The sequence below is a fragment of the Micropterus dolomieu genome, linkage group LG03, assembly GCF_021292245.1.
Source record: "Micropterus dolomieu isolate WLL.071019.BEF.003 ecotype Adirondacks linkage group LG03, ASM2129224v1, whole genome shotgun sequence".
Lineage (NCBI taxonomy): Eukaryota > Metazoa > Chordata > Actinopteri > Centrarchiformes > Centrarchidae > Micropterus > Micropterus dolomieu.
Window position 1 is genome coordinate 31475700 of NC_060152.1, and position 72089 is coordinate 31547788.

General features: G+C 40.5%; 2 protein-coding genes across 4 annotated transcripts in view; one reads left to right on the forward strand and one right to left on the reverse strand.

Moving 5' to 3' along the window:
- The window catches only part of nod1 (nucleotide-binding oligomerization domain containing 1), a 16355-nt gene extending 13550 nt beyond the window's left edge, over positions 1–2805 (forward strand). For all 3 annotated transcript variants that reach the window (XM_046045582.1, XM_046045581.1, XM_046045583.1), the window contains one exon: positions 2246–2805. In XM_046045582.1, the coding sequence (XP_045901538.1) occupies positions 2246–2318 (73 nt within the window). In that variant the 3' untranslated portion in view covers positions 2319–2805. The remainder of the gene's footprint in view (positions 1–2245) is intronic.
- Positions 2806–8944: 6139 nt separating this feature from the next.
- On the reverse strand, positions 8945–43160 carry znrf2b (zinc and ring finger 2b). The gene is made up of 5 exons (XM_046044597.1): positions 42239–43160; positions 20081–20176; positions 11328–11433; positions 9409–9483; positions 8945–9316 (listed from the first exon to the last, which is right to left on the reverse strand). Exons 1-4 carry the CDS (start codon positions 42663–42665, stop codon positions 9426–9428), a joined length of 687 nt encoding a protein of 228 aa, XP_045900553.1. The 5' UTR covers positions 42666–43160; the 3' UTR covers positions 8945–9316; positions 9409–9425.
- Positions 43161–72089: the final 28929 nt, after the last annotated feature.

The following is a 72089-nucleotide window of genomic DNA, read 5'->3' on the forward strand; positions in this document are numbered from 1 at the left end:
CAGTTAAAAGTGAGACGATGAAACATTTGCTGAACAGCAGCCACATGTGACCTTTGCAGAATAATGCTAATACTAAAACATACTGAAACAGGTAGAAGTAGATAAACAAGTAGAAGAGAGACATGAAGTCAGTAAAATGCAGTTGTAGATCTCGTGCTGTATTTGATGCTTGTATGTTGTTCCTCAAATGTAAGACGCTTTGGATAAAAATGTAATGGAAAATGTTAGCAACAATATCTATGTCAAGTTCGCCAACATTAGCCACCATAAGTTATGGTCATACCAGACCAAGAAATACCAAAGCTAAAAGATTTTGGGTGTGGAAACTCAGAAAATTCTAAAAAATCTTGCAGATCAAAACATCAGAAATGTGTGGCGCGATTAGGAGACTGTAACCTTCCTCATATTAACACATGAAACAAACATAAATCCGATATTTTCAAAACGTTTTCTACATTGTTTCTCAGCGTTTGAGGTTTAACTCGCACTTTTTTAATCTCGTTGCGCCTTCTTTTGTTCAATTTTGGGCTACATTTGGATGGATACCTAGCTAATTATTCGGACAAATACATTCCTTCAGTAAAAATGTTATCATACGGAGATCAGTCAACATAATACGTACTCACCTCTCTTAAGCCAGACATCATTCATTAATATCACAAACGGTCCACTGAGCAGTGCCGCATGAATGCAGAACAGCATATTATACATTAACCACAACCACATACTGCAACAAATTAGCAAAATACGCTGCTGAAGCTACATGTTGACAAGCAAACTGTTCTCACTGCAATAATAAAACGGGTAGCTCAAATCAAGCAATCTGATTGGTTCATAGTAGTGATAAAATGAGTGTATACAACGGGTATGACGTCGAATTTCTTCGCACAGATCTGTACCACTCCGCGACAAACAGGGTTCGAGTTATAGCCTAATCTGAGCTTAATTCTGAACTATTGCTCAAGGAGAGACGCAATTCCGCCCTTTCTGGTAGGTATAATAATAAAGTGTTACTATTTTACGCACTGCTGGCCGCCGGCACACAGTAGCAAGCATTTTATCATATGGCCAAGTTAAAGTTACCAAAGTCAATCTACTGGACAGTTTTTAGTGGCTGCACAACAAACGGCAACGTGCATTTCATGCGCTATGTAGCCTGGTGGCAATACTTTTTGTTTTCATAAAGAAAATCTGTTGATGAAACTGTTAGCCTACTTTATTTTTGCCATACTTGGTAACCGTTTTATAAAAGCAATAGCTCACTTCACAGTTAAGGGGGTCAACGCCCCTTAATTGTGATATAATAAGTGTATATCATGGCCTGTTGTGAGCTATTTCTTAAACAAACCGCTCCAGGGTTCGAATGGAATCAAGCCGAGACCACCTCTTCTAGGCGATCTTGGCTCGGTTGTTTTGTTCGGGATCAGAGTGCGATTGTTGCGTTCACATAACGAGCCAGGCCAAAGGGGAAACGCCCCCTTGTTTCGGAACAGTGTCTCCAATCGATCCAGGTGTGAACGCACCTTAAATAAAATCTACTGATGAGAACTGTGGTGCATTTTTTGAATTTGCATCTGGAGGAATGTAAACAGCAACAGCAAAAAACACCTGAGCATTCTCTGGGCAGATAGTATGGCCGGCCAATGATGATAAACATGTCTATCCACTTTGGCTGCGTTTAAGCACTAAGCATCATTTATGTAGACACACAGTCGCGCTCCCCTCGTCTTACTGGACTCCAGAGTCCTGTCTGCGCAGAGTAAACTCCTCCCATCAAGTGTTACAGCTTCCTCTGGTACGCTGCTATGCAGCCACGTAAAGATGAATGAATGTAATTCTGGATTCTGGGTGGATTCTTGGATGAAATCAGCAACTATAGTGCCGTATTTTGTTCTGAACAGCCAAGCTTTTTGAATTCACAACTGCTCTGATTTGAGCCTCTGACTCGCTGCTTCTCTATAGAAATGGTCAGATTTGTATTCCAACAGTGCAGACCAAGAGTACATAATGAAGGGGCACTGGAAAGCCCAAGCACTTAATGTATTAATTCTTCCTTTCTTTTATTAATTAAACAATACGTAGTTGTAAATTACAACAAGGGTTTGTCCCCCTAATGGTTATTACAACTACTAATAACCATTAAGGGGACAAACCCTTCACAGCATCAAGGCCATTTCCATGTGTACTCGCTCTTTTTGCATGAACATGTTTTGAAGTGAATTAATGTCTGATCATGTTCCAACAGTGTGAAAGGGAACCAGCTGTCTGAAGAGGAAGCGAAACAGTTTGTGACAGAGAAAAGGCTGCAGTTCCACTGATTGGGCACCCATGTGAGAAATGAGTAATGTTTGTGTTGCAGAAAAGATGTGGTGTGTATTCACTATATGCATGTATTATTGCGCCTGGCTGTGGGCACAAAGTCACACTATCTGCTTTAATGGACTACTGTATATTCATTGTTGATGAAGCCATTTTTGCACTGAGGAAACTTTCTGTTTCATGTTTCTTGTATAGGGAATTTTGACAAATGTTTGACTATTTTACATGCTCTGTTACATAAAAGGAAGTGGAAGCTTCCAGTTTGAAAAACAAGAAGAAAACTAACCCACAATTTTTGTATAGACTGTATGTGCATGTTTTGATTTGTATATAAACAATAACTTTATTTTATTTATTATGACTGATACTCAAGTTGTTTTCCAAATCGCTGGTGGAATGTGTAGAGGTGCACTTCAGTGTGAAGAGAGTGAATGAAGGAAGACAGCATTATTATAATGGTAAAACATTAAACAACATCACAACATATTCTTGTCTTTATGTCCCTGAGCATATGTTTCCCTCTATAGGAAAAGATCCAATCGCAACAGGAAAGGCACAGGCGGCAGAGATGATCACAAGTCTTTGAGCTAGGGCCCAAGTCAAGTCTCAAGTCTCTCATGATTATGAGTGTTGTATCACCTGCTGCGTTCAATCCAGGCTCCTTAAACTGCATAGCTATAAGGGATTCTTTAACTGTTACCTGTTTTTAACCAACAGAGCACAACCATGTAATGTGCAATGCAATTAAAGACACCTTAAACTACTGTAAGACAACACATGCTGCAGGCTCTCAAACCCAGTGTAACGTTAACTAAATAAAACTGTAATGTTACATGATCAACAATAAACCTGTAACCTGTTTGCAGCCGACGTTAATAATTAACATGACGGCAGCCAGCGGGATGTAAATGATTACGTTAATGGACCGCAACAAGTTTGGCAAGCAAACAAATTTATCTTTTCATAACGAACGACAGTCAGTTAACCTCCCATAAGTCGTAGCTGAAGCAAGAAGCAAGCTGAGCTAAACTTGTTTACTCACTTGAGGTTACTAATCTATTTGCGTTCAGCGCTTCTTTGTTTGCCTTGTTGTATGAAGTTTTAATGCCAAAGTTTAGGATGAATGGTGCAGCATCTGTTGATGTTGTCCTCTCTCACGCAGGGAGGGAAATAAAATCAAGCCCATCAGACGTTAAAAATAAACATTGTTCACGAGTCCCACACCTCGAGTCTTTTGAGGACGAGTCTCAAGTCGAGTCTGAAGTCACTCTGCGTGCGACTTAGATCGGATTGAGTCTGAGCCTCAAACTCAAGTCCCCATCTCTGACAGGCGGAACTAAAATGAATAATGGCTCTGTCCCATTTAAGTGTTTCTACTGTATAACTGTAAGCCAGCATGGACAATAAGGCAACCTGAAACCCACACCTAAATGTCTGACGGCCATTATTCAGGTTGCAAATTACACCCGTGCTTTCTCTATTATATTTCAAAATGTCTGCTGTGACAAAGGCCTATTATTGTGCATCAAACTCTGGATCTGCATTTCTCATAGTGCCTCTCAATTGCATCTTTCATTGGAACCCCCCTGCCACTTTTTACAGGCTGAATAATACTACAAATGACTATTAAATTGACTTTTCCCTCTAAGATGCATGCAGTGCACCTTTTAATACTACTACTTGTGGGTTGTGGGTCTTGCTCTTTCTCAAGAGAGCATGCATAAAAGTAAAGGTATTCACTGAACTAAGCTTCATTTGACAGATACATATTTGTTAAATAAGTAGAACAGGACATTCTTCAGGCTGATTAGACAGCAGGATTTTTACTTAAAAATTTGGATTAGCATCAAACACAAAATATCATGGCATAAAAATGCAATAAGTACAAGAGGATGATTGGTATTCAAAGGACATCGTTCTACAGAAAAATGTTATGTTTATGATTTTCTGTCTTTGTCAGTTACACATTGAACAGCACAAAGTCTTTGTTACATTTCATAAGGTAATGCTTGTTGGGGCTCACTGGCAAGAAATAAATTATGAAAACACCAAAAAGTCTGACTGATTCTAAAGTAGCTCATATAAGGCTCATAAGGACTGTATCCTCAGTACAGTTGAAGGATTAGACCTAAAAATCTCCAGGTCCCTCCCAAACTTGAGCCAATACACACTTTCTTTGAAATCACTTTGGCTCAAACACCTTTAACACTTACAGACAGGGGATTTCTCTCTCTGTGTGTGCAAATAGGGGAAGATGGTGGTTGCAAAAGAATATGTAGTAGAACAGAAGAATCTGATGCCATCCAGTGACAGTCTTTACCAAACCCGGAGAGACGGGGGACAGACTCACTAAAGTCATCATGACATCCTCACAATATATTGTATATGTTCTCTGTACAGATAGGATATGAACTTGTGTCTCTACCTTCATTTCTTGCTACAGACTGATTGGAAAGGTTTTCAGCTATTTGACAAAACATTCTCATCACATCATTGGTGTTTCGAAAGCTATCAGCCACGTCTTGTGGGTTGAGATTTTCATGGAAATAGTTTAGTTGGTTTTGGTCTTGTTGACGGACAGCTGATCAAAGTCATCAACCAGGAGTCAGCGGATGGCTGAAGAAAGATCAGGGGACCAAAACTGCATACTCAAGTCACGCGATGACAACTAAACCATCTCCATGACAACTCCGTCAAATAAAACAACAATAAAACATCAACTTTAAAAACCACAAGGACAGAAAGTTTAATGTTGTCATATCTATTAAGGCCAGATCTCTGTAACTTAATCCTCTAAAATTCACAGAAAATGAAAATGAAAGGACATGACTAGTTGGGGTCACGCCTGCTCACAGAATCCAGCTGTATGATTAGATCAAGTGAGAGATGAAGGTACAACATGAGATGTCCATAAATCAGCCAAAGAGAGCATGATGAGAACTACAAGACTCTTTAGCACCGCTCTGTGGTGGGACAGTGTGTGACATGGCTCAGCTAATCTCCGTGTGGCTGTCAGGTTTTACAGTGTGATGAAACAGTAGTCATGAGTGTGTCAGGGAGGATCCCAAAACTCCAAAGTTCACTTGTTTGTTTCTTCCAGTGGCCCAGAAAGGATCCCTCAGTGTTATCCCAGAGAATGACATAAGTTGAAAAATAAAAAAGCACTTGTAGAGTTAAAACAGTGTAAACCAAGTCCAGTTGCCCTTGACTTTAACCTTCTTTGGATAACTACGACCTGGATGACTGAGTGTAAAGTATTATGACATATAGGATGAAGGTCCTTTAAAGGGATACTCCACTAATTTTATGTTGTATTTCAGTATTCCCTTTTATTGTTAAAAAAATAATTACATCAAAGATCAATACTTTGTTTTTTTTGATGATTTGGAATTTGAAGTGGGGTGAAAATCGTATGGTGCCATCCTCTGCTACAGTCACCTTTCCCATTTCAGTCTGGAATAACAGTTAACTTTGTAGTTTTTTTAAAATTTAAAATAAGAGAGTGGCTGTTTACCATATTGTTTTGAGAAACTGGATAAAGTATATTGAAGTATTTCAGGGGGGAGGTCCAAAGAAAATATTAATCAGCCCCAATCCTCACTCGATTCCTACAGTCCGTACTTGACAGCTTCTTTCACGATGCCACGTTCATTTCATGCTGGATGGAAGGTAGAGATGGGAAAGATGTTTACATCATTCACATTGTCTTACAACTCAAAGGTTCAAAATCCTCTGCTTTGCCAACACAGCACTGTATCCAGAAAATATGGATATAATTAGTTTGAGCAACAGACTTTGGCTGATGTGAGGCATCCATTTGTTTGCTTATTCAGGCACTGTCATATGATAGAGCCATGTTGGATATAATGGAGCTTTCTGAAAACCCCGACTTGGATGTTAACATGAACTCTACGCACAAGTCGGAAAATGATAATTACACCCCGTTTGCAGGCTTTGCATTTGAAATTTTCTTCAATCCCCACCTCCTTTCCACATTCAAAGTGTACTTGGGCAAGACAAACTATGAAAATGATGGTGTCTCCAAAATAAAGCTCCCACTTTATTTTGCCTTACCATTCCCCCCATACCATGTGCTCCTACCTGGAGGCAGATTTAAAAAAAAGAGGAATGGAGTGGCGAGAAAAGAAAGCAAGAGAAAGTGGAGGCCATATGGGACACATCTCTCATTAACCAACATTTTTGGCAGCTTCATCATGCCCTCATTAAGAACCTCCACAGGAAGCTGGAACTATACACGATTGCTTTTAAAGTTGCTGTTATGGAAGAAGTTTATTTGTTTTTCCAGTATGAAAATAGTCTTCGGAGTGGTGGGACCAGCCGTGGGCTCTGAGTCATAGGAAAAAGGGAGGTTTTGGAGGAAAAGGAGTTCCACTGGAGCTTTGGGATCCACACTCGGAGTTCATATCCTCTGGCTGATGATGAGCTTCAGTGAAATCAATTGTGATTGTTTTTCCACTGGATTAAAAGCCTGTACACTCGGTAGAGGTCTTCAGGCAAACCTGACCCCATGAAAACCCAAGAAACAGACTGGGTCAATGTGCCAGGTCCAGTCATCCCAGCGTGCCCTAGTCCTGTGTCTTGGCCAACTTTATTTGGTGCTTGGTCTGTATAAAAGCAAGCACTTTCCAGGACCCAAGAACCAGTCTGCTGTAGTTTAGTCAACTAATCCGCAGGCAAGAGAGTGAACGACTTCCAGCATGAGGACAACCATAGAGGATTCTCCCACACCCTGTTATCACCATGGACTTTTAGTAGAACAAGTGGACCGAAAGTTGCTTGTTTCTACTAATGTCATAGTAAAGGATCCCTGCGCTCGCTCACCCTAGGTACGTTTAAACCAGCAAAATCTGAATTTCCAATTGATGATAAACTTGCTGGCAGTTTGTGGGGTGCCCTGGTGCCTCTTGCTTTCTGTTATCACATCGACTTTATCTTGCACAAAAGTGAGAAGCTCACATGTTTCAGCTGAAGTCTCCAGTAACTGGCACAGTCCAGACTCCTTTAAACAGGTACAGTAAGCAGTGTCAGCTGCACACAACTGGAAGAAATCAAACCCTGTAACAGAAATGGATCACACAGAGCAGTTTACAAGGAAACCGTGTGAGATTACATTAAAGCGGTCCTGTGGAGTTTTTTTGTAAAGAAACTAAAGTTTTGTTTACATTCAGTGTTACCCAGTTTGTGTGCGTCCCTGAGCTCTACCAAATGCGTCGAATGCATTTCCGTTCTCATGAAACATTTGCAAAACCAGCATTGTTTAAATTCAAGTTTGAGTGCTTGCACTCTATTTTTCTTTTTATAGAATAACAGCTCTATAGTGCTACTAGAGGGGAAAACTCCACAGGGAACCTTGGAAATTTGGGTTTATGCAAAAACAAAGAATAAAACAAAAGAAATCAGAAGTTCTGGTATAAAAGAGGATCATGTTTGCTGCACAGAAAATCCTCACTATCTCCAGGTGTTCTTATTTTCGGTTTCGGCAATCAGCTCTGTGTGTTTCATTTCTATTACAGCGCTTGATTCGTTCTAATTCTGTGCACTGCTCACTGCACCTGTTTAAAAGAGTTTGGACTGTGACACTGAACCTGCGCACTGAGGAAAGGCACAGCTGAAATGTGACACAGCAAATGTGAACTTCCAAATAAGCTCTGAGTGGGAACCAGTTTCAACATATAAGTAGCAACTCAAGTATGATCATCTTCTGTAATTAATACACAGCCTATTTAAATGATATCTGACTTTGACAAACAACGGCAAATTTTTAACCATGAAGTAACAGAAAACACGTGAACGAAACAGACATAGCAGAATGCAGCAAATATAACAGTTACTTTCTTGTTTCTTGTTATGAGAACCTAATTATATTTTCCATGTTATGATATATTTATCTTATTACGACACGCCAACTTATTCAGTTCTAAGAACAAACATTATCACTTTATCGTGTTATGTCACAAAACTTTCTTGTTATTACAAAAAAGAAAATCTTTTAAACAAGAAAAGAATCCTCCACATTGTTATAAGTCACTGTAACATGAAGAATACGTTGTTCTAAAGTGAAAATGATCTTATTAAATCAAGAAAATGTTCTCGATATAACGACAAACTGAGCCAGTATTTTTCCTGTCACTGGGGCGACGATACACGACTGTAGGTTGAGGCTGGTAAGTCAGAGATCCCTTTCAGGATTGGGGACAGGTTTTGTGCCAGAGGACCTCTACTCTATGGTATATATGATTAAAAAGCACTGATGATTGTGTGTGTGTGTGTGTGTGTGTGTATGACAATATTCACAGTTGATTGGCACCATTTTTGCAGCAGCTTCAGTTTTGAAAATGTGCGAGCCGCTTGTGCAGACAGATATTTCTGCTGCTTTCTCTGGCTTGTTTCTCCTGGACTGGTAGAGTGGCAGTGGTGGTGAGATGGTCCTGCAGGTCCGTCCAGTCGGTCCGGCTGGCTCTGCTGACAGTCTGGACTCCTCTGTCCCGCCCTGCTGTGGCTGGGCATCAAAATAACAAGGCACTGGTAGACACTGATGCTGAAGGAGGAGGGGAGGGACAGAGGGGGAGGTGATACTCCACCCACCCACCCCCCACCCCCGAGCGCCCTCCGCCCCGCCCCTACCTCCAGGACCATGTCCCCCTCCTCCAGTGTACAGTCAGCTGACATCTGCTGTCCAATGGCCACTCAGGAAGAAGAGCCCTGCCTGTCAGGATGTCCCCGTGTGGCTTTGAGTGTCAGGGCTGGAGAGGATATGAGGTGGAGATCAGTCCGTCCAGTCCGAGACTGAGCGTGGATCGGCGACTCAAACATAAACACAAAAGTCTGTATCCCTGAAGATTGCTTAAATGAGATTTGGCACACCGTGGTACTACATTATTAGTTGGGGTGGGGGTGTGGGTTAAACTGATCACAGTGTCCAGCAGTCTCCCTGGATCCACACGTCATTTTGTAGATCCCTCTCATTGTAAAGTACCTGTCATCAAACAACCAACAGAGAATATTAAAAAAGAAAAATCTTACAGGGACCATCAAGAAAACAACCTGGGATGTTTGGAAATACTTCACCTGTGCAAAATAAAGCTTCAATCTGATGGATGCTCCGGACATGATCTGTTCACTTCAAACCACTCATCGATACAGCTGGAGGGTGGTGGGGGGGCAAGGAAGAAGACATGAGTAATAGATAATACAGTGTTCATGGTGACAACTATGGTGAAGGGTGACCGCATCAAATGTTTTCCATATTACACACAGCATTTGCATTTGAAATTAAACAATTTCAAACTATGTCACCCTGACCATAACCACAAAACTGATTCTTCGATGTATCGCGATGGAAGATTCTGACTCGATTAACAAATGTCAAAAAATTTAAAATGTTAATTGATAACGTCATGTTGAGGCAAAGCAAAAGCCGGAACTCGGACCGTCTGTGGCGCGCACACATGAGAAACCAGTGTTCCTCCTGTATTCAGCACACCACCGCTGCGGAATGAATAACCACCCTACTTAAATGTCACACAATCATTAATATCAATGCTCTGTCCTGTATACATACTGTACATCCTCAGGACTGGTTGAGCTGAGGTTAATGAAGTAAATTAGGGATGCAAACTAGTACTTTTAAGCTAATTAGGAGATTTTCTTATGGATTTTAATGCGCTAATTAAATGCTTAGGCAAGGCAAGTTTATTTGTATAGCACATTTCAACAACAAGGTCATTCAAAGTGCTTTACATAAAACATAAAAGCAACAGGGAAATATAAAAAAGTTTAAACGCAACATAGGGAAATTGAAAAAAATACACATTAAAATATAATAAAAGTTACAGTGCAGTGTGCAATCAGGGTTAAAAGAGTTAAATGGAAAATAAATACAGGCTGAGAGGTAGAGCAAATAATTGAGTTACAATTATTTTGAAAAGAGAATAAACAGAGAAGTACACTTAATCTACTCTCTCTAGCTAGTCTGTACTCGGGTCCATAGCAATCTTTGGGTCCACTGAAACTCCCAAAACCCCCGGACACTACAGAGAAACCAGGACATGTAATTGTCCAGATTCTGTATAGAAGAAAATTATGCATCAAGATGCATAGGTAATTGTTGTAAAATCGCGTCACAGCCCTCTGAATCGTAATCAAATCGAGATTCTCACTCCTAGCATAACATTATTTAACACTATATTTCCAAATGTATTGGGACACTCCTGTCCCAATACATTTGGGAGGCTGTTTTTTCATGATGTGGTCTTTATTGAGGGAAATCTTAATGCTACAGTTTAGACAACAGTTGTTGCAACAGTTTCTGTTTGGCCTCTTCCTTTTTCAGTATGACAATGTCCCTGTGCATAAATCCAGCTCTATAAAGAAATGGTTTTCTCAATTTGGTGTGGAAGAACTTGACTGACTGGCACAGAGCCCTGACCTCAACCCTATCAAACACCTATGACATCAACTGGAACAGAGATTGCGAGCCAGGCCTTTTCATCCAGCGTTAGTGTCTGACCTCACAAATGCTCTTCCGGATGAACGGGCAAAAATTCCCACAGACACACTGTAAAATCATTCAGAAAGCCTTCCCAGAAGAGTGGAAGCTGTTATGCTGTAAGGGGTGAGGGGGGGGACTCCATGTTATTGCCTTTGTCTGCTCCCTCTGACAGTGAGAGTAATTACACAGTGTCACACGTGTTTCTGATGTATAGACTCTGCCACATTGAGTGGCTGCTCCCCCCTCTAGCTGTGGCAAACAAATCATTGCTAGTTGGTGTAAAACACATCACTATTGGTTCACCAGCATGGGAATGTTGTCACAGACACCACAATGATAAACTCTGGTATGCTGCGGATACAGAGATTTACCTGGCAGTGAATCAGCACACTGAACTCGTTTTGCGGTGGCTTGTTCATGCATATGTAAAAGTAATGCACTCTAGCTTTAAAAAGAAATACAAGGATGCAGCATTTTGCTAAACAGAGCTCCGTACCCTTTATGGTAGATGCAGAGGCAGGGCAGGCGAGCAATGGTGTCTCCCTGCACCAGCTCCTCCAGGCAGATTGCACATTCTCCTGCATCCTTGGTCAGGACATCCTCTGGAAGACAACAGACATTTCACACCGCAGGCATCAGTAAGGATTATAGGCCCCTCCGCAACAAAACACATTTTGTAGAGCTTTACTACTTTAAAGCCTCTGTCAGACTGCATTTATTTGTTATCATATTTGGCTTTAAATTTATTGTTTGTTTACCATTTTCTGTCACAGACTCTGTTTTTATCACAACTTGCTATTTATTAAACATTTCAGGGATCGTTTTTGTTTATTTATTTAGTTTGAATCTATTTATTTGAAAAAATATAAGCCAGTATATCAATTGTCAGATTTGTTTTACTTATTAATCTATAATATCCAGAAATCCAGTGTGGAGCTGGTTCTACTTTTTACTTTGAGTCACTGCAGCCCACTAGATTACAATGTTTGTGTACAAAGTTCACACTTCGTCCTGGGGGTGGTGCTACAGGAAAGCTCTGAATTTCCTCTTGTGACAATGACTGTCAACAGCAAAATTCATGGCAATCTGGCTACTAGAGATACAGCATGTTGCAATGAATAAAAGTGATGGATCAGGGGGGCATAGGACTTAACATTTGACATGGGCCTATCAAAAGAGACCCACATACACATGTCTGACACACACACACACACATACCACCACTATTAAAAAAAAAAAGGCTGATGCTTTTATCCAAAGCGACTTACATGCTATATCTGTCAGAGGTTGGACGCCTCTGCACCAACTAGGGGTTAAGTGTCTTGCTCAGGGACACATTGGTGTCTCACAGTGAGAATTGAACAAAGGCATGTGTCTGATCCACTGCGCCATCGCCATAACACCATACTTTTAACACAGAGAAGGAAAAGTCCACATCTCCATTATTTGAGTCACATACAGTTTTGTTGAATAATTGAAATGAAGGTCAGATTTTGTAAAAGACTGGCACTAATGATGGTATGATGGTGTGGAGGGGTATTCACATGTAGCACCAGCACAAGAGAGGTAAAGAACCATTTGAATTAAATGAATACAAACAAAACATTTGTCTCCACTACTGCCTTCTAACTTATCTTGTTTATGTGTACTCAAGTTGTAATGCTGGTATTTCCAAAACTTCCCTGAAGGCAGCATTCATTTGTTAGCTCACTTTACAGTCTTTTGATATCAGTGTTAAAAAACGCTTCTCTGAGTTAAATGGCCACCAGGAAAACTCTACGTCTGCCAAACCCCTGTATACAGTCTGTGTGTGTGTGTGTGTGTACACACTCAGCAGTTTTCATCTTTTCCTGCTCTGCATTTCATTGGTCCGGGTCTAAAGTGGAAGCGTGCGCACCATTAAACCCATCACCTGCAGCAAAACACAGAGTCATTAGAACTGGCCTTATGTAACAGTGGATTAACCCACATAGGCCTGGAAAAGCCAGTTATTATGGGCTTCAGTACATGGCATCCAGCTCAGCTGAGGGGAAAACATCTTTAACGTACTGACGGTGCAGGTCAGCCAGTCATTCATTCACACAGTCAGACACAGAAGGAGAGAGGATAGTTACACTGATGATGTGCGGATATTCACTATTAAAAATGTTTGTTTTAGTTGCCCAACACTGGCGATCTCCTCACACTAGGAGATACAGGGAGACAGGAGGTGTCATTTGTCTGTTTGTGGTTTCACATGCAGTCAGTACTGCATCTTCATGTGATGCACACCAGCCCAGAAAGACTTTTTCCAATTAACAATCACTGCGGAAGTCAATGATGCTACAGGGAATGATGAGGACAAATGCAGCACAGAGTTTAAGAGGTGGGATTATGCTCATTTTCAGGTTAAAAATCCTATTCAGGGGTTGGACCAGAGCAGGTTTACATGGTTTAATTTTTAAAAAACACTAGGGCTGTCCCCGACTAAGGATTTACATAGTCGAATCAGAATCGTCAAGTTCTGCCTAACGTGTGTTAGGTTCTCTCTCTCTCTTTCTCGACTGCCATTCACTCGTCTTGTGCAGAGTTGCGTTCATGCCGTGCTGCCGACACCTGCACGCACGTCGCGGTTCCTCGCGAGTCTATTTGAAGGAGCCAGCTATTTAACCGGCTTTACCACAATGGTGGTAAATTATCCGAAAGTCCCGCAAGGTGCGGACAACTCGGCACAACACCAGTGAAGCTGGGGCTTTGCTCGTCTCTTCAGCAAGTGTTCCTCTTCCTCTTTTGCCAATTCACACATGCACGCTACGCCTACACATGCGCACTGACGACCCAGATTTTGGATTTATTCGCGCACTTTAAAAACATTTCTTGAAAGTTTTATTCTTTTTATTTCTTATTCTTTTTATGTTTATTTACAGCATTAAACGGTGAAATGTATATTGTAATAGGCTGTATATTAACTTGTTGAGAGTATACTGGTAGTTTTATGTGACATCACATGGCCAAAATGGCGTGATCCTTGTTTCGCTGCTAAGCTTTAACTCTGACATTGACAGTCGAATCAGGCTCCGCCCATCGAAGCATCAAATCTTCGACTATTAGGGGTCAGCCCTAAAACCCACCATATTTTTTTTCCATACTGCACATTGCTGCTGCTCCTCTTTTCACCCTGTGACGTCACAGGGATGAAAGGGAAACGGCTGGACTACAAACGAACTGTTTTCAGGCAGTTCAGAGCAGAGTTTTTTCTGGGAGATGCGGTGGCTTTTTCACTTTGCAAATGTATTACAAAAAAGGTATATAACTCAATAAAGGAGAGGGGAAAAGGCAAAAAGCAGAATACCACCTCTTGAAGTTGTAAATCTTATTTTGGCAATCATATCGTGTCCTTGCAGCCATGTAGCAAAAGTTCTAGTGGCCGGGAGTCAGGACGTGGTTAGCTTGGTTTAGCATAAAAACTGGAAGATGAGGTGTGGTTTTGAACTTGGGACAGAGTCTTACTAGCCGTTTCCCTCTTTCCAGTTTTTATGCTATGCTAGGCTAATCACGTCCTGAGAGGGATATTATTCTTTCCATCTCACTCTTGGAGAAAAATGTTGCATTTTGTTTTTGTTTGTTTGTTTGTATTTTATTCCACAGTTGTGTCTTTGCACATTGAAATTGATTGTGCAACCAACTTGTTAGGCAATTCTTGGTTCTGTGCTCCCAAATGTGATACAGATGTAGTGCACAGGACTGTGGGCTTTGTTTGTAGCCATAAGTTGCTTTCCAAGCGGTGTTTTGCTTTTTGTAGTTGGACAGAGGGCTTAAATGTCTGCTAGTCGGTATCTACTGCCTCTGATGGGATGGAGGGTCAATTACATTTTATTTACTTAACTTTAACAATGTCATTTTTACCATTATTTCATTTTACGGAGGACTTTTCCTGTCCCGTGAAGGTGTAAAGGCTGTGTAAAGATTCTAGATTTTATTGGAATTGCTTTGTGTGATAAGAGTCAAACGTACCATTAAATACGGTCACAGATTGTGTATCAGTGCGTTCAGTCTAAAAATAATCATGGTGGATCCTTTACAAAACCATTTTGGCAACCCTGATAAAAAAACAGACGGCACTTGATGACCTTTGACCTGTGTGACGACCCCGGGGGGAAGGATCAGGGAGGAGGCTGTGCTTCAAAGAGTAGCTTTTACTGCGGCAGCTTGACCTCTGAGATGTGGTTTCTATGTGTAGGGTGTTTACTAGAATGTACAACTCGACTCCGACAGCCTCATCAGTCTGTTTCACAGCAGGTTATAAATCTGAAATGAGGTCATGAAAAAATCTTGTGCTCTATAACGCAGTTTAATGGAAACACACACAAACAGGGGGAGCTGTGATGTTATGTACGTATGACAGCTGCTGTTTGTGTGTGTCTTTGTTATGAACCAGTGGTGGATTTGTTTAGAGAAACCACAAGTCATAGTGACATGAGATTCTGGGGAATTTTTTTCACCTTTGTCGTTTCCTGTTTCTGCCGTGCTGGTTTCCAGCAGTATCATTCTGATTAACTCTGTCAATCATCACCACATTGTGTCGGCGACAGATGCTCCTCTTGTATAAAGTCTTGAGTGGTAAAAATATCTGACCAATTACAATGATGCAGTTAATACTTGACTAACATGTATATTCTCAAGATAAAACATAACTGTGATGTTGTTTGGAAATTGATATATTGCATATGCTAGTGTGTGTGTGTGTGTGTGTGTGTGTGTGTTACAGTGGAGGCCTGTCCTTGAACGGCCTAAAGCAAACAACTGAGAGGAACATAAATATGCTGATAACACATCTTCAGGGTCATATGAGTCTGTGTGCATGTGCGGCCTGAGCAGCCGATAAACGTATTAGAAAGGCCACAAACACAACAGAGCAGCTGTGATCACCGGGCTAACGGACCATGATATGGGATCACACAGTCTATGGATCACACACACACACACACACACACACACACACACACTTTGTGTTAACATGAACCGTGTTGCTTGTTAACCCTTCTCTCTAGCGGCTCTGTGATGCTGTGCATGTTAGATTAGTGTGTCAGCATGCAAACGTTTGCTAAGTACCACTAAACATGAACTACAGCTGAGGGTATGATTCCTTTCTAAGATATTTGGTCATAATATCGTCAACATGATTACTATTCATCCTGAGGGGCACTCAAAACGTCTGTACCAAAAAAAACAATGATGTCTGAGCCACATGCTCAAGTTTGACTGCTGACAGACACTCTATTAATCTTCACCTCTTCTCATGAATTCTTGATGCTGATATTTAATATACCATTACAGTCAGATGTGAGCTCACACATACTGATCCATGTAGTGATTATGCAGCACATTCAGAAGCTAAACAAACACTCCATCAACTTAAATTCTTTTTTTATGGAGGCAAAAGTCACTTGTTTCAGATTTTGAGTGAAAGGTTTGGACTCTACCAAACATAAACACACACATACACCACTTCTTAAAACGAGCAGCCCACAGATTCAAACTAAGAAGAGGCAACTTCTGTCTTTGGGAAAGTGTGTGGGCTCAAATACAGGTGCTCTCCATACTGTGGGGAACTGATCAGACCATGATCATCATGTGACTGATAGACAGGAAGACGGAGGAATCTGTGCCAGCTGAACAGGAAGTCGGCTTATGCGAAGAGGAACTGCCCCCTAAAACCTTCAGCTGACAGGGAAATGTGGAGGAAAGTGCGCATGTATAAGCTGAAATGTCTTTTCACTTGAGCGTGTTTTTGTATTTATGTTCTGAGCGCAGAGCACTGGGTCACGCTGTGGAGAGAAATAACTTCATCATCATGATAATAATAATACATTCTGAAACACAGACATGATGTGAACACACCAGAGATGCAGTTCTCTGTTGTACTGTGTTCATTTTTTCTTGATGGTTTTGAGTCTAGAAAAAGGTTTCACTGCTGTCATGTTCCTATCCAGACACAGGGAGTAAAAGTAGGTCATCCATGCTGAGATGGAAACGCAGGACGAGGTGATTTGTAACGAATGATCTTAAAACAGAAGAATCCCCACAAGTCCCGTCAGATTCAAACCAAAGCCCGAGGTGAGCCTAGTGATGTACTTTTACCAACATGTACGCATAGACGTGCCGCTAAAACATGAGCAGCACTGTTAAAGTACATCCACTAGCGGGCGGGTCAGGGTAGGATTCCTGGTCAACACTACAATATCTTTCAAAGTTCAAAAAAATAATTTTCTGTCTTATACTGGCTCTTCATGTTGGTCTTCATTTCAGCCTCTGTCTGAAACAAGCTGTAGATGCTCCTGTCTCTTTAAGGGCCCCCTTCTCAAAGCCCACTGTCTTCTGATTGGCTAAGACCTGAAGCATGTTACCAGGCTGCTATTGTTGTTGCTAGGTAGAACAGACAGACCGAGCGTTGCTGTGCCGTTGCTGTGCGGGGCAAATGACCATACATGTAACACCGGCTCAGTCGTAGAACGGAGCCGTTGGTGGAAAAAGCAGTTTAAAACAGAGCATTCAGGAGGAAATCTGAGGTTTTTGCTCACTGGGATTTCTTTTAAATACTTTTGCCTCATTTTTTGAAGCTTTGATCATGTTTAACATGAACATCCAACATTGTAGATAAGTCATAAAATGTGGAAAAAGTCATAAACTGTATATAAGAAGTGGACGTAGTCATCGTGACGTCACCCGTTGGTTTAAGGACTGCAATTTTGAAGCCTTGAGTTTGGCCCATAGGGCACTGCCATGTTGAGTTTTTGCAACCAGCAGCACCAGACATGACCATATTTGGACAAGACGGTGGAGCTAACAGCCGTGCGCGGAAGCCATGGTAACGACCTTTCAATCATAGATAATTCCGCCCTGAAGCATACTCTGCTTTATGGTCTATTTTAAAATAAATGGGACCATAATTACTAAATGAACCATTATAATTACTAAATGAACATCATTTTGTGTTGAAGAAGACATCGAGACCATAAACTTATCAGGAATGTGTTTACGGAGATAATAAATCAGGTGAGAAGTAGGACCATTTTACCATTTTTTCTAATGGAGCTGGACTTCTTTTTGCAACCAGAAGAGTCGCCACCTGCTGGCCGTTCAATAGAATGCAGATTTAAGAGACTTCCACGTTCGCATCAGATTGCTGGCCGTAGAGGGCTAAAGAGGTCTAGTAAACTCCAAGAACCCCAAGATTTTTTTAATTTCCAAACTTGTAGTCTCCATCTCCAACTGATAAAGGCTTTATAGAACGTTTTTCATATCTGCAGATGTACTCCTTAACACCTGAAAAAAGATGTGTTGCACCTCTGTGCTCTGAAACCCGTTATTCTGACGAATACCTGCGTGGCCAAAAGAAATGGGGCGTCCAGCCAAGTACGGAAAGCAAAAGGAACAGGTTCTTCTGTCTGTGATGACACAAGTTTTGTTCATATGGAGACATCAAAGCGGTATCATGGAATCATGGATATCTGTATCAGTTTATATGTTGGTCAATAACTAATAACAGTTTTTCAGTACAGGGACGCTTTAGAAGTTTAGCCTGGGCATCAGACTGATTTGCCATTTTGGTTTCACTTCATTATTTAGTCTGTCAAGTTCATGTTAGTGGTTTCCAGATTACTTTGAAAAGGTTTATTCTGTCTAAACCAATCAGTAGCAAGTGACTTATCTGTCCTGCCAATGTTATTTTGGGTCGACAGGGAAGCTGTGGAAGAGTCTATCAGAGTTTTCCAAGATGACGTCCTCAAATAAAAAAAACACCCCACAGATATTTAATTAACTGTCATAGAGGAGTAAAGAAACCAGACAATATTCACATTCACCTTTATTTCCCCTTTAAAAAATGACTGAAACTGACTATCAAAATAGTTGGCAATTAATTTCATAGTTAACAACAGCTCTACAGTTAACTTACGTCTTTTACTTAACGTCAAAGATTTATGAGTTATTATTTCTGTAAGTGAACTTCTCAACAACCTATACAACTGCACTGATCTCACCCACGCTTGTTGCCATACTTGATACGTGATATTTGTCTGGCTCTGGTACAGGAAGCTGACAACCCCATTTGTAATCTCCCCATTCAAAGCTCTGATCGGCAGCGTGCCGGTAGCACAACACCATAACTAATCTAAAATGCAGACAGTCAGAAATGAAGGCAGACCATGCTAGCCTAAAGATATGTTTGAGGCAATTTGGAAACAATGTCACCATTTCATAGTTTGTCTACCGGACAGAACCAACAAGTTTGTGTTTCAACTGGAAAATGTCGCACTCAGTAGACACTGTATTTACCACATTTAAAGGATCTTTATCAGGAATGTTTCTGTTATGCTTTCATTCTAATGAACAAATGTTGGCTAAACTCAATATCAGTATCAAGCTCAGACATGTCACATTACAGGTGCTATAAAAAGCAGACCTAGAGGCAATATACTTTTATCATTTTACATGTCTAACTGGAGAATTCACTCTGCAGGTGATTGAAGACTCGCCTGTAAAATCTGCAATGAAACCAGATTGTATCATTCTGCATGATGTGGGGATTATTAAAATTACCTTTCCAAAACTGATACACCTGCCCATATTTAGGTTGGGTCTCAAGAGCAAAAGGGCAAAAAAGGCCAGGGACCACCACAACAACAACAACAACAACAACAAAAACCTATTTCCCCCACTCACATTATCCATGGTCCTGGTGTCATTAAATACATACGAGATCATTGAAAAATAAAAGAAGAAGCTGCCTCCAGGCAACCACAGAGTTAGTCTACAGTTTTGGAAATAACTCAGAAAGATTACACAAGATTTTCACAGGGAAGCAGACTGCAAACAGAGGATCACATTACATAATCAGAAAGCTGTGATTGTCTAGTTTCATGAGAAAGTTGGTCATTTTTTTGTTTTTTGTAACAGTGATGATCACCTATAAGATAATTATAACATGTTTTCATGCATTTCTGCTCTGTGATTTGTTTCAGAATGACAGCACTGTTTTTGTTTTGCACCCCCATAATAAAGTAATATGGTGCATATGATTATAGTTTGTTTTGGATACAGAATTTTCAGTTATTTAACATAACACAATATTTTTTATATTATAGTTTTCTTCACTTATTGATTGTTCTGCAGCTACACAGTTTTCTCCTGTGCTGACCAGGCGTGCATGCCCTTGCCTTCTTTATATTACGTTTGTAAAGTAAGTTAAAAAGGAACCGTCAGTCCTACCATTATATGTCACTCTGGGTTTGGTTAAGCACAGGACCAGGTGAAGATCCATCTCATCTGAGGACACAAACTTGGAGCACACAGGGCACTTGAAGCCTGGAAGAAAGAAAAGAAAACACACATTGAATGAGATAATCATACACGCAGTGGATAGCTGGAAGGTGGAGTGCGAGGGAAACTCCCAGTTTGATCAGTTATTCTGAATCTAAAGCTGAAACACCAATAAAGCGATACTGAGTTCTCAAGTTTTGTATTGGGTGTTTTGGCACTGCATATCTAGTGATCACGTGTCCGTTTGTCCAGCACTGCAGAGGAGGTTCTCTTGTATTTCTGCCTTGCTTCAGCAGCTATTGATGCCAAATAATTCCGGTATTTATTGCTGACAAACAGGATCCATAACACATCACTATCAGTGGATTTAACCAAAAAAAAAAACCCAGTAATATAATTATACTGGATAACTACTATCAAACAATGATATTACACAAACAGCCATTTATTTAGATTACAGACAATTCACTATATCATACCCCATTTTTATGGTTGGCATTTTTACATTTCATGTATTACATTCTGCAAGTACCTTCTCTAAGTACTCGCACCCCTCATGGTGCTTGCTCATGGTGGGATTCTGCAAATAATATTAAGTCCTGCTTAGACCTGCTTTATATGAAAAGTGCAATGAGATAACTTCTGTTCTGTAAAACCCTTGAAGCCCCCATGAAGCGCCATTGCAAAATATATCAGAAATAAGCTACAAAATCCCTTTTTTTTTCAAATGCAAGTATTTAATATGAAATAGCAGAGGGAACATGTGCACTGAATAGGAAGGACACCAGTTATATCGAACAGTTAAACAGATGTTGCTTTATGGCAATAGGTTAATTCACCACTATATCAGTCAGTGACTTATTTATACAAGGTCCCGATAATTATTTAAATGATGATCCAAACATTGTCCTACCTAAATCCTTCCAGTTATAGCGCTGGTTGTAATTATCCCTTTGTTCCATTTTCCATTTCTGTTTCTGTCTCAATCTCGGACACAACATTAAATCCGGCAGTTTCCAGTGACATCATGGTGCCCTTTGTCACACATTACCTTTAGCAGCCCTCATCCATCATCCACCAGCTGTTAGCGCATAGGTCTGCAGCAGGGGGCACAATGTCACATATCACTGACAGACAGAGGAGTGTAAATATATGCAATGTGTGCAGAGCTTTCTACAATGGTAAAATCTGTCCACATGCTGTGATACTGATGGGATAAATAGATTAGTGCAGCCAGAAGCAGGCTGTCCACTGCTGGTCTGACCTATTTAAGTGAAACACAACACATTCGTGTACACGTAGGACGCCATCCCTCGAGATCTCCTGGCCATCTGCTGACAATTACAAATGTGTCGTCTGTATTTATTTGAAAAGGGGGATGAGGAAGAATTCCAGCTCTGCACGACTCCACAAGTCATTCTGAAAAACGCTAAAAGCCAAAGCTGAGCGCTACCTGTGGGGCCGTGATGACTCATCCAGTATCGCCCTGTATGGGATGCTATCTCCAGGAAATTAAATTGCTGTGTGTCCTCCTGCACGTCTGTCTGAGGTCACACCTGCTCTTGGTAGCATTTTAACGCAGGCCCCTAGTATATTTAGTATAAGTACATTTCTCCTAGAATCACTCACATAGGCTGGAATATATAAACATTAATGACATGTGTTATTTCTAATCCTGGACCAATGTATATCTTTGTTTCCTCTTCTTATGCTGCTGTTGTGGGATTCATATCCACGGAATTAATGGAAACAAATGGTGAATAAAGACAATAGAGTTGGGCGACGATTTTCATATCGTCTAATCATGGCTACTAGGGGGCGGTGTTACGTTGCAGCATGCCAGCAAGGAATAAATAGGTTTATTAGCTTTAAGAGAAACCATCAGAAACAAACGTTTCCCACAGATAAGTGCGCAAATCGCTTCCTGTATGAAAAGGCCTTTACCGCGTGGTGGTGCCCCACACACGGGGGCGTGCAATAGACTATATTAGACAATACTGACTAGCAGCTATGTACGGCGTGCTAACCTTGAAAGCCCAGCTGTTTTCTAACGTTAACATAGCTATCCTTATTAGCTGGGGTCCTTACATGCAAGCTTATGCTCATAACTTGTTTGAAGGTGGGTCCCCGACATTGACAGCGTTGTGTTAAGAAAATAATGTGCGGCGGTCAGCGTTGACATTGTGACGTGTCGTGTCGCCAATAATAAATCAATGAATGGGAAACACTGCAGTGGTTGAGTTGGTTAAAATCGCCTTAATATCGGCACATGAAAAACAATCCAATCACAGATCGGAACAAACCTAAAAGACAACAAGGTGGCATGATCTCAAACATCTGCTGCCTTGAGGCACAAATGCTATGTTATAAATTCTGAACATGTTTGGGCAATGATGCAATATGATAATTATTAAAAAGGTTTTCTTTCTCTTGAGGCAAACAAACATCTGGTGAGGGTGTTAAAACTCAAATCATCATTATGATCTGACAAAAGAATGGGCATAAAACTCTGTTAAAATAGGAAGAATAAAAAAGGAAGTGTATGACTCATGTATGACTCAAAACAGTACTTGGGATGGGACAGCCTTGATTTCTGTTAGTTCCTGAAAACATGAAACTTTGGAGATGTGCTGCACATCTTATGTCACACTGTCAGGGCTGGGTATTGTTCAAAATGTTTCCATATCGGTACTGATACCATGACTTTGATATCTGTTCCTAAATCATAATTTTTTCAATACCAATTTTATTAAATCCATGAGGGGCTGGTTGGAGCTTGCTGTGAAAGACAGATGAAAGATGGCCCTGCAGGTTAAGGGCTTAGCATGGTCCATCTGCTTTGTGGCTACGTGCACACTGTCCACAACAATTAATGTATTAGTGCAATAATGCATGCCATTGACGTCCCACACTGTAAAGGGTGCTGTGGACAAATTTACAGAAACCGAGTTGGAAGGCTGCTGTTCAGACCTCCAAAAGCAGGACGTGACGTCTCTTTGTTAAAACATTTACAGTGGCTGCGCGTCGCAGTGCTATTTCAGGTGTGTTGTTGATTTCTTCTACTTGCTCCGTCATTCTTCTCTTCTTTAAAACGTAATCATCTGGTGTGTTTTGGAAGGAGCTAGACGCATTGGGCCAGGTGTACTACAGACAGTCTTTGACAAGTAGATGAGAGCAGACTGCAGATGCGTTTTAAAAAAAAATAATAATAATTGTAATTGTAATTGTGGAGGTTTGCTGTTGTGTGCTCAAGATTGAGAAGACCAGTGCTAGAACCATGCAATGGCTCTTAGGCTAGGTGCTAACAAAGCTACTCAACAACTTCTGTTACAGTAACTAAAGACAGCTGCCGAACAAGCACTAGGCCTTCAGTAAATTCTCATCACTTCGGAGAACACCCAAGTAAACGTATGCCCACTCTGGTGAAAGCCAGCTGGGAGCCAGGGATGCAAATGAGAATCTACTTGGGTCCAAACCAGTTTTATGACATAAGTTCTCAGCAAGATGACCAAATACCACCTTGATGTCCTGCAAATAAGTGACTGTTAGTGGAGTGGCTCTGTGAGTGACGAGTGGTGGAACTGCTTTCCTTGGGCTATTTGCTACATGAGACGAAGAGTTATCTCAACATTAGGCCAAATAAACACTAAGTAAGTATGCCCCCACAAATGAATGGCCTCGGGTCAGTATTTAACAAGTTATAAATATCTTATTAAGCCTCATTGCAAACACCAGCCAAAGCTACAGCCTGTTGTTGACAGCGGATGCATTTGTCCTGCTATTCAAGCCAAGAGGAAATCCCAGGGGTTAACCAAGGAATTACTGGAGGGACTATGTCTCCCAGCTGGCCTGGGTGACCCTGGGAATCCCTAGCTGGAGGAATGAAGAGCTAGACTGCCCTAACGGTTAACCCCTTCTGCCTCCAAAATCCCCATCGAGTCGAACAAAAACCTTTTTGACACAATGTCAAGAACTACCGAACAATGTAAAAGCTCAGATTTATCGCTGCACAATACGACAAGGCAGCTTATTTCTCAGTTATATGGGATCTTGTTTTTGCATGTATTTTTTTTTCCTGGTTTTGACCAACAGTGTCCTTACACAGAGCATGTGCATGTCTTCATTCACTGAACTATTGAGTGTGATTTTGCTTTAATCTTCTTAAAACATATCAAGAAATGAACATGACATGAAAGCTAAGATCAGACTTGAGCAAATCTATCTCCACATAGCTTAGAACCTGCCAGAATCCTTCTTACTTTAGGAAACTGGAGTGATCCTAAAATCAATTCTTTTCTCCCTTCATTGTATTCTCTGTGCTGACAAAGGCCAATGTGACACTCGCAGTTAACGGTCCCCTGAAAGAGCTGCAAGCGAGCCAACAGCCACAGCTTAAAAACTTCACACTCCGTGTAAGCGCAGTATCTCTGCTCCCCATCTAATCTGCTGTTTGGAGAGCATCCCAGGTTACTGTGTTCATTATCCTCTGTCCTTAACTTAGCTCTCCTCCAGCCCCTGAATCAGCACATCACGGGCTCTATTAAATGGGATTTATGAATTATAATTTTATAGATCAGTTCCCTCATCATCAACAAGCCTGGCTGCACGCCACCCCTATAGCACGGTGCATCACACACAAACACATATAAGCCTGTGCACAAACGCAGGCACTTGGAATCACTTTCTCACTTGATTTTTATTTATTTATTTTTTACAAAGCAGGCAAATTCTCAAGTTGAAAATTGTCTGGGATAAGGAGAAGATAGATCGTTCAGAGGGCAGACATCAGTCAGGTATGACCACATCAGCGCCTCTCTTTCTCTTTCCGCAGTGCTCTTCTCTGTGTGCTGAGTCTTCACTACAGAGGAAACTGATTCTTGTCCAGGAAGAACACAAGCAGAGTCAAAAGGCAGAACACAAAATGTTACCATGAACATTGTGTGTTTAGGTATTTCGAATGTATTATTTTTTGTTGGTTTTCTTCTTTTTTTGATTCATGAAATGTTATTCTATGCATCACTAGGGAAAATCAAACAACGTATTTCTATAAATGAAGCTGCATCAGCTGTATAGGTAATGAACCAGTGGGGCCCTATTTTTGTGGCAGGGCTCGGACCATTTGGTATTTTCCTGGCATTATTCCTGAAATGTGCGCAGACGGTGCACAGGGTGCAAACAGGTGGGAGGTTTATTCAAAACCGCAGAGCGAGTTCTTGGTATTTTGGTGGATACTGACGTTACACAGAGTATAGAAGTCGCAGAACTCTCCGTTTCAGGCACGTCCCTCTGCTGCCAGTCTGGTGATTTTATCAACAGCAAACTAAATACAAATGCACAGAAATAAGGGGCTCATAAATCCTTTGGGCCACAAACTCTTATCTAACGTTCTTTTTAGCAAAAATAGCATTTCAAGTTTTATTCTTGAAATACATTATGAAGCAAACCCTGTGTCACACTTTAAGATATGATGCAACTATTTACAATGTGAAAGTAGATGCATCAGATCGATCATCAAATAATATCTATTTTTCTTATTTATTTCTGTTGTGACTGTACTAATTAACACGCTGTGGTTCTATTTGTTGAGCTGTTGTCATACTTCACTGTGATTGGATTGGCTATTTCAGGGCTAAAATAAACAAAGCCAGAGACCTGGACAGAAAGCTGGTAGACAGAAGAGCTGCATCGATGTTGGCGACAACATCCCATTGATAGCTGAGCTGAGAAACAGTTACCCGGTTGATTTATGTATAATTCACACTACTGGCAACTGTGCTGCACGGGTAAAAAAGGAAGTACAGGGAAAAAGAACAGGAGGGAGGAGGGCTGGAGAGCAACAAGAGGGGTATAAATAAATGTGCTTTCAGTAAAATGGGTTTAGGTAGAGTAAATGATGAGGTCATCAGCATCACACACAACACAGCACCAGGAGGCAGCGGTGGAAAGACCAAAATATCACACTCCAAGGTCCAGGAAAGGTGATCTAGAAAATAACACCTTCCATTGCAATCCAACACTGTCACCTCAAAAATTACAATAACCCCCCCCCCCAAGCTAATAACAATTAGGTTCCCTCCTGCAGACACACCAGAAGCTTCTTCTCTGCTGCAGCTGCTGATTTGCCTCCTTTCTTTTGTTTTTCCGTTTTCAGTACTTTTTAACGTGACTTTTGTTCTTAATGTGGATATTTAGCAAAGTACAACTTGTAATAAAAAGTATTTATTATGATAACTAATAATAGTGATTAAAATTGAACCTTCGCTAAGCCACGCCCCCCTTAGTTACTGTTGCTAATTCCGACAAATGGTCGGCACTGCCACTGTCTATTACTGCACTCCCCGGAGAAATATTGACAAATCTATTGGAAAAAGCGCTCTCAGAAAGAAGCAGACACTTTTGCAGTTGCATTTTACATTTGAAGGTTGTATTCAGGCTGTCAGACGGACTCAAACAGACATGAAATGAATGAAAGATAGAAGCTAAAGCCTACCGATCACCGAGTACAAGTGAACCACCGCACCTCCTGGCGACTGAGACAAAAGACAATGATATTAAGGATCAACGCTGTTCCTGTAAAGCTGGCCTCTGTTCAGCCAAAAAAAGCTAGAAAACAACTCTTTTTACATTAGAGTCAACGGAGCGCATTGGACCTCGGTTAGAGCGAGTCCTATACTGCGCTTTGATTGGACAGCTGTGTATTTGGGGTTTGGCTTAGCGAAGGGTCAATTAAAGTAAAATTAACATTAGTTAGTACATGCATTTTGTAAGATGAGAAGACCGATACCAGTCTGTGTGTTAAGTATGGAGCTGGAGTTAGGACGTGGTTAGCCTAGCTTAGCATAAAGATTAGAAGCAGGGCAAACAAGGCTCTAAGCTAAATTTAAAAACAAATGGAGCACACAAAAACATTAAGAAGCACAGAGAAAAATGTTCAAGTAACACAGAGTTTATTACAAAACAATTTATTACATATATATTTATACTGTGTGAGCTCCTTTTCCTTGTGTGCAATTATTGTGTGAAACAAGTGGAGGTCTATGGAAGGTAAGACTCTGGACACTCGGCATGGGCCTTAAAATATTGACAAAGCTTTTTAAAACGTTGAAACAGATTTTTTTTGACACATTGAAAACAGCTTTTAAGACATGGACAAAGGTTTGAAAACACTGATCACTAATCACAGAAAACTCTTGTGGAATGTGGGACTTTTTAGTTTTCGAACCAGGGACAGATACACGATACACCAGCAGCCCCCCCCCCCACAACCCACGCCACACTTTATGTGAGCAAGATTACTGAACAATATCTATAACAATAACTTTAGTAAAACAGATGTGAAACAGAATAAGGGGAACGTGTTGCTCTCAGGAGGCGGCGGCTAGAAGCAGCACATATTGGCATTATGGCATCCTGCCTCTAATTAAACCTGCATCTGTCCACTGCAGAGGCTCCATCCACAACCTGGAGGAGGAACTAGAATAAATGACTGTATTAGTGATATTATAAAATTAAATATGAAGTATACTGTTAGTATAATAGTTATATATTAATTATATTATGGTAGCATATTCATTATAATTTCATTTAACAGTATACTATATATCTTGCCACTAGTATAATATTAATTCCAGTTAATATAAACCAACATTTATACTTATCTCTTATTCTTAATTTAATCCTTGTGCAAGAAAATTGCTCTGTGGTAGTTAGTCTCTAATTTGTTAATGCTAACAAGTGATGCATAACAATAAGTTCAGTATTTTGAAAGCTTGCTGTAGCACATCAATCTTGGTGTCCCGCCCCATCAAGGTTGTGATTAGTCAGTTCACGAAAAATCGACACCGACAAGCGCATCGGCTTTATGAAAAGTTGAACATGTTTAAACAAAAAGGGGTCCATGGTTTCTGCTTCCACAATTGTGGTCAGTAAAGGTTCCACCAGGTGTTGTGTGCCATTAATCACCTGCCATCTGAGACTCAGCAGACGGACAGCAAACAAACTAATGGCTTTAAGTAGCTGCTAACTGGCTATTTGTTGTACACGTGGACGGGGCATGGCCGCATGAGTGTCACAACAGGCACTGAATGAACTCGCACACAGTAAACCTAGCTAAATTAGTCTGGAAAATACACTACCCGCAGCGTTTTTACTGTGGTAGGTCAGGTCTTATCAGCAGGAGGGCGGTGCTGCCTGTACTCAACACAATGAAACTGTTGAAAGCAGCTGATTTTATGATAATCACAAACTACGAAAGCTCGTGTGGATCATAAATCAGACTTCCTCACAACACCACTGTAATCTCATACAAGCCATCGTTCTCACTCTCTCATATATACACCATTATCTTTCTAGCTTTATAGTAAACAGTGTACATGAGACACTATAGTTGAGAAAGAGTTGGTGACATGTTGAGAAGGATACTTTGAAAATGTGGCTAGTTAGTTGAAAGCAGAAAGCTACACAATGGATCAGGTGACCATGTGTAATGGCTCTGATGAACCCACTGTACAGTTAACGTGTTAGTTGAGCATTTAGCGGCTAATAAATGTGGAACAGAATCACGCAGTGACCAAATAAAGTTTGGTTTCAGTTTCACTTATAAATAAATCTCCTTATATGCGGTTCATCAATAAATCAACTTCAATTTAATTTAACGAATGAGAAGTTGAACGTGCATGATATGGCTCAAAGCAGTAGCCCACTTTTTATTTATAATTTTTCATTTTAGTGTCTGTCTTGTTGGCTGAGGGAGGAGGCAGATAGGATTTGGCGAAGAGTTTGGGACAGGCACCCACCCAGCTATCTTTCTCTCTACTCAAACCAGTCTGCTTGTTTGAATCAGATGGCACGGAGGTGCAGAATCTGTGCAGGAAGTGGAGCCACAGAAATCACTTCTGAGCTTTTCAAGAAAAGACAGAGATGCAGTGATGTGCTGATTGGTCGTGCTACCTTCCTATTTTGTGTAAAACAAACCTTGCTACTGGAATTTTTACAAGATACTGAAAATAGTTACGCTACAAACACTCCTAGGAAAAGTGGTTTAACTAATAAAGTCAGACGTTTGATCATGCAAATTGCAGTAAGTCACCTGTACCTCCTCATTTAACTGTATCCTACAGCATCGTCATCTATTTTTTCAGTTTCTCATGGCTGAATCCAAAATGCTTTGTAGCGTCTCTGCCAACTTAAAATCTGTGAAAACATGAAATTAAAGTTTATCACATCATGTAAACCACTGGCTGCAGTGTGATTATCACCTGATAGAGATTCAGTGTCATGCTGCCACCTCATGCGACACTTAAACTACATTTAATCAGGATTCCCCAATATGTATGTAAATAACAGTATATTTTGTTTAATTTATTTATTTGATGTTATTCTCTAAAATGAATTATTTGTATATATGTTCTATGTGTGTGTAGCAGGAAGGGGCTACAAATTACATTTCATTGTTTCATTGTTCAGGACCGCAATCAGTGGATTTCCTCGCAGAAGTGAAGTACACTTGCACGGAGATTCAAAGTTTGGTGCCACTGACCAGCTGCAAATTATGGATGCATCGATCCAACTTTCAGTCCCGATACCGATATCAATACCTGGGATTTGGGTTTGGGCTGAGTACTGATCTGATGACAGTGTAAAATTATAAGTTGGGTATCGCGTCCTTAGGCATGGTGCTTCTGGAGGTGCATGATTAAGTTGGTTGTGCTGTCAGTGTGCTTCATTCAAACTGTTTGTTGGAGGGTAGAACAGCTAACCTCCCATGACGCTTGGTCGTTCAGCTTTGTATCTGATGCGGTGGGGCGACACGTCATACCAACCAGCTCTAGCATAACCCAGCCCTTAAGGTGTCCGTATGCTTCAGACAAAGTGCTTGTCAGATTGATGTACAGTGTCCCCCCGACATTTCTGACATCAAAATTAAAGTTATCAAGTCCCACAATTTTTGGAACTTTCCCAAAAAGAAAAATCAAGCTCGCTCGTTTGGACTAGGTGTATGAAGGTGAGAATGTGCAACATGTCCACACAGGGAGACACCAGCACACAACTGAAGGGACTCGGCAGCATAGATTAGGAGAGCAGGACAGGTAGTCATCTGGCTTATCTCATCAAGATAGATTTCCGCTAAACTGGACTGACTCAGCCACTAACACCCACCATGGCTCTGCTCTGTGTTGCATGACTTCCCGAAACCTCGGACATTTCTCTAGTAAGACACAATGTCATTGTTCTCAGTATGAGAGTGTACAGGCATCACTGTGTCCTTGTTAATGAATAATGATCAGGCAGACAATCTGCCCCTATGAGAGCTCCAATCTAGCTTTAGCTCTTAGCAGAAAACAGACGAGCCACAAATCCATCCTCATTTTGCAGATGGACTACATCAGCTCCTCTGAACAATCTCATAAAGCAAAAGGAACAAAATATTGCTGTTACTGTTGGGAAAACAACAAACTACCAAAATGACTAAATGTTGTCACAGCTTGATCAGATGGGAGATTCAACTGATTTATATGAAAATAACTGCAATTGTGTGTGTCACTGTATTATAAAATGCGGAACATCCACCAGGGCAGATTTACAGAGGACATCTTCTGACTATTACAAAGCCTCTCCTCACTTTTTACACTGTGAAGTATTAAACTATGAAGTATTGAGACGCTCATATCCTGTATTAGGCTATTACATACCTGTACACAGGGGTGGACTGGAACATAAATTCAGGCCGGAAATTATACTCCATCCCAGGCGGAGTAAACCACTACATTGAGTCAGTCACAATAGCTCTCCAAGCCAGCTGGCCTGTCTGTCTCTAACTTGACAAAAAAACAAACAAAAACATTTCATTTAAGAGACATATTTGTATCACCCACTCCTGTCTCATACCTGTCTGTAAACTGCCTCTTTTGTGAAGCAACGTATACGACAGCAGAGGAGGGTTTTATAAAAGTGGATGATGAGGCACAGCTAGAGTATGATAGCTTCTTCTATTTTGGTCAGCACTGTCAACGCAGTTTGTTATTGGTCAATAGCTCAAATATACATGTTTTAAGTTTACCAAGGTATGACTTGACACCAAAGATTTGAATGGATCTTCAGTCAGTTTCACTGTGTTGTTTGGTTGTGGTCTTTATATTGGTTTATTCGTGTCGATGTATCCGTTTCTGTATTTTGGTCCGGTCCCGTCTGTTCCCCCTGATTGGTGTCACCTGCTTGTGTGTTCTGCCATGGGTTACCCCACGGGGGCGGTGATGGCACAGTGAATAAGACCCATGCCTTTGGTCCTCTGGCCTCTGGCGAGACACTTAACCCCTAGTTGCTCCAGAGGCGTGCGACCTCTGACCTAAATGGCAATTGTAAGTCAACTAAATGAATAAATGTAAATGTTTCACCTATTCTGCTCCTGTGTATAAATGCTGGTCATTCTTGTGGTGGTTTAAAGTACGTGACTTTTGATTCCCTGTTTGTTTCTGCGCATTGTCTGTGCAGAAACACTACCTGCCTGTAACCGTGCAGAAACACAACTGTGCCTGTTTGATCTGGATTTCGTTCCTTCCCCACTTGGATTATTGTTTCTTTGTTAGAGGAGTTTAGATTTTTTGCTTTTTGGAAGTGAGAGTTTTTGTTGGATTTACCTGACTGGGCTGTTTTCTGCTTGGCCTGTTTGAACTCTTACACTTACATAGCGTGAACTTTCGTTAATAAATCATCGAACTCTGCCTGACGGTGAATGTGTCCTGCATTTGAGTCCTAAAACTCTGTATCTGCCTGAGCACACGGCACTATTGTGACATATGTCGCATTATTGTATATTATGTGGGTCACGTAAGTTAGGGCGTAGTGGGAATTGAACCTAGGTCTCCCACACCAAAGGAATGTGTCTTATCCACCGTTCCATCGCCACACCTTACATCATTTCTTGCAGCAATCTGACATAATTACGCTGGTACACAGGATAGTAATATGGTTAGCACTAGGAAGAAATGTGGCAAATAATAATAAGGTTACAACTGTAGTATTTTGTAATGGATAAAGTTAGCTACTGGTCGGCGTAAGCTAATGTTGTCTAACTTGAACCAACTAAAACAAAAAATCACAATGTATTTCACATGCTTTGCAGTAATGTTAGTTTACCCATCTAATAGGATCAAAGCCAGCTCTCGGTTTTTCTATCCAAAACAGAGCGGAGATCTCTCCGTGACTCAAGCGCCTTTCCGATGTTGACCATGTTTTCGGCCCAGATTGATCTGACTGTCGTTTGGCCTGATGGGCTTCAGCACATAAAACTTTTTAGTTGTTTTTTTAATCCTCGAATTGATTTGTGTTTTGTTGGAGTCTGTGCTGTGCTGGGAGCCGGTCGTCTTTTGGTGTTAGTGGACTGCTGTTGTTGCTGTGTGCACAGTTCAGAATCAGTAGGCAAGAGGCTCCGGAGAGCGCATACAGAAAATCTGACTCAATTTCTTCACACAAGAAACGGAGAAAGCAGGCATGTTTCGTTTTCATGGGCGGTTAAAGCCTATTCACAAATAGGCAATAAAAATTGATTAATTGATTTGATTTGAGTCATTTCAATAAAAAACTACATATAGCCCATTTAGCACTATTTCACTATTTTCACGTTTTCAGAGCAGCTCATGAGGGACTTGGTGAAGGTCAACTGAGCGGTCATTAGGGATGGAGATCGAGACTCCGTTCCAAAAGCACCCGGTTCCAAAATATCTCAAAACCCGAAAATCAAGGTTCGAGCTTATCGATCCTGCTATCGAGACTTACGGTTTTATTTTGCAACACAATGGATAAGAAAATCATCAGGCTACAGTCTCTGCCTGCTCTCTGTCGGCTCACACACACCAGCAGAGCGAGAGGCTGCGCCGTCGCGGTGGAATACGGTGAGGTAAGTTAGCTCCAAACTACTGTAACGTTAGTTGATGACAGCTACGCTCGTTACTGTAAGTACGTGCAATAAAACCTTTGCAAGTAAAAAGAAAATACTTTATCAATACACCTGTCTGTAAGGTAATGTTAAACATGTAGAAATGGTTAATTTAATCATCTCTGTCCTCAGTATCTCTGCCTGTATGTTTTATACAAGCTAGCGTTAGCCAAATGTTAAAAACAAAATAAATAGAAAGCTGTCTGTCTGGAGCACAGACTGGTCTGTAGTCTTAAAAACTCATCTGCTGGCTGAGACAAACCAGCCGCTTCTCTTTCTACCTGGTAACGTTACCTGCAGCCAGCGAGAGAGGAGGTGGGACTGATACACACTGATGTTGTTCTTTCTTAACGTTACTCACTACATGGGATGTCAGATAAAGTTATTGAGTTACTTTGCTGTTGTAAACATTAATGTTGCTGCTCTAGAAACAACATTTAGCTGTATTTAAAATATTAAATTAAAAACAACCAGGCAGTTAATATGTACACTTCAATATATGTTTATTTATCGCAAGTGATATGTCATCTCAATATTTAACGTTATCGCACATTGAATATTTCCCTCATACCGTGCAGGCCTACCTCATGCCCGTTGGGTCTGGTCTTACCAAATAACCATCACTAAATAATAGTAAAAAATCGATAAAGAATCGGATCGTTAAGCAGTCTCAATAAGGGAATCAATATGAATAAAAATTAACGATCCCCATCCCTAGCGGTCATACTATGAAATCGATCCAGTACACCCATACACCCAGGGGGAAACTACTGCTCCTTCCACAAGGTTTTCTTAAGGCTGACCATATTGAGAAAAAGTTTAGTAGCCAGTGATATGGTTTGGTTTTGCTGCTAACCATCAGACCTTGTCTAAGGTGAGTTTATTCCACAAGAACAGAAAGCTGGTACTGTTTAACCACAGATCAAATAGGGACAAATGCTGCATGTGCTGTTTACAGTCTGGCCTTGGTCTAATAATCTACCTATTTCTGTTTTGTAGCTCTTAAAGGGATAGATCAGGTTTGTGCACTTATCCACACTCAGTATGTTACTACCTGCAGTAGATTGCTGATGTAGATTTTTTTTCTGTGGGGCGTCTTTCAGGTGGCTAAAATGCTTTTTGCTGACCCTGTCCACAGCAGTACAGTGTAGGCGTCAACCAATATGGCTTTATCAGGGCCATTATGATACAGATTATAAGTAATCAAGGAGACCGGTGACCGATATTTGGAACCGATATTCTTTTATAGTGAAATGAAAGTATTGGTGTCAAAATTTACACAGAACTGTCACACACAACTTAGTTGAAATGCCTTATAGCGTACGTTGTATTAAAAGAAAACTTTTCAACATTATTCTAAAACAAAAAGTGCAGGGAGCTCCTGGCAGCATTTCTTATAAAATTTGATGAAAATCTGTATAAAAAAAAAAGAAAAAAAAGGAGGCCGTTTGTCTGGCATTGTATCCAAGCATCGTTGTGCATAAACGTGCTCATACAGCGCAGATCATTGAACATGTTTATGTTTTTGGTTAACTGAACGTGTGTCTTTGTGTTAAACATTATGAAGAAAGGTAAAGGACAAGGTGTCAGGCAGAACTTAAGTTTCACTTTTTGGCCGAACTATCGGTGCACCGCTGAAGAGAGAGATGGCTGCATCAGAGCCAAAGTAGCACATCTTTACATTAATTTATCTTATCTGCGATCTCATTTAAAAAATACAGATTCTGATAATTGGAAAAATTACCCCTAGTACAGTGCTTAAATTCCGCGCAGGTGCTTCTCTAAACTGGGGATACGCTGACCACCATCTACTGCAGGTAATACACTGACTATGGATAAGTACCTCATACAGCCTCACTTAAAAATTCCCAAACTATCCCTTTGAGGATTCAATCCTTTAAGATATTGTAGCACTTTATGTGTCTTACATGATTTATTTCTCAGCATCCTCTTTGCATTATGACAACAAAAGAAACAGTACACAAGAAACAGAGTACACTGATTTCCCTTAAATGTTGGACAAATAGATTTCCTACACACAAGAAGAATGTGATACGCAACATGATTAAAAGGGGTAAAGCCTTACTAGCTCTCCTTAGATGCTGTAATATTCATTTTATCGGCAGTGCAGAAGTGGCTAATCTCAAACCTCCTCTCAGGACCGTGTGAGTGCATGCAGACTGTGCACGATGTCACTTTAATGTGGGTTTTGTTGCAACTGTCACAGAAGGACAAATTACACCTTTATCATTGCTATTAGAATATGGAGTCTGGTGACATCCCCTTCAGCCTGACGGAGGTCTAACCAGTCATAACTGAAAACGCATGTGTGGGTGTTCAGGGCCTTTAAAAGGAAGTGCTGTACTTGTTGAACAATCTCTGAAACCTGTCCAATGTTGCAGTCAAGCTACACTTTTCAAAATAGACAATCCAATAATTATACCCACGATACGCAGTGATTGGCCAGGTGTGTGGAGGTATGAGAGTAGGCGGGGCTGACCTCGGTCACTTTTCATGTGAACAACTAAGGGGAACACCATGAATGCAATGAACACATTCCTCAGGTCAAGACTACAAAGACACAGAAGGTTTTAAAGAGAGACCAGGGAGGCTGTGGAATGCAGCAGGAGGCTATGAAGGCAGGCGTTTAGGCTCACTTTCGAGTGTGGCCATTCAGATATACACGGGATATGTACGACGTAATGAATGTTCACGTGGCATTATGTTACACTCAGAAGTGGCATATGCCATTAAACAAAAGTACCTATAGCTACTCATAGCATCTAAGTGTCCCCCCATTATACAGAGAACAGGGTGGTGATGGCGCAATGGATAAGACACCTGCCTTTGGTATGAGTAGAACCGGGTTCAATCCCACACTGTGACCCACCCTGAGCAAGACACTTAACCCTAGTTGCTCCAGAGGCGTGCGACCTCTGACATGTATAGCAATTGTAAGTCGCTTTGGATAAAACCGTCAGCTAAAGTTCTGCTGTTCTTGAATGTGTAACAGTAGTGGGGCTAAAAATGGAGTTTATTCTGAGGGTGGTGCAAGCATGGGGTCTTAAAATTAAAAATGGGAGCATGAATATGCTCAGCAAATATCATTAAAATGTCTGCCTGTTAGATAATGGAGTGTCCCCAAGGCTGACTAAAATGTTGCGTTGTCTCCACTTCATTTTCAGAAAACACAGAATAATGAGAGCAGGATAACAACACTGCAGAGGTGTGGCCGACGGGGTCACTGTGCGTCCCTTCATGGTTTTTGGCAGTTATAAAATAAATGTATAGGAGGTCCTGTATGGAATGGATAACAGTTTGTGGCAAATGCATATTGCAGAAAAACATTACAGCTGGTGTTGTTATTGTGTTAGAGACATGCACAGAATACATTTTAGAGAATCTACAGCTCTGCACAACATTTAAGCCTGATTTATTAAACCTTTGACCCAGCTATAATTACTTTTCAGGGAAAAAGGAAGCAGCAACTTAGGCCCTTTAATCCAATTTCTCAGTCTGGACCCAGTCCATTATGAGCATATTCATGAAACCAGAAGTTTGCAACAATTTAGAACTCCAAAAGTGATAGGAAGCTATATCCATCCAAATCGCACGCTGACAACAAGAAAGCATTTCCATGAGTTTACAGCTTCCAGTGTAGCAGGGAGGAAATTCACAACAACCCAAAGACAATGATTAGAGACTTTGGACTATGACATTGTCTTCCTGAACACACAGAGAGCATTTCCGTAGCATATAACCTAATCCATCTTCAATTTCATGATTAGGTTTGATTCAAGGATTTGAAAAAATCCAGACTTCAACCCAAAGCCCTTTGTGGGAGCCTGGGGGCACTGCCACACAACATACAAACTGAATTTTTAATTTCAGTGCAAGGTAGCTGGTATCAAGGACGAGGGCATATTGCACAGAAGGTGTTACCTGTGGGCAGATGGAACGTTTCAGTCTTTCTAATTTCAGTGCGACTGTTCTTTGCAATATGTTTGCAGCATGTTTGTGCAAGCACTTTCTGAGTTTGTTACAGCACCCCATAGCGCCCCCCTAATCCCAAATGACAAAATGTCCATGTGACAAAAGTTAATTTTGGGGATGTTATAGACAATTTAACAACATCTCCTCTTAAAGCCACATGTAACTCCCAAAATGTTTAACTAAATGGGTATTACTCATGCTGGTCTTGCCAATAACTGCTTCCCTGCTGTTTCTTTAAAGTTGCATTACAACAAAATCTAAATTCCACACATTTGAAATATGGCTTTGTAAAATTGATATGGTAAGCAAACTCTTGCCAATTTACACATCCAGCAGACACAGAGCAACATTTATATTCATTTTGAGTCATCTTTATGTCCACCCAAAGAATGCCAGGCCAATATTAACTCACCTTTTAGCTCCGTTTTGGTCCCCACCAACTCCTGAGGGAACTCAAGAGCCAAAGTCATGACCTCATGTCTGGGCTAACCTCTCTTCCACTCGCTCCTGTAATCTCTCACTCAGTCTGGTTTCCGAGGCATACTTGACGCTTTACATGGCTCACTTTATCATAACTTTATCATTTTTATGTTTTATTATTAAAAAAGGACAATCATAAAGTCATCATAACTTGGTTTCGTCTTCAACTCACCAAAGCTCCCTTCTAAAGTTGTTTTTAAATTTCTAGCTGAAATCTCCGTTGTCTAAAAACGTCTACAGCGTTCAGACGTCTGTGTCTTGCTGTTCTTACAGAAATGTCTGAGCTAACCGCGTCCCCTCGACCTGCTCATGGACTCGCCTCCTTTGTTGAGCCGTGACACTGGGCTCGCAAACATCTAGGCCTTATGGAAAATGTTGTTCGTTAAAGGCCACTAAAAAACAGAAAGGTTCATTTCACCTCAGCTCTCTATATATCTGGCTCTTTTGCTGCTAAATGCTAGTCAGCTAATTGCTAATCATAGTGTACAGAAGGTTTATCAGACCTTTTCCACCGACAGCAGCTGCCTGCTGCATCTGGACAACATGTTCTCGGAAGAGATGAGTTTTCAAGAGCTTCTTGAAGTTAGAGAGGCACGCCATCAGAGTAGGGGCATCCCTCTCTAACTTAATCTCAAAACTCATCTCTTCCGAGAACACTTCCTCTTATAACAACTCTAACTCCTAACATCTAACATGCACTTCTTCTTCTGTCCCCACTTTTTGTAAACTCTAACTTCTTTCCCTAGGTACTTACCCCATTGATGCGATATGTGCCATTAGTGCTTACTAGTATTTATTGCTGCTTTTATTAATATGTTTTGTCAGTTGTAGATCTCGTGCTGTATCTGATGCTCTGTTGATGATTGTATGTTGTTCCTCAAATGTAAGTCGCTTTGGATAAAAGCGTCTGCCAAATGAGTAAATGGAAATGGAAACAAGGTTGATGAGAGCAATAAGACTCAACTAAAATAGTCAAGTTGCAGGTGAGAAACAATGAGTTGACTGTTTGAGGACAACTGTTTATTGTGAAAATTCTCTGTGGGCTTTTCATCGTGCATCACAACACATTAAATCAATGTAACGATGTGAGCGGGTGCGGATTATCCCAGAGCAAATGTTTCCAGCTTGAGCAAACAATGTATGCTTAAGCCGGCTTCTGGAATCCAGTTCCAGATCCAGAATCCCTTTTGGCAGCCCTGCTACTTATCTGAGATCATGTCCCAGATCATTTGGGAGTTTTCCAGCCTTGGGGGAGTTTACATTCTACAAGTGTCGCTGTTAATTCACAGGACAGAAAGAAAGTGAAAGTAGAAAACGGTTAACAACAAGGTCTTTGGATTATCCAAATGAACAGGAAACGGTTTGATGTCACTTATTTTTGACGTTATTCTTGCTGTGAGCACCTGGGCAGATATAACCAAAACAGTTTATGGCTTGATACCAGTACAGATCAGTGTGAAGACAGTGAAGTAACCCTTTAAATTAACTGGATGACTATTACACAACAGATACTTTACCACCATCTGCTAACACAGCCTGCAGACACATATCTGTGTGTGTGTGTGTGTGTGTGTGCGTGCACTATTGATTAATCCGTGCACCGTTAAAGAGGAAGGAAACTCAACAAGTTGAGTTAATTATTAGGCGCCTGTCTGCTGACTCACGCTCACATTAACAACCTGTATACACAACCTGCAGCATGTGTGTGTACTGTGCAGGCACGTGTTTGTTTTAGTAAATACACTAACTTGCATGCACACTGCCATGAATAACCTACCGCTGTTTGTTAAGTGCTCAATGCAATATGATCGAATCAATGATGTGCCTTGTGTTCCTGCTTTTCCTCTCTCCGTCTATATATGTAACTGTGAGGTTACTATTGATTGATGTTTTGAATTTCTTTATTGTAAGACGTGAATGCGTTTAAGTTTATATGAAATTTAGATGTATTTATATTGACCATCTAATGGGGTCCGTGGGCATGCTCCCCTGGAAGAAAACTTTGTAAATTTTAAAAGTTCAATGCATTAATCTGGTACACTGTGAAAGCAAAATAAATAGGCTAGATCTATGAAGAACTTTCCACTCTGTTTTAAACAATTTTGTGCTCTAGTAAACTAAACACAACATATTTATTTACTGCTTTTACAGCAACCCTAAATAAAAGTAAGTAATTTCCCTAACATTTCATTGTCTTTTTAATTTTTAGTGGACATACTTCCTGTAAATATAATAAAATTAATCTTATTTCCTTGCTGTATATACCTTTTGTTAACACCCCATTTTGAAAACCGGACGTTGTCTCGTTCTCATATCGCGTACGGTGAAGAGTCCATAGCGTCTCTTCAGGTAAGACTGTTGTACTGCAACACTTGTCGTTGTAAAGACAGAAAATGTAAGAATAAACTAGCTACCCTGCCTGTCAGCTGCTCCGGTTCACTGCAATTACCATAAAGGCTTGAATACATGTGTATTCCAATTTTACCTGCGGCTAGCGTGCTTTCACAATCGAGTGACAGTGGAAACACCTCAAAGCTGTTCAATACCTTAACGCTACCGTAGCAACCTCAAAAGAAAAGTGGTCTTGTTATTGTTATTATAAAGAGTATAATTCTTTGCTTTATTTTGAAACTGTGGCGGAACAAATTAGACTGTGGCGGGCCGCCATAGTCTCGTTAATTGTCACTGTTCTTTATATTGCTGGAAACTGTCCAACTTGACTGCAGCTTTATTTTTTTCCACTTCTCCGGGCTGCAGCCACCTGCTCTAGTGATGCGACGGTCGCGAACAAAGCACGAGAAACGAACAAATTACACTCATATTAATCATTTAAATATACAACATATGTCTGTTTAGAGTTGTCTAATTATTTATTAACCATACTATTTTATTACTAGGGTGTTATTTTTGCTAGGATGGTTAATCTTGACATATCCAACTTTTTAACCATGGTGAACCAGATGATAATATTTCATCGTATTGCAAATGAAGAAACTTGCATATATATTTCTTGCAACACATAAGAGTGTAACTTGGGCAGTGACCAGCAGAAGAGACGTTTGGGAGCCGAAAGAGCCGGCTCTCGGAAAGGAACAGGGCCATAAGATCCGGGCTGCATTCAAAGAGCCATAATTCCCATCACTAACTACTTTCAAGACACCTTTTGAGCAGTACTGATTGAAGATCATTGGACAGCTGAAAATAGCCTTGCCATCTGATTGGATGACCTGAGCGTGAGATGAGAGCTGTGACTGACCTGTGGATGCCGCTGTAGAGTTGGTAAGGAGGGCTAACAACGTCAAAATTGCAATATGGTATATTGGTTTGTTATATACAGTGAGGAAAATAAGTATTTGTGTCTTTGTGTCTGGACAGGTGTCTTTATGCAGCTAACGACCTCAAACAGGTGCATCTAATTTAGGATAATAAATGGAGTGGAGGTGGACATTTTGAAGGCAGACTAACAGGTCTTTGAGAGTCAGAATTCTAGCTGATAGACAGGTGTTCAAATACTTATTTGCAGCTGTATCATACAAATAAATAGTTAAAAAAATCATACATTGTGATTTCTGGATGGTTTTTTTTTGATTATGTCTCTCACAGTGGACATGCACCTACGATGACAATTTCAGACCCCTCCATGATTTCTAAGTGGGAGAACTTGCAAAATAGCAGGGTGTTCAAATACTTATTTTCCTCACTGTAAGTGCAAAATCCAAATCGCAGGAGCTGCAGTTTTTTGATAAAAAGGTCACAACATCTCATTATAAATGAAGCAGTGTGGTGCTACAGAGACACCCCGGCCTACAACATGCAAAAACATAACATATTTGCATTTTTTTCTTTCCCACTAAAATCGTGAGTCATATCGCAGTCACAGTGAAAATAATCCCAATACGATTGTTTATTTGGGGGGTTCAGCCCTCGTTGGAAGTGACTTCAAAAGCAACAGACTGGGTCACTTAGTCGATCTTTGGACCCGAACTAGGCAAACTGTCAGCGAGATGGCTTCAGTCCTTGCAGCAGCCGTCGTGGTCGATCAATGAAATCAACAAGGAGACATTCACAAGGAGGCTCACACTGTTTATCTTAACAATGTTTGGCTCAACTGGCACATGTGAGTCATCATCCTCACACATGGATGCCGTTAAACCCAGCGCTCGCTCACTGGCCACCATCTCCATCTTCAGTGTCTGTGTGAGTTACATCAACGCAACTTTGTGTTGTCCTTGTGGATCTGATTATCTAACCTCAGCACTTTGTGAGCATGAATCAAGTGTGAAAAGGTGATTAAAAATGCTTTCCATCAATGAATCGACTACTAGTTTCAGCATTACTCATCCCCTGCTATCATTGAGGTCACTGAGGTCATATGGTGGGTTTTGGAAACTTGGGAAAGTTTATATTTTACAAAACTAACACACAGTAGATATTTTATTGGCTGATTCCACTATTTTAGGGTTGATATACTTAAATTGGACTATTTTAGTATAAATAAACTCTTTCCTTTTCTCTGCTGCTTTGAAATCCGTTGTATGTCCTATATTAACTCACTTGCACACCAGTATTTTGGTAACGCTGGCCCGCATGTTAAACCACCTGCCAAGCGCTGCTGCTGTAAACAAGCGTGCGTCAGTGTCACTACGGTTCAGTGAGTCACTGAGCTGTATCAACACAACACAGCGGATCTGCCCTCTTACCTCCGAACAGATGAGGTGAGAGGTGTGCCGGTAGTGATCCTATCAGCAGCCGGCGACCTTCGTGCCCCCCGCCTGAGCGCTGCCTGTCCGCCGCCTCCTCCGGGCTGCTGCCTCCGGACTCCTGGGAGCTGTAGGCTCCGCTGCTGTTCGGAATGTTGATGCCGGACTGAGGTCTGGCCACGGAGCCTCCGGAGCCCCCCACAGACCTGGCCCTGGCTCCGAGATGCTGGCTGGTGCTGGACGTGGCTCCGGAGGCTCGGGACCCGCCGTGCGCGTGGTACCGCACACCCCCGGCAGTAGTCCTGCTGGCGCTAACGTTGCTGCCGTTGCTGCTGGAGGTGCTGGAGGGCAGGTCCGAGCCGGAGTAGGCTCTGGTCCGTCCGTTAGCAGCGGGGTTAGCAGTCGGGCTGCTCTGCTTTGCCCCCATGTTAACCTCCACTGAGTCGGCTGTGAAATATTAAAGAGGCGCTCTATGAGCCACTGCGGGACAGTGCGCCAGATTTACGTCTGGGGCAGATGGCTTTACAGGACTGGAAGAATTAAAAGCAGAACAAACTCTGCGTCGCTATGATCCCGTCGACATTAGGAAAATGGCAGTAAGTGGAAAGTTAAACCCGCCATCTGTGACAAGACAAAACTTCAGAAGCCGTCACCATTGTGTTCCCTCAGTAGTAACGTTAGTTGTGGCCGTGCTGCAGGTAAGTTAACGCGGATCCTTCCTGGTCTGAGCCGCTGCTGTGGACCCGGTGCGGTTCCTCCTCAGTGCGCGCTCCGCCATGGCTCCTGGGCAGCGTGAAGGAGTGAAGAGCCGAGCTCCTCACACCTCCCTGCCTGACGACACATTGCTCAAAATGAGGAAGTGATGGAGGAGAAATCCTTGGACACAGAACCGTTTCATCAGCGGCATCAAGGAGACTCGGTGCGCAGGCTAGCCGCCAAGCTAGCTGAGCTCACAAGCATTTCCGCCAAGAAGTTTCAAAATAAAGCAGCTGCGGTGTTTTACAGGGAACAGTCTATGAATTCCACCTAAAACAGCCCTGCAATAAATCCTACCATCTGTAATTTTCATTTTTAAAACAGTTTTAGAGAGGTGTATATGGTCATTTTGGAGGCTGTAATTCGGGTTAGTTTGTGTTGAAGGCCTACACTGTGAGTATTTCATTTAACTTAGTCTACCTTCATTTATATTTGGAGTAGACACCTATACCAACACCTACACTGCCAAGAGACCGATACAGTTATCAGCATGAATATACTGACCAGGACATCTCACAGTTGAAGAAGCCAAGAGTCCACAGCCACACTAACCGACTCTGTGAGGCTGCACAGCGGTGCTTCGAGCATTTAGCTTACATTAACATAGCCACTGTGCTCACATTGAAAATTAACATGCTGATTTTAAGCAGGTAATGTTTACCATGGTCACTAACTTGGTCAAACTAATATTTGCTAATAAGAGCTAAACACAAAGTACAATACTGAATCGAGATTTTTAAATCTGTTGTAGTGAACCACAAAAAACAAACATATTGCCATCCCTAGAGCCAGACTGCTTATTTTGTTGTTTGTCTATCTATCTATCTATCTATTTGTCAGTGCTCCCTGACTATGTAACAGCAACATTATTTCTACATGACCTCATAACTTTGATACTACTTTCTGGTTATTTATTAGCACCAACATAAAGGCTGAGGATACAAATTTAACTGCAATAAGCTAACATAGTCTGATATATCATCCATCCATCCATCCATCCATCCATCCATCGTCAACCGCTTATCCTGCGTACAGGGTCACGGGGGGGGGGGGGGGGGGGGGGGCCGGGGGGGGGGGCTGGAGCCAATCCCAGCTGGCATCAAGCAAAAGGCGGGGTACACCCTGGACAGGTTGCCAGTCCATCGCAGTAGTCTGATATATCAGCCAGGCTCTAATATCTTTATTACATGAACTTGTAACCTACACTGAAAATTATATTATGACTGCTTTTATAGTCGGTGTTACTTATCTTTTCATGTTCAACTCTTCCACACAACCATAACATAACAATAAAGCTGTCAAATAGCCACAATCCTATCAGAAAAAATCTTAAACACCATAGGCTTTGCAAAAATCTGTGTAAACCATCTGTAAAGTGGCTACAAAATACAACATTATTGGTGAAGATTAGGTTTCTATAATTTTTTTGTTTTTAGAGGCCTACATCTGTAGCCTATATATGGAATCTAAAGATCCCTACTGCTACATCAAGTGACGATACAGTAAACCTTGTAATAAACTGCATTATGAAATCTTTCCACTCCATATCACCCTTTCAGAAAATATATTAGACCTGTACTATACTTGGATACTGGTTATGAATTTATTCCACTGAGTTTATTTCATGTAACCCAATCTGTAAAATCATTTTCCAGAACAGAAGTTATGCTCTTATTATGAAATCCAAAGGGATTTTTGTTGGTCTGATTGGGTATATATACAGAAACTTGATTTTATTTTTTGGATCTCCGCGTCGGGTGACGTCAGCAGCAGCACAGCAACGTAAATAACAGCCAGAGAGTCTCACGCAACATGTATGGTCTTTCTCCTGAACTCCCAATTCTAATGTTGTTAAGTAATGAACAACATGCAGCATTCAAGCTTTAGTGGTATAGTGTTTTGTAATTATACAATTTTTGTTTTGCTACTATCTTAATTAATTACAGCCACCAAATAATATATTTTTTTTTGCCATTCCAACAACTTGATTTTAAGTATTTTTTTAAGGTTCACATGTACAATGTTTTTTTTTTTTTATTGTTTTGGTTTAAAGAAAAACTCATCTGTTTCTCATTCCAATAAAGCCCCAATAAAATGAATTGAACTGAGTTTTTCCAAATTACAGTGTTTTTGGTGAAATTCAGACAACAAAAGTCAAAATGAAAAACTCAGCATTAAACGTTTGAGCTGCCGAAAATAAGCAGTTGAGGTGAATATAATCAACCAGACCTCTGTCCTATCAGGTTATGTTCTGTCAGTCATGTGATTCAAGAAAGAATGAATTAGTGAAGTTGAAAAAAAGTTTTTTTTAAATTCCAAAACTTGAAATGACCAAATTTGGAAATTCAAACCACATACACTTAGATAGATGTTTAAATAGATAGAAATTTTGTCACAACAGCCAGATGCATAATATTGATTTAAGATAGTTTCTAGATGCAAGCAGCAGAGAAGGATGGCATGCTGCGATGCTCCATATACTATCCACTAAATTCAAAAAAGAGCACAACTCAGATAAAAAGCATTTACAGGAAACACAACAGGACAGCAAGTCTCCTGTTAGAAAATACTGCTCACTCCCACTGTGACAGGGGAAATACGTCTGTCAAATAGGCTTCACCTCCATTTTCAAATGACAAATTGATGGATCTGACTGATCTGAATTATGTTCTCAAGTTATCAAGGCTGCAACATTTCACATGTTCTTTATGGTTTATGGTTGACAGGGTCATGGTCTGGTTTCTGTAAAACATTGAACCATTACAGTTGTGTAAATTCATTGTGATAATTATGCAGAAAACGTCAATGATGGCTTTGAGGCTTTCTAATGGCTTTGAATGCAGAATGACTTCCTGTCAACAACAGCAGGCACATTATGTAGACAGATAGAGTTCACAGAGCCGGAGTGGAAGGTGAGTGGTTTCCTCACCCTCGACTGTGTTAATCCTTCTAATCTCCTCTGTCTGGAAATAGCCCGGGTTATCTGTTGATCGATGGCCACAACAGCCATCATCACCTGCATAATGAAGGGGGAGGACGGGGCAGCTCAGCAACCACACCACAAAATAACAATTACATTTAATGTCTTGCTTCTAAAACAACATTTAGATCATAGGACAAACAAACTGAAACCCTACACAACAACACTAATAATGGTACAACAAACTAATAAAAGTAATACATTTAATTATACTAATCTAATCGATCATCAGATCTAATAAAACAGCATCATTTCCATTATATTGCAGGTGGTTAGTGTGATTTTTCAGTTTTGCACAGGAAAAAGTGACCAAAACAATATTAGTCTCACTCTGACCTTCTACACTCTCAGCTAATACAGGAGAAATATGATCTCTTTTCCTACTTCTTGTCAGTACACGTGCCGCAGCATTCTGGATCAGCTGAAGAGTCTTAAGGGAATTGCAGTAATCCAGCCTAGAAGTAACAAATGTGTGGACTCGTTTTTCTGTATCATTTTGAGACAGGATGTTCCCGATTGTTGCAATGTTTGGAGGTGAAAAAAGGCAGTCCTTGAAGTTTGTTTTATGTGGGAGTAAAAGGACATATCCTAATCGTAGATAATATAATATTCCTTACAGAGGTGCTGGAGGCCAGGGCAATGCCATCCAGAGTAACTATATCTTAATGTATCTCTGAGCTATATCTGATCTATAGATATAATTGGGTATCATCTGAATAACAATGAAAGTTTATGGAGTGTAAAGGAAGCCTATTATAAAGTGAATAGGAGAGGTCCAAACACAAAGCCTTGTGGAACTCCGTGACTAACTTTGGCATGCATGGATGGTTTATGGGTGACAAGTACAAACTGAGGTCGATCTGATAAATAGGACTTACACACACAAAAAGGGAGGGAACCCACAGAGAGGGGAAGCAATACAGATTCACAGCTTAGGCTGTGACAATATGATGGTCAGTGGTGTTGAATGCAGCACTAACTAAGATCTAACAAGACAAAGATGCAATTAGAAGGTCTTTTGCAATCACCAGTGCTGTCTCTGTGTTATGATAGGGAGGTAGGAAGGTGGATTTATTTTGTCACAATACAACAGGTTATAGAGTGAAATTGAGTTTGTAACTCTCTTCTGCTATGTAGCAGATCATACGTACATGTACTACGGCTGGGTGGGTACTTTTAGTATCCTTTGTGCTCTGATACACTCCAAAAATGACTGAAAATCCTCAAATAAACTATTGCTATGTAGAAAGTAACATAACTGATTGACGACTGCTTTCTCAAGGATCTTAGAGAAATGGAAGGTTATATACTGTATAGGTCTATAGTTGGCTAAAGCACCTGGATCAAGAGTGGGCTTTTTAAGAAGAGGTTTGATTACAGTTATTTGAAAGGACTGTGGTCCATTGCCTGTTAGTAAAGACAGATTGATCATATCTAGTAAAGAAGTGCTGACTACAGGGGAAGCTGTAGCTCAGGGTTAGAGCAGTCATCTACTAACCGTAAGGTCGGTGGTTGATCCCCAGCTCCCCCAGTCTGCATGTCGAAGTGTCCTTGGGCAAGACACAAGATTAGTTCTTTTTTTCATTGAAGAAGCTCATGAAGTCGTTACCACTGATGGGTACATGGCGCAATAGAGCTGTGTGTCTCACTGGCAGCGCTGAAAGAAACCAGGGGTTGTTCTTATTTTCTTCAATTAATGGCGAGTAAGATGCTGCTCCGGCCTTTCTTAGGGACTTTCTATATGTTTCTATCTTGCAGTTTCTTCCAGATTGTTAGAAAATCATTTCCCTTCAAGTTTCTGCAACGTTTGTTTTAATTTAAAAGTTTGGGGGTTCTACCATGGAGCTAACCATCTTTGTTTTATAATCTTCTTTTTTAGAGGGGCAACAGAGTCAAGTGTCATTCACAGTGAGCCTGCAGCACTATCAACAAGATTATCATTTTGGGAGGGAATGAAGTTAGCATGGAGTCCTATAGTTATAGTTATATTGAGATATGGTATTGAATTAACACCTTGATGCAGGCAATAACATTGTTAAAAATATATATATTTCTGTTTTAATTTGCTTTTAGGTTGATCTTAAATTAAGTGGAAATTGTTAATTTGTCTTTAGAACATAGAAAATATATAAATTCAGGTATGATGCAAATTAGTGACAACAAGCATAAATGAGAAACCAGTGCTTGAAAAAAGGTTCCCAGGTCCGTATCGAATATGCACAAACAGGCAATAGGGGAATACAAACGCTATCTCAGGTGCAGTCTGAAAGGAAGAGGTGTGATTAATTTAGGCTAACATATCCAGACAAAATAAATCAAGAGGATAATCTGATGTTAAATAATTTACTTGTACAGCTTCAGGTGAGAGAGATCAGATGTTTAAGAGTACACATTAAAGTATTGTTATGTTTTATGCAGACCCCGGTTGTATGGGGTTTTAGGTGGGTGGAAGCAACTCTGCCTCCTGGTCTCAACTCTGGGTAGATTGTACTTGAACCCAGGTCATTTGACATTAATCAAATTATTTAAACACGATCGTTTTTATTATTCTCGCTCGCAGCATGGTCCAGACTGAAATATCTGGATGTGGGGAAAATTTTAACAGACATCCATGGTCCCAAGAGGATGAAGCCATTATCACCACAAAACCTTAATTTACAATACTTGATGTTTGACAAAATAACTGCAAAACGAACGAGATTCCCATCAGCCTCACCTGGATTATTGCTTTTATTCATAGCAATGTAGGAATTACAATTAGGAAGGGCTCAATAGATCTGTAATATGTAGATTTAGACACTTTATCTATGTTTATAAATTAATATTATTATGTTTTGAACTTTTTCTACTAATATGATTCCACATATTATATTTAATAAATAATAATAATAATAAAGCTGTCTCACTTACTATAAATTATTGAATACTGATCAGTTAATACATATTTATTAACTGAGCAATCTAAGCTATCATTACCGTTACAAAAATTATAATCTCACAATCAACACTCAGCAGTTTTTAAATACATTTCTCGCATCAGTATTGAATTTAGAAATTGTCGCCAGATGCTGTGCAAACAATTTAATCCAGGTCAATTTATAATGCACCAATTCATAACAAAAGCAAGCCTAAAACATACTAAAAAACAGCTTTGTAATGCACACATACTCTGTTTGCTCCTAATCAGCTCATTAAAGCAGAAAAATAGCATTGGGAAAAGTAGAATGAAGGTGTCAAGGAGACTTTAAACAACCAAGCATTTCGTCATTTGGAAGGATGTGGAATCACATCTTTGCAAATCCCACACTGATCCCATCATCTCTTTGACCAAATTGAGTTGTACTACTTCAAGGTGAAGTCCATAAATCAAGCACAGACTCGTTTTCAAATCCCTCACCTCATCAGCCATAGATCACACCTTGACTTTGAGGAAGACTTCAGGTTGCATCATGGACGACCCGTTCAGCCTGAGTCACAGCACAACATTACATCATCCATTCATCACCTAATGATCGTGTCTCAGCCCTCGTTTGCTTGGTTCAGTTCAGGAGATTCAAGTCACAGTCTCAAAACATATTTACTACTATTTATGTTCCCAATATAAGTACCACCTTGTAATAAAGTTAATCAAGTGCAGGTATTTATAAATACTGCTCCATTGAATATATTTTATTTCTGTTTACCATTTTTATAATTGCTTTTACGCTGCTACGTAGCAGAAGGGAGTTACAAAATCAGTTTTAATCTACAACCTGTTGTATTGTGACAAATAGATCAACAATGTACCTTGTATTTTCCATTTTTATGGAAATTATTAAGTTCCATGACAACATTCCACCATGTAAAAGCAAAACGCTCACCCCTGCTGACCAAAAGAGGAGACTACAGGTGAAAGCTAAAAAATCTAAGAAAGTAATGAAATATTCCAAGTATTTTTGAAAATACCTTTTCTAAAAGACAGAAAGTTTAGTGAGGAATCCCATAGGATTCTGCCGGAAAATCTAAAAATGCCCTAAGATGTATTGACCAGGGGTTGCGAATTGATAAAGTCATTGGGTACCCTAACCTGACTGAAACATAATAATACCAATATAAGCATGAGTAAGTATACTTAAGTGGATCTTTGTTAGTCCAACTCCTTGTAGCCCCTATCTGGACCACAGCTAATGCAGTATAATCATTTAATTTCTTCAGGTGGCTGTTTAACCACAGTACCATAAAATAATTCAGCAGGTAACATGACAAAAGATCTCACTTTCTCCAGCCCACCATCACCATGCTAACTGCTAGTAATCAAAGTAGAAATGGTACAAACTTTGTTACAACAGGGGTACAAAATCACTGGTGGTAAGTAATAACCCGAACAATGCAAATATTTAGAGGTCCCAGAGGACCCAGGGCAAATGGAAGCAGCGTGAGATACGAACTTGCAGGCACCAGAGCTCCAAGCTCCTAAACAGTGCCTGCTCCAGGGGTAGTTCAAGGCCAGGTTTAATGAATGGTAACACACACTAGCCTTTTCACCGTATTTTAGAATCACCATTTTTAAAAACCTCAGGTTTAGTCCCTCCTGCTGCTAAACCATCTAAACTTTATTTTTCTTCCAAAAAAAAAAAAGAAGCTTTTAGAGGAGTGTGTTATTGTATCGTGACCTAAATACTGTTTCACTTTACTCTCTTTTTCTCCTCATTTTAGCACTGTTCTCTTCTTGACTCCAGCCAGCTGTGTCCTCTAACAGATTCAGCCTGAGGCTGAGGTCCCAGATTGAAAGCAAACAGCTAAAACAAACATCTTTCAAGCTGTGGCAGTCAATAATCACACAGACAATACTACAGAGAGCGGAAAACACCCGATTGCAACTCATCAATGGTAAATCCGGCGACTATGGAAATATTTCCCCAAGGCTACTTACTTGTAGAATCTCATGTGCATGTTTTACTCATACACACCCCTGGGTGGCAGTGTTGCTTTGGTAAAATCAGCTCAGGGACCACAGGACAAAAGGGACTGTCAAAAATACCCAGCATTAGCAGCTATGTGAAAAAGTGTTGCAATAGACCTAAAGACTGAAGATCAAATGTTTACACCTGGTTAAATGCATTTGTGAGTAGGCTACATAAATCATTTTATTATTCTTAATGCATGTGCAGGTGAGCAGAATATGTGGTCAGGTATTACACACTGATGTAGAAAAAACTGTTCCACTCAATACACCCGACACAGAATGAGCCTATGTGGTGTTTTGATCTTTGGTTGATAATGTTATGGTATGTATATATACAGTCATACACAAATAGAGGCTCAACCGTTTTCTCCTTCCTTCAGCAATGTAACTTTATTCAAATAATTATTATAATTTACATAATTATAACATACACAAACTACACATTAGTGGAAAAACTTTAATGGAAATAAATCTTCTAATCTGCTATGTTATTTTACTAATGTAATACAACAAACCAAAAACAGTTTTGACTGCACCCTCCTTGAAAATAGTGCAGTCTTGGCAAAGTGTTAGGTTGCGACCATTTAACAGTTTCATGTAGAGCAAGGGTCTCAAATTCAAATGACTTAACAGCCACTGGCTCCAAGTTGTTCTCTCCTAGAGGTGCCACTTGAACACTCAGGAATAACTTTCAAATATATACTTACACTCCTTTGCCTCTCCTCTCCATCATGTCTCATCATATTGATCTACATGTTTAATGGAGTAATGACGCATTCTGGACCAGATAAGACACAAATTGTCTATTACCTACCTGTTGAAAGTGTCTCCACTTTTTGGTTCAGAAAAGTCACTTTTTATAATTGAATTCCATAATTCAATGTGCAAAATACATAAATAACAATAATTAGTGAAATTATTTAGGAAACTCTTAAAACTTAACTCATTAGTTACCTACTTGTACCTGTACAAACTAGCTAGGCTGGCTTGTGAGCTTGATTTTTATTACTCAGCATCAAAGTGAAGAGACAGTGTACACAGCAGCAGCTAGCTGCTCGTTAATTCAGAGTCATGGTGGGTGTGTTTTCATTCTAAAGATGTTTTGACAAAGACACACAACTCTGTAAAGGACAAAAACACAGGAAGTTTTTCCTCTGTGGTCACTCTACCACTGCTACCACTGGCTCCTCACTTTGATGCTAAGCTAGTTAGCTGGCAAGGTTGGCAGCATTAGCAGCCTTGATAAGCTAAAGTTTAAAAGATGAAGAGGTGTAAAGTTAGTTACTCTGTCTACGCCCTGTGTTTATTTACAGCTACAGCCTCTAGTTAGTTGATTTAGAATTACTTTTAGATTGTTGTTGATCTAACCAACAGGAGCTAATTAGCTAAATTTGAAGCAGCAGTTGTTAGTCTTGCTATCTTAATTATAAACAACCAAGCATAATAGCCATTCATAATTGCAGGGAAGGTGATTGGCAAGCCACAAAGGCAGCTTGGTGATGTATTTGACAGGGCGGTACTCAGGAAGGTCTGCAGACACCTTACACCCGCTAAACTCAGAGTTTGTGTTGCTCCCATCTGGCTGTTGATTCAGGGTCCCAAGGGCGAACCGGAACATTTACGTTTACTCCCCATGCCATACAGGCACTGAATGCAAATTGAAAGCACTTATAAATGTGTTTCTTGTAGGTTGTAACCTACCTTATTTCCATCTGCTGCGCTGCTTTTATTTTCTGTTTATGGCACAATTGTTGTTGTATGTTGATGGTGGTACAGTGTGGTACTCTTGAGTGGGTGTATTTTTTTAATGTAATTTTAATTGTGGTGTCATTGTTGCATATTTGTTTGGAAAAGTCGAAGACAAATTTCCACTAAGGTAGATAATAAAGTCTAAAGCCCCTTTTCCACTGCTCGACTCGCCTTGACTCTACTCGCCTTTGTTTGGTTTTCCACTGTGGAAAAGTTGTACCTGTACCTGCTACAAGGTACTTCTTTTCGTATCACCTCTATCCAAGCGAGCTGAGGCGATACTATAATGTGACGTGAAAACACAACAGACTACTGATTGGTCAGAGAGATTCACTTCTCGTAAAACGGTCAATATTTGAAATCTACACAGCTGATTTCTCACCTCAAAACTTCTCAGAAGTGGATTTAGTGATGAAATAATGTATGAAAACTGTAAAATATAAAATGTTCTGTTGCTGGCCTCTGTCAGGCGCACGCAATGATGACGCAGTGAATAGTTTTAATTTCCATTTCAGAAGAGGTATGTGACTTTATGGTAAGGTGACCAGATTTCTGAAACGAAAACCGGGGACATCTTTGTTTTGGTGGTCAGTATGTCGTTAAAAAATATAATATTGTTATACATGAAATAAAAAAGGGGGACGATTTCGTCATCTGTCAAATATAACTCTTCTGAAAGAAATCAAGTCATTTTGAGGCACAAACTACCTTTCAGTCAATAAGCAGAGGCTGCAATCACTTTCTGGCAAGTAGAATACTGCATTTTATGTGTTGTTTTGGCCATTTAAAGGTATTTTAAGAGGTAAACAGTACTAGGTAAATTATAATCTGTCAAAAATAATTTTCATGAATATAATCAAATCATTTCAGGGCAGAAATAACCTTTCATTTAAAAGGTAGAGGCTGCAATCACTTCATGGCGAGTGGAATACTACATTTTATGTGTTGTTTTGGCCATTTAAAGGTATTTTTGAGAGGTAAAAAGTCTTAGCTGAGTTATAATCTGTCAAATATAACTTCTGAATATAATCAAGCCATTTTGAGGCAGAATCTACCGTTCAGTCAATAAGTAGAGGCGGCAGTCACTTTCTGGCAAGTGAAATATTGCATGTTATGTGTTGTGTTGGTCATTTAAAGGTATTTCAACAGGTAAAAAGTACTGGATTGGTTGGTACACAGCAACTAAAATAATGTAGAGTCATAAGGATAATTGCAAAAGACATCATGTCTTTATTTTATATATAACTCAGCAGTAAGTCGTGTTAATTATAGGCTACATTCCGTTTTCCAAATATAAACAAGGATATTAGACATATGCCTACCAAACACATAATCAGCAACAACAGGCTTCAATTATCGCCTATAATCACGTAAATGTCATGCCTGATTACGCTAAAAACTGCAAACACTTATTTGGCCGCAATTGTGTTTATTCCGTTAAAAGAAATTTTAAAGTATCACAAAGACATACCTTTGCTGTTACCATGGACATAAAGTGATGTTTATTAGCACGTTATGTCTGATTGACCCAGATAAAAGCAGCTGTAAAGGGACTGGGCGATATACTGTAGCTTCAATATACTCCCTCAGTTTTCGGCGAACGATCACTTTTCAGCAGGACACCTGTATACTCTGCTGTCCAGTCTACCTGGTCACGTAAAATCTGAGGTCTGTTAACACCTTATACAGTCTATGATTAACACACAGTTAAAAATGGGGACATTTCCGGGGACAGCCGCCAAAACCGGGGACTGTCCCCAGAAAATGGGGACGTCTGGTCACCCTGCTTTAAGGTGAGAGAGAGTTGACATTATGAAAGAAAAACAGACATTTAAAAAGGGCATTTTGAAATAAAATATCTATAAAGAAAGAAAACTGATATCCAGTAGAACTCTATATGAACTCTTTATGAAAATCAATGAACAATTTCATAATGACGAGTTAAGTAAATTAGTTCCATTTTAATAAATTCTTAAATCATTTCACAAATTGTTGTTTCATTCATTTATTTTACACAATTTATCAATATGATTATTTATTCAATAATGTTTTTTATTTATTAAAGATTGGACACTTGGGCAACAGAGTCATTAGAGGGGGTAAGCTTGATTTATAGCCCTGTGTAGGGTCTAGGTGCGTAGCTACGCTGTGGGCTACGCACGTAGCCAGGCATTTATACTTGTGCGTTGGTGTCTCTGTCAATCTGCAATAACATCCCAAAACGCCAGTTGGCAGTAACGCTACAGCGTCCACTGTGTTGACTTTTGACGGCCGAGCAGGCTAACTTCCGGTTTAGCCCTCCGATAACGTGATTGGGGGTAAAACTGTATACGTGCGGTTGGTGTAGCCTTTTCATCGACCGAGTGGATCACATTCTGATAGAGAAACGAGTCATTTCGCTCGGGTTGTGACGGTCAAATATATTGATCCACCGTGTTACAGCCGCCGTTTTGGCCGATAGTAAAAGTTACCTCAAAGCACGGGCACTTCCTGTCGGCTCGGAGGCATTGCGAGACTACGCAGCTGACCAATCACAGAGCTTACGGTCTGCGTCGACTCAACGTGTAGTTACATTCTGAGGAGGTGCACGTCAGGCGACGACGTCGATTCGACGCAGGACGTCCGCGTGACTCCCATTTTTTGTGACTAGCGCTACCAGGGCAGCAACTGATCTACTGCGCATGTGCGGAACGTATCCGACAGCTGAAGTTAGTACAAACAGAAGTTGTCCGTTTCTGCGTCCGGTCCCGAGTATATTTGAGGCTTTAGGGGTTCCATACACTTTGTTGTCACTGAAAAGTGCTGTTGGTCACAGCTACAGTGTTTATGCTGACAAGTTGTGCAATCAGGTGAAGCTTGCTTAATGTTAAATATGACATTGAGAAGAAGCGTGAAGTGGTGAACTGAACACTGACTTATCTGAGACAATATTGACTGAGCATGGAGCACACACCCTTGATCTGCCAATGGTGGACACCAGCTGATTCAGTTCAAAGTTTACACTTAGAATTCAACTACACTATTGCATGTCCAGATTATTTAATAAATAATTATAATTATTATAATTATTATATAATAAATAATTCATTCCAATGGTTCTACAGTGTAACAGATGGAAAATTGCAGAAGGTACTTTACCATATAAATCAATACAGACAGTTTGAGGGAATGATTGGTTTAAGACTCCTGGACCCTGTTCTTAAATGTGGCTTACAGTAACTAATTTAGGCTAACATGTATGTTGTTATCAGACTAATATTATCCTGTTAATTCTATCTATCTAACTTTGACTCATTTTACGTGGCCTGTTACTGTGGTTATTTTGTTGTACATGTGCTTAACAATGTCACTGGTTTTCACACGTTAATTGCTGTTAAGCAGTTAATTATTACCAGTGAATGTGGTTAGATTACGAGTGATGCTCCCTAACGGATGTGCAAGAGATGTTTCAGTCATATAAGCCTGCTATGAAAATACAGTAAAAATAAAGTACGTTCTGCAGTTACTCAGACATTGAATTATCCACATGACAACTTTTAGTTGAGTTCATGTCTTTTTGCTCACAGAATCTCAAACAGCATTTGGATTGTTTTTTCAGTGTACAAACTTTTATTTTATTTTACTTATTTGGGGTTCACCCTAAAACGTCTTGGTCACGATCCAGCTAATTGTCAATCAGCCTGCACTTTTGCAGGTTTAGGCTTAAGGGCTTGTTGCTATGACAACAGTTCCAGATTAATTTTGAGCAGCTTCGAAGAACCAAAAAAATCCAGACTCATTTCAAATCATCAACATTCTGATAACTAGGTTATCCACGTACGATAAACGGGGCCCTGTCTGCTATGGTTCTGCAGTTTCGGAGGTGAGTGACTGTGCAAGCTGCACATTTTAATGCATTTTGGTTCAAAACAAGGAAGAAATAATTTATCGTTTGGTCCACATTACTGTTTGGTCCACATGTCACACTGTAATATCAACTCTACCCAGCTCACAAATAGACACAGTTTTCTAGAGACAGCACTGAATACATGAACAGAATGAACACAAAACAAATCAATATCAAAGTTATGATGTGAGACCAGATTCATTTAAAAACATGGACCATAGCATCCTCAGACTTCTGTGAGTGTGTGTGTGAGTGTGTGTGTGCATGCTGGTCTGGTAGCTCTTTGGGTTGATGTGAATTCTGATCATGTGTCGCTCCAGTTTACAGACACATATTGTCCGATTACACAAGTGACCATTGACTGACCTCCGAAATACACCAACACTGCCTCTGTGTGTTCTGACTCCAGCCACGGCACTCTGCATTCCACACAAAAACTTGAAAAGAAGAAAAAAGCTCTTAATTAATTGCCTGACATATTTTCCAGTCCTTCTCCCAGCCAATTTAGTGGGAGATGTCAATCAGGTGGATTAGGCTTGTTTTTCTGTTAGCCCTGTGCTGACAGTGGGAAATGATTAAAAGGGGAGATTATGTGACAGCAAATTTGTGTTGATATCATTAAACTTTCATCATGGACTGGGTTTAAAGCTCTAAATTGCTTATTAACTCAGCTTTTTGTGGCTGTTCGCCTATCAACACTTCAAATGAGCCAGATATTAGAGCAATTCCCCCCAACCGGCCACATTCTCTGCTCTTATTCGGCTGTGGAAACATCCTTTGTATGACTGGGATAAAACATGGAAACGTGCATGGATTTTCTCCCATTTCTGACCAGCTCTGTTAATCTGGCATTTTCTCGGTGGGCCGCTGCACATTGGGGTCGATGTAATTTAAATTTAAAATTTCTTTTTTGCTAATGACTGGCCCATGAAGCAGGGGCAGCCGCCCACTGGTTCATTTTCATTTTCTATAATGACTCTTGCAGGGCCCACCTCTCCCCCTCTTTCCTCTCTCTTTCTTGTGTCAGATGCTGTGGCTCAGAGCCAAACATCTGGGGATGAAGGAGGGCTCCTTTTGTCAGTTGTCAAGATGGATAGACAAAAATGAAAGCCGAGTGCTGAGAAGTTGCGGCCAAAAAAATGAGGAACCTAGATGCGAATGCCGCCAAATGTGCTAAAGTCACAGCTATGTTTGCTGCAGGAGCTGCAGCAGTATCTTCAACATCTACGGTTCTCTAATGCTGTGACGACTATTGGCTAAGCAGTCAGTGACCTATGTACAGGTTGTATCAACAAAGCTGTCCTGTATTTTCATTTTCAGGCATGTGGTAACTATTATGATATATTGTATGGATTACTGTCATTACTATCTGTACTTTACTATCCGTACTTACTATATTTAAATGTTATTCAATTATTATTTGAAATGATACTTCGAATTCTAGCAGAGCTTTTTCTTTGACAATTTCTTACTTACTTCTAGCACAAGTTGAGTATGGATATTGTGTACTCCACGGCCACCTTTGATCGCCAGGGAGTAAGTAGAGCAAGTGAGTACACTGGTTCACTTGCACTGGTGCACTAGTCCACGGCACTTACTACTCAGTTTTGTAGTGGTTTGGGTTAATAGTAAGTTTTGCATATTTAAGGGGACCGCAAGGGTGGTGTACAGGCGGACGGTTTCCCACCAAAAATATCCTAGTCCAGCCCTGTGTCTGACCCTACAATATACATACAGAGGCTTTGCAAACATGGAAATAGTTAATAAAACTGAGAAAGAGCACTGTCATTTGGTTGTTGATCTGTTCAGTATGCAAAATATGAAAATTGTAGGAGAAGATTATGGTATTTATGCCGGTCAGGGAACAGCTGATTCCATAATATCAACTTGGACTGTACATAAAATATGATAAATACAACAATACTTACATGCCAAATGCACACTGCATCTATTATTGTTTAAACCAGCTGTCTCAACGTTAACTCTTTGAATATTATGTGGTTTGGTTTATTACATCAATAGAACAACACTATCCATTTGAAGTTGTTCATGATGTTGCTAAAATGACACATTGCCTTTCTTTATACTTTCTTTATTTAGAGACTTGTCTGGCTCTTGGCTCCTGAACCACTCCATTGCTAAAATCAGCACTTAGTGTCAGAGTTGATTTAACTGTCCACTGTAGTTGGCTCCAGTCTGAACCCCGTGCTTTAAATGGGTTAGAACCACACCGTATATTCACACTCAAATATTTTGTTTTTTTCTTCACCCAGTTTTGAGTTATATCAAACTCTGAAGCATAGAAATGTTTTTGAATGTTTATCTGACCTGACTCAAGTCTGTTTCAGTATGTGTAACTTTCTTTCTATTTCTCTTTTCACCTCAGCATGTCTTCATTCATTGCTTCACTATTGCACCATAACCTTTCTGAAGGTCAGTGAGCCTCGTGGTGGGAATTGTGGGATCTCTGTAAATCATATTATAGAGCACAGTCTAGACCTGCTGTACAATAATAATAATAATAAAAAAGCAAGAAAACACTTAAGAGACTAAAATACACGTTAAAAGTAAATATAAAATATGTATAAAGTAGAATAAAATAAAATCAAATCAGGAAAGGCTCTTCTACAACAGTATGTTTTAAGAAGGGACGTTAAAAGAGTTCACTGAATCAGCCAACCTGATTTCCTTGGGCAGGCTGTTCCAGAGCCTCAGGGCCCTGACTGCAAATGTTTTATCCCCTTTAGTTTTCAGTCGAGACTCTGGAACAGACAACAGACCTCTGCCCGAGGATTTCAAGGTACGTGCTGGTGCGTATGGGACTAAAAGGTCAGAAATATAACAAGGCGAGAGGCCATGAAGAGCTTTAAAAGTGATCAATAGAATTTTAAAGTCTTCTAAAATATACTGGGAGCCAGTGTAATGAAGCTAAAACATGGGGTGGTGTGATCATATTTCTTACTAAGACAATGACATGAGTGCACAATATTATTATTGTTATTAAGAAAATTTATAAAAATACTTTCAAAAATGTTTTCATGTGTCTGTAACTGTAAGTCAAATATACAGTAGTTGCCTGCAGAAAACAATCAGGTTTATAACAATCAGTAATTTTTTAACTTGCAGTCTCAATACTGAACATGTACAACATGTACTTATGAGGGCAAATTGCAGGTAGGATGAACTGCTTCATTGAGCCAAGCAGTTTTTACTTCCATTTATGTAATCCTTACTTGGCTAACTTGCAATTAGCTCTGGCTTGCCTGTATGGGAACACGCATTGTGTAGTGTGTTCATGCTGAAGGCAAGGCATCCTACACCATGGGAATATCTCTTTACCTTTGTTTGGTCTGTCAACACATCATGTCATAATTTACTTAAGACAAGAGTGCCTCAGACAGCAGCCAGCCCAACCTCTGCAGACAAGTTTTCCCAATGTTAAACACCATCTGGCTCATTACACACACACACACACACACACACATACACACACAGGAGGTGGGAAAGGCTGCTAGTTCATCCTCAGGATGTATGCAGAAACAATGTAACACTAGAGACAGGATAGGAAACTACACTCCTGTTTTAAAGAGCTATTATAGTTCTTTGAAACATAAGGAAGAGCAACAAAGAGCATTTGTGACACAGCACCCTGGTGACCATATTACAGTGCAAAGCTCTAAGGTTAACAATGAGTCTGAACAACTGATCACATTTCATCAACTGGGTTGTCTGAATAGAACTGAGTAGAATTTCTCAGCCTAAAAGCTGTTGTTGACCACTTGTGAACTGTATGTTTCGTCCTCTTGGTTTGTTTATAAAATGTCAGTGTGAACAGGAATCAGATTAGAACTACAAGGCAACAATGTATGACTTGTTTCTTCTGCCCAGAACAAATGAAACAAACTACCGGTGTAAAAGCAACCTTAATTGTTGAAAGTGTCTCAACTCTGAGTAAGAAGTATGGCTAATGCCCACTTGTAAAGTCTAAAACTGATGTATGGTTCATTCACGTAACTAACTAATGTGCAATACTCTGGTTTATTCTGTCCCAATACCACAATTTTTAAAAAATGTAATCCATTTCATCTCTCAACATTATCAGTACTCATTATTAGTACTAATATTTATTCATTACACTTCTGTCATATACTGTAAAATATTGGACATATTTCCACGCTCCTATTTATATTTTTGATATAATAAATGAAATAATTTGAAATAATAAATCTATATTTTTTTTTTATATTATTATTTCTGTTTATTTAATGCCTTGATTACAGAAGTGGGCAACATTAACATTTTCACATGTTTCCTGTAAAGCAGCACAAAGCTAGGGAGGTACTTGTCATGGACATAGATTGGCATTAGCCAATAGCTAATAGGACATCTAGCTGCACAGCTAACCGAACTAACTAGCTAACAACAGATACAATTAAAGCTGTCCATGAAGAAACTCTGTAAATCACCCTGTTGCTGTATTTCCTGTTGGTCTTTAAGGCTGTGTTTGATTCTGGTCTGGCCACATTCACTGGGAGGCTTCCCCCCTGGGTCCCCCCAGACCCTGGCCTGAAAACTTCCTCCTCCCAGCTGTTCAAAGCTCCTTTGCTAGAGTAGAGATTTAAACACCAACATTCCCCCGCTGCTCCGAACTCCCACTGTTGCAGGGTCAACTAATATGAACATTATGGCTTGCATGGCTAATTGAGCTAACTAGATAATGAGAGCTAGGTAGCTGCAGTTAGCAGTTACTTTAGCAACAAGTAAAGCTATCTGTCCATCAGGAAACTCTTTAAATCACAGGACAACAGAGATCATAAAATATGATCCAGTTGCACCCAAATCGGTAAATAAAGTTGTGTTTTTGTACAGTAAGTTGTAGAGTTGTTGTAGAGTTGTAGAGTTAAGGTTAATTTATACTTCTGCGTCGAATCTACGCAGTGACGTGAATGATCTGCATTCACCGTTCACTCACATTTATACACTGAGCCTAAGAGCTCAAACAGCCCAAACAGCTCAAACTATCATTCACACACATTCATACACTGGCGGAACAGCCGCCACTGTGATTGGTCGCCTGGGTAGCCTCGCCTCCGAGCCGACCGGAAGCTCCCAGCGCTTTGAAGTAACTTTTACTATTGGCCAAAACGAATATATTCAATATCAATATATTTGAACCCATTGCAACCCGAGCGAAATGACTCGTTTCGCTATCAGAATGTGATCCATTCGCTTGGTAACATTTGAAAAGGCTACACCAGACGCACGTATACAATTTTACCCCCATTTACGTTAGCAGAGGGCTAAACCGGAAGTTAGCCTGCTCGGCCAGCAAAAGTCAACACGGTGGACGCTGCAGCGCTACCGCCGACTAGCATTTGGGGGTGTAATCGCAGAATGACAGACACACCTACACAAGTATAAATGCATGGCTACATGCGTAGCCTATGTCGTAGGTACGCACGTAGACCCTACGCAGGAGTATAAACGGGCTTTTAGTGAGGCCTGGCCTGCCCACAGAAACACTGTGCTCTGGTGTTGTCATAAAAATCAACCAATCATCAACCTTTTTCATTGTTGTCCAGGAAATGACAAAATACCATTAAAGGAGACCTATTAAACTGCTTTTCCAGTCCCATATTGTAGTTCTGTGACTCCTGTATGGCAGCTTTGCATGATTCAAAGTTCAAAAAAATTATTTTCTATTTTATACTGGCAGGCCTTTATTTCAGCCTCTGTCTGGAACATGCTCCTGTCTCTTTAAGGCCCCCCCTCTCAAAGCCCACTGTCTTCTGATTGGCCAAGACCTGAAGCATGTCACCAGGCTGTTGTTGTCGCTGAGCGGTACAGACAGACTGAGTGTTGCTGTGCGGAGCAAATGACTATATTTGGAATACCAGCGCCGTGTAGCTCGGTGTGTCGTAGAACGCAGGCGTTGGTAGAAAAAGCAGTTCAAAACAGAGCGTTCAGAACAGGAGGAAATCTGAGGTTTTTGCTCACAGCGATTTCTTTTAAATAGTGGTTTCCTTTTAAGAATACCTACAAAAATACTTTTTTGTCATTGTTGAGCCAGATAATGGCATATACAGTATGTAGGTGATATATTAACAGGCTTGTAGACTGATTGTAGATTGTTCACTTTGATGCATCAATATTCCAACAACAAAAAAAGCCATGTTTTTCATGTCTTATCAACAACACTGAGAAGTGAGCCTGTGAAGATTCTCAGTCATCCAGGTCATAGTTATCCAAAGAAGGTTAAAGTCAAGGGCAACTGGACTTGGTTGAAGATACTGGAAGACGTTTCGTCCCTCATCCAAAGGACTTCTCAGTTCTTACTGACTGGCAGGGAAACTCAGCTATTTAACTTCTGTGGGGTCGTTTGCCAGGATCGTCGATACCGCTGGTTCGTTAGTGTTCCTGGCTGTTGTAACGACAGTCGTCATGGTTGTTAGGACTACCTTATGCCAAGACTGAACGACCATCGTTGGTATCTTCACCTGAGGCCAATAGGTTACGTTTGTTGAGTTTTCTGGGAAGTGATGAAAGGACAGCATTGTAAGTGGGGGATAAGTGGTGGCGTAGACCCCCACCCCTGTTCAATGACGGCTTCTCAACCCTGGTGTAGATGCTTCCTTGACACCTTTTTCAAACCATCCATCTTCTCTGTCTAATATGTGCACCTGGTGTTCCTCAAACGAGTGTCCTCTGTCCTTCACATGACCTGAGGAGTTGGCCCTTCTGTGTTGAGCCATGCGTTTGTGTAGTGGTTGTTTCCCCAATATACAGGTCTGTGTATTCCTCACTGCATTGGACCGCAGACAACAGACTGCTGTACCAGCATCTGTCTTAGCCTATTTGTGGATGTTGTGTTTGTTGAAAATCCTCCTGAGTTTCTCTGATACTCCAGACACGTAAGGAATCACAATGTTGTTGCGTTTGACCTTCTTTTCCTCCTCCCCTGTAGTTTTGTTCTTCTTGGATCTTGTGGCTGTTTTCACAAAGGTCCATTTAGGGTATCCACAGGCTGTAAGTGCCCCCTTCAGGTGGTTCTGTTCCTTCTCTCTGGCTTGGGCGCTTGTTGGTATGTTTTCCACACTGTGGTGCAGTGTTTTCATGACTCCTAGCTTGTACTCCAGTGGATGGTGGGAATCGAAGTGGGTTTTCTGTAAACACCAATCTGCAGGCTCCTGTCCTCTTCAGTGTGTACAGCGCAGTCCAAGAAGGCCAAACTGTTGTTGTGGACATCTTCTTGTGTGAACTTGATGTTACTGTCCACAGAGTTGATGTGTTCTGTGAAGGCTTGCACTTCCTGGCTTTTAATTTTGACCCAGGTGTCGTCCACATATCTGTACCAGTGGCTCGGTGCTGTTCCTCTGAAGGAGTTGAGGGCTTTGCTCTCCACATGTAGATGTTCGCCAAAATCAGGGATACCGGTGAACCCATGTCACAGCCATGCATCTGTCTGTAGAATCCTCAGTTGTACTGGAAATAGGTGTTGTTTAGACAGAGGTCGAGTAATTTGCAGTCTGGTCAGGGATGAGGCGAGTTCTGTTGTCCAGGGTGTTGTCTTGTGTTAGCCGTTTTCTAACGGTTTCTATTGTTTCTATGGTGGGGATGCAGGTGAGCAATGAAGTCAACGATGGTCGTTCATTCTTGGTCTTGGGTAGTCCTAACGACCATAACGACTGTTGTTACAACAGCCAGGAACACTAATGAACCAGCGGTATCAACGATCATGGCAAACAACCCCACTGAGGTTAAATAGCTGAGTTACCCTACCAGTCAGTAAGAACCGAAGAAGTCCTTTGGATGAGGGACGAAACGTCTTCTAGTATCTTCAACCGAGTCCAGTTGCCCTTCTTTGGATACACTGAGCAGTGAGCTCTCTGAACACATTATGGATCTATAGAGATGTTTAGATGTCACAGCACATCACAAAGATGGAATAATAATACAGTGTTAGGCTGCAAAACATTTCTGCCTGACAGTTCTGCAACATATCATGGATATGTGAGAACATCTGCTAAAGGTGTTTTTGTGTTAGTGATCAGTAGGAGAAAAATGAGGTCTGCTTTCCCTGCGACAGAGACCAGCTGAGGGCAGGGACTCTACTAAGTGTGGACTGTCTCATTTGCATGCATAGATGGCATAGTATTAGCATAGTAATAGTGGGGAAAAAAGTGCAGAGAACTAACAGGAGATATTTGGCAGCTGATACTCAGGGCCCAATTACAAGCGTTCGCCTGCATTCTCCTTTACTCAGGGGCTTTCTCATCTCACAGCCCTCTGCTCTGCTCTGCTCGGCACAGTGGGCCTATCTTCAAACTGTCAGCCTGTTTAGAGTTGGAGATTGCTCTGTGTGTGTGTGTGTGAGAGAGAGAGAGAGGGAGAGAGAGAGAGAGAGAGAGAGGGAGAGAGAGAGAGGAAACCGACCAGCTCTGCACTAATGAGGACAGGGACAGAGACAGCTAGAATCCTCTCTACTGCTTCGCCTCTGCAGCTCTTCCCGCAGGATGGGGGAATGTAAATAAGCGTTCCTTTTCTCTGACTAAATGGGCAAGCTGGAGACCTGGAAGCTGTTCCAGAAAGGAGCCTAACTTATTGTGAAAAGCCTGACTTCAGTTAACCTAAACTGTTGATTGGTGTAATTCACAAATCTAATTACAGCAGAATGAATCATTTATGTAACAGACCTGCATGAGCTTCGCCAATTAAAAGGACAGATCTAATGCACTACACGTTCACATGAACAAACACATATTTAACACAGACTCCTCAGGCTAATCTTTGTGTACTGAATCATTATTGTCACTGAATGAATCTGTAGTTGTTAGCATTTAAAGGGGACCTATTATGCTAATTTCAGGCTTTATATTTTTACTCTGGGGCTCCACTAGAATAGCTTTGCATGATTCACAGTAATCTTCCACTAGCCTTTTACGCAGCCCCTCAGTTCATCCTCTGTCTAAGCAAGCTGTTTTAGCTCCTGTCTCTTTAACTTATCTTGGAAAATAGCGATATGCTGCACTGGATTTGATGAATTTATTGTTTATCAGACCACAAATGAGACGAGGATTAGGCTGGAAAAACAGTAGATGCAGCTGGAGCATAGTGTTTGTGGGGGCCTTTGTAGATACCAAAGATGTTTGGCCAGGCAGATCTGCTTTAAGCCCCCATCACTAGTGACTGAAACCACTGTTGTCCCCTCAGCTGTGATATACAGTATGCAAGGTTCGAATTACGGGGAGTATTGGGGGGGGGGTCTGACCCCCCTAAATAAGACTTGGTACCCCCAAAAGAGGCAAAAACAACAGTTCAGGGGGGTCTTTCTTACCTGTATTTGTGTATTTGTATTTTATTACAATATATTTCCCATATTCATGCCTTATATTCAAGAATCTTAAAATACGATTTCAGACACCCCTAAAATGGATAATACCATTTCCTAACTTTGACGTTAGTCGAACGTCTTGTCTGCCCACATCACTCGCAGCGGCAGCTTATCCAGTCCAGTCAACCTCACGCTGGTGGAGACACTGTACACTTAACTTTCCTACCTTCAGAGTTTCGTAATTAGAATTTCTATTACTTAAAATGAGCAATGTAATGTTAGCTAGCTGGTAGCCCATCATATCATTTCATTACCACTATATAAATATTTTATCTTATTGTCAGCTAACACTGGTGCTTAGGCAGGAGCAGTGAAATAGAGGATTAGTTATTGTAGAGATACATTTTGACACCAAAATAGAGTTTATTATTTCATTTTAAGTCATTTGTGATTCTTTTTACAATAAGCAGCCATATTTTCACTCTGGAATTCAGGAGTTTTACCTGCCCAGATAAATGTTAAAATCCAGGTTTGTTACTTCAAATGTATTCAGTTGCAGTTTTATTTATGTAGTGTTAATTCATAACAAAAGTCATCGTATTGCACTTTTTATACAGAGCAGGGAAGAGATCCAACAATTCCCAATTCCCCAACAGCGTGTGATTGAACATTGTATTACATTGTATTCAAAGTGAACATGAGAAATATTTGCTAAAAAATAGTAAGTTGAAATTTACAATTTAAAATGATAACAATTAGGAATTAGAGATTGAGAATGAATTTGATTTATCATCTACAGACTGATGGGCAGCACGGTGGCCTAGTGGATAGCACTGTTGCCTCACAGCAAGAAGGTCGTCCCGGCCTTTCTATTTGGAGTTTGCATGTTCTCCCCGTGTCTGCGTGTGTTCTCTATACGGGTGCTCCGGCTTCCTCCCACCGTCCAAAGACATGCGCACTGTTAGTTAGTCTATGTGGGGCCCTGCGATGGATTGGCGACCTGTCCAAGGTGTTCCCCGCATTTTGCCGGATGTCTCCGGATGAGCGGTTGACGATGGATCTACAGACTGATGACATTTGCTAAATAAGAGTTGATCCCCTTGGTTGTCATTGTATTCACACCCTGACTGTATGTTACTTTCTGGTTAAACCCCCCCCAAAAAGTTCCACTTGCTAGCTTTTTATGGGGCTCTCAACAGTCTTCATTAGTGAGTAGACTACAGGCCTGATCACACCAGTATTTCAAACAACAAACTTTTGCAGTGAAAATAATCATATCAGTGGAGGCAGGGTGTCATGGTACTGGTGTGGTGGATGTGTGTTTTGAGTGTTTCCTGTTTTAGTTTGTAGATGCCTACCTCCAGTGTCGTTGTCTTGTTTTACTTCCTGTGGTTGCGGCTTACTGATTGTCTAGTGTTTTCACGTGTGTGTGCCTCACCTGCATTTAAGTGGTTTGCTTCCTTCACTCAGGGCTGGTTCATTGTAGTAGTCAGATCCATGTCTCTCGTGTGTTCCCGCTGTTTCATGTTTCGGGTTTTGGATGTTACCTTTTAAGGATTCCACTCGTTTTCAGTGGCTGCTCCCTGTGTGTATTTGGACTGCCACAATCTCAACACTTGTCAGTTTCACCTGTTTGTTCCAGTAAATCTCACCAACTGCATTTCTTCCGTTTTCCGTGTCTGCGTTTGGGTCCAGACTCTGATACTCCGTGTAGCCTCACAGCTACTCGTAACACAGGGGTCACACCACTGACCAACAGAAAGCCAAAACAGATCAGCTATTATAGCATATTAGATATAACCCTGCCAGAGTACAAACTGCTCCACACAAGACAGTAATGAAACAGGAGTAAGTATGCTTTTTTTCTGATTGGTTACCCAGCTTGCTTGGAGAGCTGTTGTGTTAGAGGTTAGCTTGCTAGCTACAGTAGTTCACCAGCTAGTGCAACTAGTCACCAAGCCTCCAGCACTAGGTATTTCATGGATGTGGGGAAAACTTTACTGTGCCAACTTTTAGCGTGACTAGGGCTTAAAACAAGCCTAGAAAAGGCTGAATATTGTTTACATGCAAGTGTCGCTTTGTGTTGTTAAGTGTTGACTTACTAAATGTCAGTTTGTCTGTCAGCGTCAGATGAAAACAGAGCGTGTTGCAACCTGCTGTGACCCTGCTGTAGCCTTTTAAAAGCTTTGATGATTTTATTTCTGTTGATGAGCCTCAGCTTCTCTCGCACCATTCAACAATGTTGTTATGAACCCTTCACCTCTCACTTATTTCAAATCCTGAAATTCAATTCAAGCCTCATCTCACACAGCTCTGCAACCGTCTCAAACAATACATAACTGTTGGGTAACACGACCTTGCTGAACCAGAGGCAACATATCGACTGAGTCTAAGTTTGATATAAGACTCCACCAAGGACCCTGATTACACAAAAAGTTCTCCTCCACCCCATCTCTCTGGCATTGCTGGAGATTGGAGGTGTGACTACATGAGAAGAACCCAAAGCAGGGTGGTCTCTTTCAACATACTGCTATGCTGTGGGGTAAGTCAAAATCAACTCATCTGGGCAGAGTCACATGCAACAAATTCTCCATCTCCATTTGAACAACAAGAACAGCCCCTGCAGCTCCAGTGAAAAGAGACATGATTGAGTCACCTGGGATCTCAGTAAAGAACAGAGAGAGAAGCTCTCCCACAAGACCGCAGGTCAATATCAAAACAGACAACTGCTCCTATTTACACACTATAACCCGTAGGCAACATCAAACTGACCTAGAAAGAGAAAGCTGGAACAAAAGACTAAAAAAACAACAACATATTGAGTGGTATTCAGACTTACGGCTCTGTTTTAATGAAACTAGCAGCAAGTGCAAAGGCAAGTGCAAGCTCATGGTGCAATTAATTTTCCCAATCTTGATGGCTAGAGGCTCAAGTGCAGCTATGGCTTAGAACAATGTGACAAAAGAGCTGCTTACCCTGTGTCACTTTTCTCTTCCTGCCCAGTGTTTGAAACCTGTTTAACAATGTCTGCTTTTTTAGCAATGATGCTAGCTATCATTTCAATTGCTAACAGTAATGTAGCTTGTGAAATCTATTTATATATGCTCATAAATCCTAGAGCGTGGTGCACAAACATTTTTAAAGGACTGCACCCCTTCTTGCTCCAGGGATGGCAATGTAGCCTATATGAGTCACACACACAGGTTGGTCAGTCCACCACTTTGGTTCAGATTGAAATAGCCCAACAACTGTTTGATGGGTTATGAAATATTGTACAGACATTTATGTTTTTGTCAAATACTTTCGTGTATGACCAAAACATTAAATCTGCTTTGAATTAGCATGTTGTTTGTATATGTTGGCATGTTGACATTAGCATGTAGCTTAAAGTACTTCAGCCTCACAGAGATGCAAACATGACTGTAGATTCTTAGTCTTGTTTGTTCTTGTCTCCTTAGGGTGGTTTTCTCCAAGGATGAGGCTTTATCGTGTGCAACAGCAAGCTTCACTTCACTGCAGAGTAAAACTGTACAGTCTGATATTAGTTATTTTGGCTGAAGCAGGGTTGTATGGCGAGTAATACAACAATTTTTAGTTATTTCATATACTTTGATAACATAGTATCAAAATGAAAGCCATCAAAATGCACAGTAGGAAAAAAAATAGAACAAATCTTGCTGCATCCTTGGCCTGTCCTCAAGGCACCCAGGCACAATGGCACTTTGGTAACAATTGTGTTAGGAGATGTCTGCTTTTGTTAGGAGATTTCTTTTTTTGTCCCATAATATCTTTGCAAGCTAATACCAAACATGGATGGGTATGTTGTGAAAAGAGAATGTAGAAAAGTATAAGCCCATAATTCTTACATATCTACAGTAGGAATCTGGCAGTGAAATCAAAGAAATGCTGATGTCCAATTGTATCTCAATAAACAAATATTTATGAATGAATTGATTTATGAAAGGATGATACATTTTTGACCAGCCATTCCATTGAAGTATAGTTAAATATATTTCCAAGTAAATTTATACATTCCTTTGGCATGTTCCACATGCAAACATGTAAATTATATAAACAAGGATATTTGGTCTTCAACTCCTGCGTGAAGATTGCTGTATGATTAGGAACAGATCATATTTTATCGAGAGCTGGGCTTTGGCTTTGGAGTATCACATATGTTCACAATTAGCCAGGAGACGAAGGTCCGGCTGTGGTTGGCCTGTGGGGAGGGAAATCATGAGTTCATGATCTTTAAGGGATTAAAGCTGTATCTTGGGAGAAGCATGTGTGTGTATGTGAGACAGGGGAGACCCCATCTGTTCCTACATCAGAGTGTCTCCATGTTTTCCTCAGGTCTTCCAGGCTATGTTGCAGTTCATCACAGCATGCTGTAATTTACAGCATAGGTTGCAACTGCAGCTCTTTTTTGCACTGCAGATAGGTTTCCTTGTGTCAGAATTTGTGTGAACAGTACTGCACAAATAAAATGATTAACCACCTTCTAGTTCTTGCTTTACACATGCAACTTGTATTTAACTGGGTAAAAATATATCCCCCCACAGCTTGCAAAAGGGAGTGACTGAAATGCATCCACCTTATGTTTGTGACATGGAGTGGGTTAGGCATTGTTGAGTCAAAACAGGTGGAAAAAAACTCGACCTCACTTCTCAATGCCCTCAATACCAACCAAGGATCGTTTGTGTTGCAAACTTGAAGGTCCAGAGTTACACAAAGCCAAAGCTGAAAGTGACTCTCGGAAGACAGGAGAAACGCCCTGAGGGATTCAGTCATCTAGGATTACTGGGCCGGAGAGTCAGCATATCATATTGCCATTTCCTTGTATTTTCCTTCTACTCCTGTCAACAGAGAGCTGCTTCAACTGGATGTGCTGAGGCTACTAACTCCTATCTGTTTCTGTGCAATGTCAGAAGACTGAAATTCAAATGAGTTAGTTAGATTAGTGTTGTGAAAGTACAAGTAAAAAGCAAAAGTTAGATTCAGTGGTTACTTTAGCCACGTTATTTTGCTCTTTAGATTGACTTAAAACTGCTAGCAAAGTCTTTCACAGTGAGAGTGAGGTAATTGTAATGTCAGTGTAAAAATGGTCTTTGATTTTCCTCTTCTAGTAACTGACAAAGACCATGATGAAGTGATAAACTGGAGCCGAACTCTGGAGCAGCTATACCATCTGAGGTGAAGCTGCAAGGTGAAAGGAGGCAACAGTTACAACCTAGAGCTTTCACTAAGGTCATCAGACAACAACTTGAAATTTAGTTCAAAAGTTCAGTAGTAATACTAGCAATTCATACTGTGTGGTTACGGTTATAGAAAGATCGTTGTCACGGTTTAATATTAAAAAAATTCACTGAAAGTGTCACTCTGGTGTCACTAGTTGTAAAACTTTGGGCTGTGTGAGATGTAAACATCCACCACAGTTTAAAGACCTATCCTTAATTCAACTTTGAACTATACCGTAATTGCTGTAGTTTTGTGCACTCACAGTTTTTCTGCCAATCACGGATTATTAATGATACTATGGATGTGTTCACTTTTCAGTTCAGTTCTAACGTTCAGTTTTACCTCCAAATAAAGTTGTTTAGATAATGTGGTAAAAGTTCTTGCTTGTTTAAAACCTGGTTGTTTCATGTTTCATGACAGTGTGACTAAATATTGCAACATTAAGAGATCACAGCAAATACTTCGCAAAATTATTGTAACTTAAAGGACTGATGGCCAGAGCTACGCAAAATAACAAAAACAAGTTGTACAAACCATAGTTAGGAGGTCTTCTGTGGGTGATGGAAATCCAGGTATGACATACTGTCTCTGGTGATTATTCACAATTTATAGAATCGTAGCTACATTTGTAATACTTGTTTTCTTTTAAATATTAAAAGTCTTAAGGAAACTCAATGTTGCTTATTAGTGAACCTCTGTTATTGATAAACACCTTACCCATATGCTTGTCAACCACGAGACCTCAAAAACAGGGAATATTTCAAAACGTAAGTAGGCGGTCCGGGGGTCCAGAAAAATTTGAATGTCAGATTTGTTTCTTCATAAGTACTCTGCAACAGCATATTTATGTTAAATACTTTGAATTTTTTATATTTTTTTTTAAAGAAAGAATATGGAATAATTTGCCCCTCTGTCGTGAACATGTGTGAATTTCTGGCATTAACTAATCAGTTTTCATTAATTTGT

Coding starts and splice junctions, on each gene's coding strand:
- znrf2b (XM_046044597.1), bottom strand. CDS start 42,665: ATGGGGGCAAAGCAGAGCAGCCCGACTGCTAACCCCGCTGCTAACGGA. Junction 11,434..20,080: donor ACCCAGAGTGACATATAATG/GTAGGACTGACG, acceptor GTTGTCTTCCAG/AGGATGTCCTGACCAAGGAT. Junction 9,484..11,327: donor CTCTGCATCTACCATAAAGG/GTACGGAGCTCT, acceptor ACCACCCTCCAG/CTGTATCGATGAGTGGTTTG.